The following is a 72,089-nucleotide window of genomic DNA, read 5'->3' on the forward strand; positions in this document are numbered from 1 at the left end:
TTTAATCAAGGACAACTCTGTTTGGAAAACCAACTACCCTCAGAAATGTGGGATTGGGAGCGCAAAAAAGGTAATCTATTCCCAGTTTTAACCAATGAACCACCTATTCCATGAGAAATATTGGGCTTGTTTTTTGCAAATATACTTAAGATTCTAGCAATGAAAGATGTACATGCAATGAAATGTCCATTAAATGTTGGTTTCGGTAATTGATATAAATAAACCTGGACAAATATAGCTACAACTATAATCTTTTTAATTTTTATTGTAATAATTATGCCAAAATTACTTGTTTCCATGACAAATATACATAACTTATTTAAATTTATATACACAATTTTTAACACAATATATACGATTAATATATTATATTATATAGGTTAATGTTAAAAAACCTGTTTTCTATCCTGATTGATGTGAAACAACAACAGGCTAATGGATTATATAAACTTATTTGACAAAAAACGCATGAAAAATCAATTTATTTAAGAATTTTTATATTATTTAGAGAAAATCTTTTAAACCAATGCAAATACGGAAGAAATGAATATGACCATTCTTGTAGAGAATTTCATCATCTTTCTTTTTATAATTTACATTTTTTCCGTACGATGCACGGTTTTCAGTGTAGAAGTAAAAAACTAAAAAATGGGGTCTTTCCCCCCCTCCCCCCGCTGAAGCAGCAGGGCCAGGGGCGGGGACTTTTGGTATTTTTATCTTCTAACTACCCCGAACACATTCCCGCAGAAAAAAAATTTCCCCCTCTCCAAGTTCTCTACACCCCCCTTTTGAGCATTCATTGACTGGACTAGTAATAGTTTGTACCACTCTAAAAATCATAATTTAAAATTTTTTCTCCAGTTACCTAACAATGTACATGTTCTCTCACTGATTTGAGAAATCAAAGTGGCCAATTCGCTCATCAGTGAGACAATGTTAACATTGTCTCACTCTAATTACTTTGTCTCACTCCAGATTTGCATCGTGAAGGCACGAAATAGTGAGCGTGTAACATGCAGGCAACGTCGTATGCGCGCGAAATACGTTGGCAGCACTGGCTGTAAATCAGCTGGTCAGCTGTTGTACTGTTGTATTTGTCACTTCACATTAAATGTTATATTAAAAGTTCACTTCTGTGTAACAATAGGTTATGTTTCTTCACCAATTTATTTGTTTTATGGTAACTGTAGGAAAAGTATAATGTGCAACTCGAGTGCAAAGTACAATTGCCTCACTCGAGAAACCATTCGTAAGGATTTCTCTCGAGTGAGTCAATTGCTCACTTTTCTCACTAGTTGCACAAATAACTATTTAAGAATATTATTGATGACTTCTTGTTCATTTGGAATCACTTAAAGAGACTGTAATATATACTAGGAAGCGTATTGTCGCAATGGCTACATAAGTACAAAGGGCAGCAAAACAATCCTCGCAGGTGTTACGACACGGACAGCGCCAGGGAGGGTCTAACTGTATTAAATCACGTCTGAACACGATAAATTGTGGGTCATCACACTGTGTAAATAACCGTTCTTGTTTATCAGAAATGTAACTGTAGTAATATGATCACTATTTTACGGGCAACTAGTCAATTCCTGTCTTGGGGTCTCAATATTCAGTTTATAATGTAAAAATGTGGAATATTGGTTTGAATAAAATGGAGCATTAACTTCCGTTTGAGTGGAGTCCCAAATGAATTCAGTTATGAAAAGGACCACTAAAGGACCGACCTATCAACATTCAAACCGTTCCATCAGATACTTTATGACCGAGTAACACAAATGGATACCGCTACTTAAATGTTCATGTGATTAGGGTAGTTTGAATAAAGCTTGTTTGTAACCCGCAAACGTTGTGATCAATCTTTTTACAAGCGTACCATAAAAGTGATAAATTCCTCAAAATGTTAATCAAAGTTAAATTTTACTCATATTACAACGATGGTTGCAAACAAATCTAGGCCTTGGAGGTTTGTTATAAGATTGCGTTCAACGTAATATTTGGACAAATAAAAAATATCACACTAATAAGATATAGTATGCGATGATTTTTCATCAGTTTTTAACTAAAACATAAATAAAAGCTTATCACATTACATTCGCAGTAGCATAATAACACAAACATAAACATCTGGACTCTGGAGTCCTAATGACGTCAGAACTACGCTCTACTGTATATCACCTAAGACACCAGCGGCTACCAGAGATGGACAAGGAAACCCAATAAGAGCGTATCACGAATGCATTACTGTAATCTGGGCTGAGTGCCTACATCTGTCATCTGTTTTGACACCAGTTAGCCCAGGTACTGTAGGTGTGTTTGTGCCTCACGGTATATCTACAGGTAAAACCGCAATGACAGGAGGCACGGTTTGGACTTACTCGTTACTCTGTTCTATAATTAGACGAAAACTGTTTTAACTTATGAATTAATCCTTGTTTTGGAGGGGATGTTTTCTAGTTCTAAATACTATAGTAAGTATCGTATACCTCTGTATGTCTGTACCCTATTGTTTATAATCAAAATTATTAGCATTTTGCTTGTTGTTTAAGATACAACTGCCCATAACGATTTGATTTGTATTGCCTGTTTCAATAATTATAAGTGTTTTCAATTGCCATACATCAATCCCTGTTATAACTGTAGGCCTATTAATACAATATATACAAATATAATACAAATTTAAATTGTGCTTAGCAATAGTTTTAGCAAAAGGCGTATTTTATGTTTCTTGGAGACTATTGTAATACAACAAAGTCCTTTTCTGCTGAACGAACAAAAGGTAATTCTGCTTATTATTGGATTTCCAACACAAAAGGACAAAAGTATACGACGTCCATAAAATTATTTAGACAGCCTTACACGAACTTTAACCATATTGTTTTGTAACAATAATGGTTTACTTCAATTAAAAGTAAAACCGTATTTAATTTTTAGGACGAGTTTTCGCAATACAAACCTACGAACCACTTAAAGAAACGACGAGCTGTTTCTATACATTTAATATCATTTCTTAAATGCGGAAACCAAGTTTTGTTATCAATGATCTGTTTCAATATATGACCGCTATATGTATTTCGCACGCAGCCAATGCGACATTTTCTGTGTGAAAATAATAATTTGTTGATATTGTTGATGACACAGTGCATATTGAACTATTCCATATTTGTTTTTTAAGCAAGCAACAGAATAAAATAAATAAACAAGTATGATACTGTCCTTGTTAATCAATTTACGATTTCCATTCCATAGCTTACTATTTTGGTGTTCAGTATAACTCTGTCAAAGCAATCACAAAAATGCTGCATGGATGTATAATTTCATCATTAAATTTTGACACCAAAGTGTATATAAAAGTTTTATAAAAGTGTATATAAGTGATTGCACAGTCCCCTACCAGAATACTACATAAAGAGTCATATTCTAATAACACTAACCTTATACACTATATGGAAGTAAAATGTCCCTATGTACAATGGTAAGAATAATTAAAAATCATACTTTTTAATTGTTCCTTTACGAAAAAATAGCTTGATTTACGATAAGAATGTAACCAAAATCTTATTTTGATGCATCGAGCATAATTTGATTTTATTTGTATGTTTTGTATGTTTTATTTGTGTGTATTTGTACTTGTAATGTATGATTTTTCACTCGTAAATTCAAGGAACGTTACGTTAAATTTAATTTCAGATGATGAATGTTTTAATTTCCTCAAAACAGAAACGACATGGCTCAGTGACACATCAGAGCTGATGATATATGAAATTGAGTTTTCAAACTGGAATCGCTAACACGGAATCTAAAATAACGTATATGTACATACTGTATATGCGTCGGCTATAATATTATAGTTCAGTAGTTTGTGCGTGCGAGAGCAACAAGAAAATACACAAACCCACAAACAAACTTTAAGATTTATAATTTATAATAACTAACTGAGGTTCGTAATGCCTATAGTTAGAGATGTCAAATAATATATTTCAATCTGCTATTGATCAGTTTAGCTGTGCCATTAGCTAGGCTGTTATTTTCCCATCACTGTATACAACTATTGGTACAACTATATCGGTTGCTTTATTAGTAATGTTTTTGATTATTGTTGCATTCCCATAGTTCGACATATCGATGGTATAATGTGCATTAACACAATCGTAGGTAAAGGACGAAATTATTGAACTCCTTACAAAATAGCTTCTTATTTACATCACATACCTAGCTTAGCTTTGGGTGAGGTCGTTTAGCCATGATATTCTTGAATATTTATCTTACGTTTATTATTGGTACTTCAAGAAGATCAAGGTAAGGTTCATCGAACACGTACAGTAAACACGCACTACGAGCTAAACAGGAACAAATACAGCAAAACTACATTATGCATAGTTCTGATCTCATTTTTATATGTTAAAAAGCAAATAGTTGATTCTATTGATATACATAAATTTAAACTCACACTAGCTCGCGTAGTGGCCAAATAGAAAATTGATCTCTTGAAGGGTAAGCAAATTAAGAGAAGGGGAAGATGTTGATTGTTTTATCTAATAAGAGCTTGGGAAACAATTAATTTATTTGTTATAGAAAATAGCCCCTTCCTGTACGGAGTGATGAAAATCATTAAACCTCCCTATGACCGATACATTGATAACAACTTCATGACACAGCCTATTCGGAATGGCACGATTAAACCTTGACAAGATTGATTGTTGTGATGTCGCAATTGTGATATCACATGAAACTAACTTCATCACGTTTACGATTCGTAACTGATGTGTAATAGTATGTTGGTTTTATGAGCAATTCAGTCAGCTACTTCTGCTGTTATGCGTAATTGTTTTGATTTGGGTGATTTCCATAAATTCTTAAAACGAATACACGTAAAAAATGTATTTATTTTAATTTGAATCCACTGTAATTTTCTATACAGTATTTTGTAAAAAACTGAGTAGATGTACGGCTAAAAGTTTATTAATGTATTTTATTTTCATACTTCATTATTTTTATTAATTAATTCTTTTTGCGTATGAACGGAATACTTGCATAGAAAAAAATATATTTTATAACAATTACGCGGTGATAATCGGATTTATTATATTTAGGTAATATACACATGGAAATATATCTTATCACTCCATACAAAATAGTATATTTCACCACTAGGGCCTAAAGTGACTCTTTTTGACCCGAAGTAAAGTTTTACGATCGAAGCGAAGCCGTGGTCGGAAAATGAGTAAAGCTTAAAAGGACACTTTTTGCCCGAGTGGTGAACTATATTTTTCGTCATATTTCTTCATTAATTAACAAACTGAGATAGAAAATTAAACAATTTGTATGAAAAGATAACCTCTCAAAACGCCTTCCAGCTTGTTTTCAATTCTACTAGCAAATAAGCAGCTGTCAGCTTAAGTGATTCAATCATTTCGTCTATTACGATTGTTACAGTAAATTATACCATCGATATGTCGTGCGATCGACAACAATAGGCCAAATCTTTAACTAATAAATAAATCGATAAATAAAGTTGATCCAAACGATTGCCTCAATCGAAATTTACAACTGTTTACAACAGCTGATTTTTACTCACTAGAGACTAAAAATTATAGGGAGTAAAAATGCTACTTTAGACCTGCCGTCAACGCATGCATTAAAAACGGCTGTTTTGCTGCAGTATGACGAAAAGTGGATTTTTCCAATAACAGCTAATTCTAGATGAGAGCGTTTTTGCGTCATGACGAAAAGTGTCGTTCACTAATTGTAAAAAGTGATTTTTCGGAACTTGATTAAATTATTTCATTCTGCAGATTCTCATCGTACGTGAAAATAAACTTGATTTGGTTCGCGAACGAAGAAGTTTGGGACATTGAGTCCAAGGTGTTGTGGGTAACAGTTAAATGTTATTATAAAATAATTGTTGTTTCTAATAGTTTCTTTAAAGACATGAAAAAGCCCAATTTCCATTGCTGCCATCGTGTAAAGCTGAATTTTGTAAAGGCAAGCATTAATGTAAAATTAAATAGTATTAGAGAAAATTTCAAATCCTCTACATTTTAAGTTCTCTCATAATTCTTAGAAAAAACAAGTAGTTTATAGTTTTTTATAGTTCTTGTTATATTAGTTTGTGATATATTGTTCCAAATTTGGCAAATTTATTTATTTAATTTTATGCCCTTAACATTTTATGAAAAACAACACTTTTTGCTTGCTTGTAGTGGCAAACAAAGTACTTGTTTTTTAATAGGGTACATGTTTCTTGTCTAATGTTTTTTAATAGGGGAAATATGAAATTTTTATGTAAATATTTTGGTCTAAATCTAATCATACTAAAATTCTCTTAGTCTTCAGGTTGCCTAAGTGTATTTTTCCTCACTATAAAATTATATTAAATTGATTATGAAAAATGGCAGAACAAAGTAGTTACATGATGACAAATAATGTTCTATTTGTAATTCATTAATAATATTACTGAACATTCTACATATTATGTAGAATGTTCAGTAAGAGACGTACCAGCTTATTACAAACTTCTCTCACTGTTAATAGTTTAAACAAGACCCAACCTTTTTACCTTCCTAGCAACGAATATTTTCATTTAATGGTTGAAGTAACTATACTTATTTGTATAATGCAATGGATTTGTTTGTTGTCCAAAATGGATTGTTTGTTACCTTTTGTGACAATTGGAGTCTTGTAAACTTGGTGAGGACAAGCTGTTGTATTGTCATAAGTAAATATTTCTGAATTTGAATTTGAAATATATTCTTGTAATTTAAAAAAAATATGATTTGTATAGTATTTGATCGTTAAGTGTTATGATTGGAATGATACTTTAAATGATTTACAATTCAGACGATACCCCATTAATGTAACCGCTCAGCCCCCCAGAGGTCGAGTGCTTGAGACATTAACGACTACATCTTGTTTTATGTCACTGCAGACGACAGTAAAATGGATAGTGTTGTCTATGGACTGGAATGATAAGCTAGGGCAAGTAACTGGGCCTTTTATCAGACCATTTTTGTCCTTAGACATACATTTTAAATGTTCCAATGATAATATAAAGAGAAAGGTAATAAATAATGGAACAAAGATGTGCTACAAGAGGTACTTATCTATTATAACCTACCTAAGAAAACTGAATTTAAATAAATTGATATGGATTTTTTTACAATTACTCCCTACACATTTTCATTGTTTATGTATTACTAGCAAGAAGACACAATAGTAAAATATTGTCTTGAGTGAATAAACTGTAATCAAAGTTCAACGAAGGGTACAATATTACAAAACTAGTACCATAAGATAATGTTTAACGTAATATGTTGTACATTATTCCATTTTAAAGTCGTTAACGTTTAAAGCAACTCGAGTCGTCTCTACATACTGTAGAGCTAACTACAATATACTACTAAAATTAGCCTACTAAAACATTTTTAAGGAAATGGCTGTTGCTTATTGTTGAAAAAAACCATACAGCTGATTTAAGAATTAAGTTTTGAAACTGTTATGACGACAAGTGAGAGGAAATTTTAACATTAAATCATTTGATTGGAAATTATTGTTTTTATTTTGATATTTTGATATATTGATTAATATATCTATATATTTAATTCCATGAGGGAATCGGTCCCCACGAAATACCTCGAGCTAGGAAAAGATAACATGAATATTGAGGATTCATTTAAAAGCTTAAAGGATGGTGGGAAAAATATCAGAAGTGTCAAAAATCCCCCCTACTCTGTCCATCAAGCCATCAACGATCCAGTCATTTGATAATGGAAGTATTGCTACGTATTGCTACAGTGTTTCTATCAGGTGTTTTAAAAATATCAGCTGATGTAAACATTGTGCATTTGGTTGCTTAGTGTTGAGTTTTCGGGTTAGAAGGGTAATGCAGTGTTGAAATGTTTCATGTTAGGGGAAGACCGTGACTGCGAAGGAGAGTATTTTAGAATAGTGCACGGCATATGCAATGGTTAAGGCCAAATTACAATGAAGGTGAAGGGCAGCAATTGCTGCTATGGGCCCCTAGTCTGATTGAAATTGACCTAAATTAATAGAATTCATCAGTGGAATGATATGGAGTAGGGCCTATGTGTTAAAACTACTTCTTTCAAAGGCTTTTACGTTGTGATTAATGCGTTTCAGTTAAACCGGTATAGGATCAACAGTATATGTGTCATTTATTTCTGTACGTAAAAATAATTCTTGTAAAAATATAAACCTAAAGCAAAGTGTGTTTGAAATTAGGTAAATAAAATCGTTGTATATTTGGTTTGGTTTTTGGTAAACGTAATTTAATTTGTTTTAATTCGTAATAAATAGATTATAAATTAAATTATTTAATTATGATAAATAAATAGATTATGATTTTTTTATTAGTTGAAATTTAACAAATTTGTCCCTATCTTACTGAATTTACAAATTGTAAGATTTAACAATGCATGACAAATTACTCATGTATTGAAGGTTGATTGGACATGCACAGTTGCAGCTCATTAATGCTACTGTATGCATCAGTAGCCAACTGAATCGGAAGTGTTTAGCATTACAAGCTATATTAAGGCTATCTGTTTGTAAAATAGAATCTCATTAAAAGTGTCCAATTTGACCAATTGTTGTCTATTGTACCTGGGAGGACTACCTAATTAAGAGGTACATTCCTGGAATGGTTCTGGTTCACTTACCACGTCCACTCTTTGCCACAGACTTATCAAGTATGGTAATGTGACAAGGCTTTCTACACGTCATGTAGCATGGGGACTTTAAAACTACTGTTAGAGTCTAAACCCGGTAAGATGATTTCATTGGGTTTAATGATGTAAAAATTATTTACAGCACTGCAAAAGTAATAAGCTTTAGTTGGTTCTGATATTAAGATACATCTAAAGCCTAACGACTCGTAGAACAGTTAAAGATACAATTATATAGTTATACAATTTATTAGTAAATTTACTTCTTCGCCAAAGAAAGCCCTTTATTGACACATTCGTCGGTATATTTTATTCGTTGACGTACACTACGCGTCGAATAATCCAACATTGTAGCATTTGATTAACTTTCAATCTTATTTACCATATCATACGAAAACAATTACTACAAACTACTATATATACACTATATCATACTATCCAATTCGTTTTAGTAGTATTTAGGTATTACAAATCAATACAACTATAATCAGAACGCATAATAAACAACCCATTTAGAAAGATAAATGAATGTTTAAATACTTATAAACTTGCACGGTTGTGACAAACTGATGAAAAGTTAGTCCGTTAAGCAGCTCAAAAGTGCTAAGGAAAGTTTTGAACATTTACCTCGAAAAGTTTTGAAACACGTAAAGCCGAGTAGAACAGCTGAGAGTCGCGCGTCTACAGTTCCCTAGTAATGACGTTCAACTGGAAACATTCTGAGGAAATTTGTCTCGTTTGTTTATTTTAGTCAATTTGTTTATACCTGAGGTACTTTCTTTTTACTACTGTAAAAGTAGAGTTTATATTTAAGGATCAAAAACAACATCCAAAGCGTAACAACGTCATCAGATGTTTAACACGGTTTAAGAATTCGCCCATTGCATAGTTGAAATGTGAGTAGGTTTAAGGTAAAATTGTACACAAACTCACCTCATAATGTTTAATAAAAGTGTAGACTTGAGAAGAATTAAAACGCCAAAGTCAAAGAAGCTAAATGATAAAATTTGAAAACAAACTTTGGAACTTGCATTTAACTTGTTAATACTACTAATAACATAATGCTATTGAGTACTTTGGTTGTTATTAACTAGGTGTACAATGCAGTTTTCTATTGAGCGGAGCAAGCATATTAATCAAATACTTTTAAGTCAATGCTACGTCTGCTAGATACGTACAGTAAATGAGATGTCTACTTACAGTATTCAATGTCAACGCTAAATCCAGTTCACGTAAATGAGATGGCTCATTGCTGAGTCCTGAGTCAAAGTGCATTATTATGGTTCAAATAAATAATGGGATGTCTACTTGCAAAAACCAAAGTCAATTCTACATCTGTTATACATAAAGGGGATGTTTTCTTGCAGTATCCAAAGTCAATGGCCCTTTTGGGTCACATAAATGGAATGTCTACTTACAGTATCTAGTGCCAATGGTACATTTGGTTAACATAAAAAAGATGTCTAATTGTATTATCCAAAGTCAATAGCACGTCTAATCCAAGTAATGTAAATGTCTACTTGCAGTATCCGAAGCCAATGCTGTACCGGTTTCTTGTAAATGGGACATCTACTTCCAGTATCTAAAGTCAATGTTGCATCATGTTCACGTTAATCCAATTTCTAAATGCTCTATCAAAAGCTAATGATAGATTTGGTTCACATGAATGGGATGTCAACTTGCAGTATATAAAGTAAAAGGTGCGTCTGATTCACGTAAATTGAATCATTGACTTTGGATACTGCTAGTAGACATCACATTTACATCGTAAATAATCCTAATTGGTTGTTCATTTTGTAGCAAATACAGTAAAGCTCAACGGTATCAATCTGATTGTTCTTTCCTTTTGTTCTCTATTTTCTAATGTAACCTTTTTACTTCCCCCCTCTGCATGAGGAAAGTATTGTTTTCATAAAAATTTTCGAGTTTCAGTTTTGAGAGGATATATCAGTTTTAAATCCCTCCTGAACCAAAAAAGTGGTTTTCAAAGTGATGTCTGTGTTTGCTTGTGTGTATGTGTGGATGTGTTCAGAGCTACGGACCACGCCTGAAGTCCGATTTTTATTAAATCCGGTATGTAGGTACTAATCCACAGTATCTACAGACACATTTTCATTTTTTCGAAATTTTTATTTTTAATGGTGATCTTTCCATAAAAACTCAAAAATACCGACCAAATCAGTTTTCTTTAGGGTGACCCGAACGATTTTGATAAAAATTTTGAATCTTATTCTCCTTTAAGTTCTGAACAAAATGGTAAAAATCCTATTTCCGTAAAAATTACAGTCAAAAAGTTATTGTAACTTAAGTTATTTTCCCATAAAAACCGAATGAAATAACAACAAAAATTATTTTAGAAAAGATCAGCCTCGATTAAAATTAGTCTGTTATGGTCCTTTAAACTTTTAACAAAAAGGTACTAATCCCCATTTCCACAAAAATTACGGTTCAAAAGCTATGTAACTTATGTTATTATTTGCAACTTAAATAACTCCATAAAATAAAATTAATGGATTTTATGAAAAAGCAGGTTTGAATCAAAATTAATGTGTTATGGTTCTCATCACTCTAAAAAAATAGTGCAACCCCCCATTGCTGTAATAATTACGGTTCAAAAGTTTTAATAACTTTTGTGACTTTTCCCAATAAAATTTCATAGTTACTCCTACCGATAAAGGTTGTTGAAGAGCTTGTGTGGAGAAAGAAGATTGCTTATACCGTTTATTATTGTTAGCTTGCAAATATTATCGTGGCAACCAATTAACCCACAAGGCCCATGTTAAATGTATAAACGTTTCAAATCGTGTAGTATAGGGATAAGCCCTGTTATCCGATTTGTGCCATTTCAGATGTATGCCTTCCCATAACTGGTTACTATGTCTGTGCTAAGTTTCGTGCTGATCACTTCGGCAGTTCGGTAGGAGTATTTGTAAAACAGAAGCAGGAGTTTATAGTATATAAGAGCTTCGCTTGCTTTGCTCACTCTGCTAAAAAATAAATCAGTCCTTCAGCTTAGTTATAAAGCTGAAGCTATCCGGAATGTGTAAGTGTAATTTGTGAATAGTGATCCACTAGCAATACTAATGACTATAATCTTGGACTAAGCAACGCATAATCATTATTGAAATGTAATGAACTTATGCGATCACCTGTATTCCGCTGATTTAACGAGTAACCCGTTTTAATTGGCTACTGGTATTGATGCATTTAATGACCAATATACCAAGGAATATACCAAACTCAGATCAAATACCAATTCGGATCAATACCAAATTCAGTTGGTTGGGTTTAATCTTTGACTATTGTTACAACGAAGTTAGCTTATTCAAGGTAAGTACGAATAATGTAAACGAATTGTATCTAATTAACTAATATTTGGAATTTTGGGAAAGATTCCATGCAGAGAGAGAGAGAGAGAGAGGGTGAGAGAGGTGGAGAACCTTTCGTAGCGTCAAAATAATAATTACCCATGGTTTTCTAGGTTGAATTACTTTTAATTTCTACCTAGCCCTTTTCTATATCTTTGGCTCTGTGTTGAATATCACACCTTAATCCAAACACTTGTTCAAATCAATGTATACATCTAAAATCTGTGCTAGAGATATCTCTCTAACAGAGATTTTCAAATCGTATTCATTCGAGGATCTAATTCAAAGAAACATAAAGACACACATGATATTTAATAGTTTTATTGTAGTAATTGGATTATCTAGAAAAGGCCTAATTTAAAATCATATAATGAATATTCAAAGTAAAACTTTATCAAATTTAAAACGATTATTTCTTTATTGGTTACTTAATAACAATAATAATAATAACCTCGTGGCACATAATGAAACGTCAAAGTACCTGATTGAGAAGGTTTATTCATAGGCTTATAAGGTCTATAGGCTTATAGGCTATTTACAATACAGTAAACTTTTCCTGAAAAAAACTTCCAAATTTTGTTGTTTACGGCATTTTGAAGCCGCTATTTGCATCCATCAACGAAACGAGGACATTCTACACCACACTTCCCCAAACTGAACTTGTGGTTTCCCATTCTGCTTTTCTCAACACGCACTTTTTATAGTACTTTCTTTATTTTAAATCCGATTCAGTATGGAACAATGTATAGACTGTGACTTAAAAAAATAATAATATAGACTAGGCCTAATTGTCTTGGTGCTTACAATTTCTCTGTTAACTATTTCGCATTGAAGTAAAGTACTGCCTTCATGCCAGGCATAGATATAGCTGTCCACAATGCTACGTTCCTCATAAAGCAATGCACACAATGAGGTATTATATCACTACCTCACAGCGTCAAGTCGTGTGTAGAACATGATAACCGTATTGTACAGGATAATACCAGTGCTGACACAGCATACAGCAATGTACTTAAAAATACCTGTTTGCTAACTAAGTGAATATAAACTCAGTAGACTTTTTTAAATATAAACTGGTGCTTTCGTTGAATTTGACAATCTATATAAACTACCTGTCGTCGATAAAAGAAACTTTGTTAAACGAGCCACCCACATAGATGCTTCAGTCTAAAATCTATTTTTATTTTGTGTTGCTGAAATGGAATCCACAAGTTGAAGTTACATAACAGATGCTGTAGTTTACGACGAGTTGTCCTTTTAGTTTGTTTTTAGTAAACAGTTGGTGCATTTGTAAAAGAAATCTGTAACGTACTTCAGCGTACTCATGGTTCAATTCAAAACTACGTCCATTTGCATTCTAAAACTGCCTACGAGATGGCTATTTAACATGGGATTGGAATGTTTAGTTCTATTCACAGTCGAAAGTATTATGCAAAAGGTTAATCTTAAAAATTTTGTAAATGTCTCTTTGGTTTTCTTAGTATGTATAGCAAGTGTGAATTGTATTCCAAAGTAGAAATATAAAATGGAAATGATTCCCACCCAAACCAAGAAAGCTTACTATTACTGAAAATGGTGTGAAGGGTTAAAATGACGTCATCTGTTTCGGCGCAGGTGTTATAAGGGGTGAAATATCTGTGGCATTCTGTGTGACAGGAGACAATTTTATTTTATTATAAGGCAGTTGATCGCAATGTGGGCCTTAAACATAGCACAAAATATGTTATAAAGTTGACTATATTATCTCACGAAGACAGTAAAATGTATAATTGATGTAGAATAGCAATTTCACTTGAAAACTGGAGAAGTTGTTCCACCCCCAGAAACCTTGTGTAGTTATGAACACAAGAAACGTTGGAAAACTCTAAATAAAAAGTAACATAACACTTTATAATTGAGTCATACAAAACAGTCTCCTGTGGGATATTTGTTGAAGCAAATTTTGTAGATGATGAACTTTTGTCGGCAACGAATTCAATTAAGTAAATAATGTACGATTCTATTTAGTGCAAAAGTAAGTAGGTATTCAAAAAAATTGACAAGTAAGCGAGTACACAATACACAATATTCGTACAAGTTTCTAGACCATTCAATGGATAACTATAACTGTAGTGCTGTTATTGTATAGGTCAAACTTACAAGAATACGTTGTACATTTTACACACGTAGCCACGCCAGTTATATATGAACAGTAATATACTGTAGTTAAGTATTAACTTTATAGAACTTTACTACCCTGCTTTACTATGATGTCGTAATAACCCTTTTTTGTAATTATATTAATTTATAGAAAGATTCCTACCAATTTATGACAAGTTAGTTTAACCCATAAAAGATAAGAAGGACAACTAGAGATAAGAACACAAAATAATAGCACAATACTTACTTAATCTCAATAACGGAACACGCCCAGTCCAAATAATTTAAATACGTACTTGAATATTCATTTAGTTTTATGTATTGCTGTTCCACTATATTCATGTTGTACAACATAGCTACACATAATTGATTGAGATATAGTAAGTATTAAAAAGCTTTATGAATTTATTAATATTTCTGTTTGACTTACTTACTTACTGGTACATAGATCACAAAAAAAACAACAAATGAGTCATAAAAAAAACTAACCCAAGTCTATTTTGTATTCTTTGTAAAAGACGGCTGATTCGTACTGAGAGCGCTACAAACCGAGCTGTAATAATTTAACAGCTCGGCCTCTCTTAATCCTGACCCTTTCACATGTTCTCTTTAAGCTCTCGAGGCCCTACTTTAGTGAATTAAGAATTAAACTTTCTCTTAGAAGTACTTTATTTTAGGAATATAGGTACCAAAATAGCTGATTCAAAATGTTATGATTAGAATTAAAGTCAAGGTTGTGTGCTACACAATTTGTTAATTGTATTACATATTCTAAGAGACCGGGATATTTTACTATTAGTTCAGACCTATACAATATGAAATATAATTGGACCAACATGTAATTGGTATAGTATGCATACATAGATATTTCATCCTTTATGCCTAAAATGTGAACTCAATTTGTTGATAAAAGTGTTCTGAAATTGATGTAATAACAATAATCGGTTGAACATTTTACAACGAACAGAGTAAAATATTAAAGTAGCCTAGATTAAGGGTGTTATTATAATCTGTATTAAATGGTCGATTTCCACGCAATCGATACAATATTTCTGTACGGTATTAGAATGACAGATTAGGCTACAATAAAACAGTTACTAACTCTCGTCATGTTTGATTTAGCACGAGACACGACTTTGATTAACTGCATCAGTTGGGATGTTAAATAATGATTAAGGCCGGGGCCACACGTGGCGGATCGTCCGCGTGGCTTATGATCGCGCGATCATAAGCCGCGCGAAGGTGTCCCGGCCACACGGGGCGGATGAACCGCTTCCGGTTGAGCTTTCTCAGCCTACGTACTGTAAAAGATTAGAACATGGTTTAATTTACTCGTTCTTGTTGTAGCCATGGACGAAACACTTATGTTAGTTTGTGAATTAGAATCGTGTGGTGAGCTAGAGCCTAAGTTTAACCGAAATCATTGGGAATCATCCTTTCATAACCGATAAACCATTTGTGTCCCAGACCTTTTACGAGCACATGCGAAACCATAGTTCGGAGTTTTTTTTTACTATTGCATGTAGTATCGTTTGACGAGCTACTTCAATTGCTTTGACCGCATATAACTAAAAGGAAGATACACTCATGAGAAATGTACAACATGAGAAATCCTACAGACATGGTTTGTATTAACAAGTTCTATGTATTTGTCTGTATCGAACATTTTACACCTATAAACCAAAACGAACAAGCACAAACTAAAAAAACCAACTACAAGTGCTTGAAAATGAGCTCCAACCGCGCGGACAATCCGCATCGTGTGGCCACTCTCATAAGACTACGTGTGTCATCCCCTCCAACGCGGCTTATGATCGCGCGGACAATCCGCGACATGGCGCGGACAATCCGCCCAGGCGGCTTAGGATCGCCCCGTGTGGCCACTCTCATTTGATTCAATGTGTTGTCGTACCACGCGGATCATCCGCGCGGACCGTCCGCGCGGATGATCCGCGTCGTGTGGCCCCGGCCTGATTAAGAGTTCGCGCAGGCCGAACTCAATGACGCAATGAACTTACTCTCCGGATGTTAGCAAATCAAATAAACGAACCATGAGGGTGTTTTATGACAATCCCTCTGCATTGATTTGTCGACCCCAGCGGACTAGGGCAAGGGAGTGGAATCTACATACGTAGGTCAGTGATGCGATTTGTTTGTAAGTGTGCAATACAATATTATGTATTATGCTATGTATTGCATACTACGTAGACTGTTATGAAACTGGAAAAGAAGTCGAGATATAGGTTGTGCACAATCCCAGATCATGGAGGAAACATTGGGCATAAAGATGTTAACAAAGAAGAACATCAAAGTCCCATCATTAGTGTTGTAGCTTCTTTTATAATATTAATAGACACGCATTTGACAGTAAATATTTTTTTGATAAATGTGTACAGTTGACCAAAAACTATTATAATAACGAGGGGCGCCATTCAACGCAATGCACTGCAATAATTATTCATATATACTGGTTTAAATTACCTTTTTAATGTCAAAAACGATCCTTACACACGGAAACGACCTTAACAACACACGTGATGCGGCGCCGGCTGAGGGTGAGTCGCGACAGCAACAAGGTAATTTAAACCACGATATGGTCAATTCATACAATCCAGATGCAATTCCATCAGGAAATTATTCATAGTATGAATCAAAAATATACTTTAAACACTCATGTTAAGTTCAATTGCATTTATTATATAATAAATGTGTCTTTGTGTCAAATGATATCATTTGAGTGCAAAACCTCATTCGCTATTCATCGATCAACTTTACCCTCGAGGTGTACGTTTAAGTTTTGAGGTGAAGAGTTAATAAGTACAGTATATTAATTGGTTCCTCATTTGCAACAATAAGTAATTAAAACGTATAATTATATCTATAATAATTAATTTCGTAACCTCCATAAATTAATCTTATTAGTGTAACTGTTTTTAACATCATGTTAAGAACCACGGTACCTTTTAACTATCATTACTTCGTTAAAGTAAGCAAAAGATAAAATATTGTTTACCAGGTTGTGACACACATTTACGAAATAATCAAAAAATACTCAAGATGAACTGAGCCGAGTGTCAACAGCAATACCCTGTATTTCTAGAGACCCTGTGCAACCTCAACAACACTCCCTAGTGGGCTTTAGACGCTACGTTTGTGCTGATGTCTACAAACACGACATAGAAACTGGAATGGGAATGACCTATTTTAAACATACACTTTGCTTTAGACGGTATAAACTATGGTCAGCAATTCCTGTATCCCATATTGTTCTTATAGCGGTAACGTCAGTGTATCTAATTTTAAAACTCTGCATTTGAATAATGAACGCAAAAGGTTCGTAAGTGCAACATTAATTGCTTATTAATAGGTGAAAAGACATGTTTAAATACCGCATGATAGTATTCCTTTGAGGTTGTGTGGAAGTTTATGAAAGCCAAAATTAAGCTTTAATCATTCAGACCATGTATCAACCACATTAACATCCTTAATAATCCTTTTAGACAGTCAAAAACAAAAAGTTGGATTTTTTTACTATAGCATTTTGACAATTAATTATTATAACAATCTTAAAAAGTTGTAGGGGATCATGTTCAAGATGTTCAAGTAAGGAGTCTGGTACTTCTGTCCGTAGGCCTGGGTCCAATTCTCACAAATTACCAATTGATGTGTTTAGGCTGTCATCAACATTGGCGAACCCATTTACTCGGAGATAACCTTGAGTTATGAATTTGACTATGAAGAAAGTTATCTCTAAAGGGAGAATAATTGTTTCCACGTTTATTGTTATTTATCCAGTAATTTCAATACAAAACTATTCATAAGGAATGTGGGCCAAACGTTGTATCTACTATCTCACGTTGAAGAAAGGTGAAATATCGGCATTACAAAGGAATGAAAGGGCGATGGTTTTGAATCAAACAAACGAACTGTCTAAAGCAGGAAGGATAAACTGACTGAAGAGCTAACGATTGTAAGGATCAAAGACTAGAGTTTAGGATATCGATTGTTGTTACCGTTGGTACGCGTTCTACCTGTATATCTTATTTTAGAGGGTATGATAAAACAAATTATGTCCTGTGAAACAGTCATTCTTGGATTCTAAATCCTGCTTCCTCAAACAGAATATTGGATTATTTTAAATTTTTTCTACAATGTCAAATATTTGTCTTGTATTATTTATACAAAATTTGGATACTGTGTTCCGGGATGACAAAAGCAGCTTGGATTTACCATAATGTAGATTGCCGTAATAATTGTACTCAGTCAATAATGTATGTTACGAATATGATAAATGTTATACTAATTTGAAATAACAACTTCGCCAATATTTCTGAATTTTTAATTTGTATGAGGCCTTTCGACAGCTATGCTGGCATCATCAGACACATCACAAAACTGAAGGTTATGTTTATGTTTACAAATACAATTATACATTTTAAAGAATGTAACATATGGGTAGTTAAAATTAAAAACTATTCTGTTAAGTACATTTAGCTAAAGTTACAAAAATAAATCATATATGCCTCGTAAAAATTAAAAATTCAGAAATATTGGCGAAGTTGTTATTTCAAATTAGTATTAATTCCAATATTAACAGTTCTTCTTGAAGAATGATAAATGTTGGTTTTTTATTAGCTGTAAATTTTATGTGTTAGGATTTCTTTAAGCTAACAGATGGTTAATGGTTTTGGGATACCTTCCGTTTTATCGTAATATATTAATGTGTATATGAGAATATAGTTACAGTCATCCTTTTGGGCCCTCATAGCTTAAATAATTGGAAAGATGGTTTTAAAGTTATATAAAATCGGCTTTTGACGGATTTCCCATATACCGTATGTCTTAAGATAAGACGTAGACTCAGGACTGAATGTTTACCACGAATACAATTGAATGAAAACTTACCAAACAGCAAAGTGAGACGAATGTTTAAACAAATTGGAGAGCAATAAAGGTAGGCAAACGCAACCTAAAATCCCCGTTTACATGAAAAAGGAGGAGTCAGGGTTTGAAACCTAGTGTCAGCCTTTCTAGCACAACATCGCTACTCACGGTAATGTACGGGAATACGTATATTACCTCCCTCCGGGTTAGTGAACGATTTCCTTTAGATTTATACTTCCTTAAGTTTGTGTTCGGTAGAAATAAAATATAAAATAATAGGTAAGACGTAAACTTTTAAACTTACTATGTTAAGTGATTACTTTTTTCTCAAACCATGAATTACCCTTAAATAATAGCACTAATAAAATGGATTGAGTGAATTTTTATAAAGAGTAATGCTCAAAGGAATAACCTTAAAATCTTGTTGTACACCATCTATGATGATTATAAAAGTATACAAACGTTCAATACATTTTCACATTTTTCCTACAAATAACACAAATTTAAAAAAATTGTGTCGAGGTCATAAATGTGTCTAAAATATTAAAGCAACTTTGAGCCGACACATTCCAAAAGACTGCCTAAGTTCAGTTCAGAATTCATTAACCTCCTCCACCATGCAGGATGTCACGAAAGTCCTGATGTCGCATTGTGTCGGCTTTCTTTTCTACTCAAGATTTTAAAATACCGGTACGAAGAAACATTGTTTTAATAATTATTCATATGTATTCTCACTACGAATTACCAATGGATGTTAATAGGGAAATCAATACGACTCTATTGAATTATAAATAGTAACTAATAAGGCTTTACTCTATTCGAGTGTTACAATAAGTATTCTAAATAAATAAATAAATATAAATGCATTTACAGTATTTCCAAGCGTCTCTCAGTACAATTTAACTGTTTTACAGAGTAAAATATTAATGGCATTCTGACATTAATGCCCGTTGATGTATACAACATATTTTTATCAAACTGCTTATCTACATGACCGTAAAATTCATAAAATAACTGACTGTAAATCAGTTATGGAAAAAAACTATGGTAAAAAACTTATGGACATGTAGCTATGTTATGTCACATGTTCTTTACTTACTTTACAGCCAGAATGTGAAATCATAATGAAAGAGTAAGCGTATCGTAGCCTCTAGTGTCTAGAGCTGTTGTTTCTCATTTTCCAAGACCAGAAACTATGGTTAAGAGCTCCTAAACATTTCTCAGTATATGTTAGTTCTCATATTTCTGAGAGCAGAAACTATGGCTTAGAACTTTCAAAACCTGTCCTAGGAGTTGTTAGTTCTTATTTTCACGAACGGAACTATTGTATACGGTTGCTAAACCCATTCTTTTGTATACAATATACATCCACCCGCAGCTCAAGTGATGTTAATAGAATATATCATAACAAGAGGCGATAGTAAGTAATTCTTTATCAAAGACGGTAAAGATTAATTTTCACAGGTGATAAACATATTACGAAAACAGGCCATTTCGCTGAAGTGTAGTGAAATATTATATTTCATCACTACGGCCTAATGTGACTCTCTTTGCAATGCAATGCAAATAAGCTGTATAGAAGTGATTCAATCCTTTCGCCTATTACGGTTGTGTTACAGTACATTATACCATTGATATGTCGAGCAATTGACAACAACTTGCTGAAACCTTACCTAATAAATTAATCGATAAATAATTTCGATCGGTCCAATAGCCACAATCAACATTTACAACACTTTACAACAGCTGATTTTTACTCCCGATGGACTAAAAATGATTTTTCCCTAGAGAGGAAAATGCTACTTTAGACCCGCAACACATGCATTAAAACGGCTGTGTTTGCTGCAGAATGACGAAAAATCTATTTTAAATTGTACAAATAATTAGACTGTCTATTATTCAAAACAAAATTTAACTTTACGATTTTAAAATAAGATGATGGCTTGCATCGAAGGTAGAAACAGCTTATTCTCCTCTGAACCCCAAATACTAAATTACATAACCTACATAACAATAACGTTGGATACTCATAAAATTCAATAAAAATAATATATAAAGTTTTGTTAGCATTCAAATCACTTGTAGTAGATATAATAGTAGTTTACAATATCTTTTTCCTAACGTAGTGGTCCTAGTAGTCCTGTTTAGGCTGCCAGTTTCAGCCCTCAGATGGAGTCAACATCAGGCCACAACGTGACAAATTTTATTCATTTAGAACACATAAGTTATTTTCCTACAGCAACACATGAAAATTCAAACACAAACATAGAGAAAACATGTACGTTCCAATAATTTGAGCCAGCCTAAGCTGTATACGTTAAGTATTTAATAGTTTTACTATTCAATTCAATAAGCAATTTATTAAAAAAAATATTGTCTTCAGTAACAAGTTTTTACATCTTATTACTGTTAAATTACAAATTAATTTTCAATATTGAATACAATCATATGTTGTTATATCAAATTCTATTATATCAAAGCTATAACTTAAAGAGTCCTATGAATGCAAGCAGTTTAATTAAAATACACAGTTTTAAATAATCAGAAAACTCTTAAACAATTTATCCAACAATAAAGTGTTTAGAAAACAACTTGAACACATTTGAGACTGTGAAGATGAAATACAGAAGCCAAAAAATGATGATTCAGAAGACAGCCAATATGACAATAAAGTTATTATTATTCATGAAGAAAATTTAAATTCTAAATTAATCAAGACAACAAAATTTACCTTATAAAATTATAATCAACACATTTCAAGAAGATAACCACACGAATTGTAAGTAATTTCATTCATTGTTATAAAGGATTTTTAGCTCCTTTGCATTATTTTTCAGTCAACTGAACCTGTTTATGTAAATTAAATTAATTCAGTAAAAAATACAGTCCACTTCTAAAAAATAAAAAAATTGTTTTATCTCAATCTAGTTTAGCCATTAAGATCATTCAAAGAACCAAACTATCAAACTTTAATGACACCACGATTGGATATGGAACTAGAGAAGAAACAGTTTGTGAAAAATAATCTAAAACAGGCTAAATTTCTATATGATTTTTTAACCTAATAGAAGTAAAGTTTATAAATTGCTCTTTATGTTTTAGATTTTAAATCAAGACTTTTTATTGTAAATTAATAACTTTATTCCTTTAATTACTGTCTAAAACCAACGTAATATATGAAAGGTAAAGGGGTATTGTATTTTTAGTTTTTCCTCGCAAAATATTTTTGAGCCCCATTGAAATGCGCAATTTTGGGGCAGGTCCCTTCGTTTCACTATAAAATATCAGACGATATGATCAAAGACATTGTGTCATAGTACAGTAGTTGAATACATGTCCAGATTAATCAAAAGAATCTCACCGTTACAAGAGTAAGAGAATTATTATTTGCGTTGAAGGGATGGGAAGCTTCTACTCTTCTAGACCCCAAATACTTAATTGATATGCTGACTCATCTTTACATTCATCATTGAACCCTTGAGAAGTCCCCTTTGAAAAGAGAAATGCTTTGAAAGTTTCAATAAACACTGACCGTAATGAATCTTTCCGCATTAAACAAGCATATCGAACCCTTGTTTATTTTGGCGAAGTTATCTCTTTGATTTTCTCGTTACAATTCGGCTTTATTAGCATTGCATGGTGTTGCGTACGTTACCATTTAACTGATACTGCGAATCATAGCAATAATATTACAAACCATTTTTAACTAACCTAGAAACTAAATATTTTTTTCATCACTCCGTAACGAAAGTAACTATTTTCGATAACAGCTGACATCAATGAAAGTAGTCGTTTCCCAAGCTCTAATTTAGGGCGAGGGAAAATCGATCAGCTGATTTTCCCTCGCTCCAAATTTACTTTCCCTCGCTCTCAATTAGTTCTCCATTTATTCACTACACGCGCTAGTGTTTTGTTATGGTTTAATTTAATGATTTGAATCAGCTGTATGTATGGTTCAAAGTTGTTTTGTTCTTTTATTTTGATATTTAAACAAAATGTATTGAGACATATTTGTAGGTTTTCTTTTAGAAAATTGTATTTTATTTTATTTAGATGTTCAATCAAACTAATTGAGAAATAAAATAGTTGTAATATTACTGAGGTCTGCTATTCTGTTTTTGTGTATTTTTGCGTTGTGATAAAAAGTATCGTTCATAACTCGTACAGAAAGTTATTATCCGGCACTTGCTCCATTATTCCCGTCCTCGGCTTCGCCTCGTTCGTGAAAATAGCTCTCACATACTCGGCTTCGCCTCGCACGTGGAATTGATGTTCCCTGTGTTCGGCTTCGCCTCACACAAAAACTTGAGCGCGCGACGGAAAATGCCACTTTCGGTCCTAGTAATGAAATATACTATTACAGTCAAACAAATATTTTTCGTCGGATTGATACAAACCTGAGTTCTCTCTGTGGATTTATTTAATCCATTGTTATTTGGTTTAAGTTTCAACTCTTCATTCTTTATCGTCGGGAGAGTTTTTAAGCAACTACATTGACGATCGCTTGCAATATGGGTAAATAGAGTTTAAAACCGTTTATTACAGTGTACAAATGATATTTATATAAAATATAATACGTTTTTACATAATAAATGGGAATATTTTACCATATTCCAAGCTGATTAGAAACACGTTGCTACAAACTCAGGGTTATTATTCAAAGTATTTTTATTAGAACGGGCAGAAATATTAATTTTCCGGAAACATAAACCACACTGTAGTTATAGTACAACGTTAACCTTCGGCAATAGATTGATATCAGCGTAGGTGTCTTTTATTTAAGGCTAATAGTATTTATATATATATATCTAGAAAGAGTATTTTATTTTATTAATAATTGTGGGTTAGTAGGCCTATTAACTACAGTTTAAGTTCAGTAACTATATATTAACCCACATCTAGTGGAGGGAACACTCGTCACGACTAAGGATAAGCCAAGTCAACAGCTATACACGATATGTGGTTGACGTTAGCTCTATTGTGTACGATTACACCCGTAATACCTCGGTACAATGGGATCCGTGTTGTACGCTTATCTGCAGTAAGCACCGTCAAACAACACTACAACAATGTCATGTGATCTACCGCAATTCATGCTTTCAAAACGTACCTCTCAATATATTTTCTTCTGATGATGGCCTCCTATAAGTACGCCTCTGAAATATTGTTATACTAACTGTTTGTGTAACAGATTTCTGTTTGTGTTGTTAAGATTTGTTAAACAGAAAAGGGTGCATCATATTTATTCTCTAGGACTGACAGGGAGTTTAACATGTTTATAGTGGTCAGTTACTTTCTTAATGAGAAACATGGTTTAAATCATCCTTTTGAGATGAGTTTCATAATATTTTATAGCTTTGAATGACGTTGGGGTTTTTATTATAGCATGGTTTATGCTTATTCTTGTTCTTTCTGATGTCATTTTAACAGTTTTAAAACAGTATATAAACACCTAAATAAGAAATAAATATCCACTGGAATTCATCAAATATATCAGTTGAAATGCAAAGGTGAAATGTTGTGTTTAATGATCAAAACATTATTAAAAACGTAACTCTTTAGACAGCACAAAGAACCGATCTTAAATTGGCCAGATAAGATTTTGTCTCGACATTCTTCAATAAAATAGTATTTTTCAGAACAGCATACTTCTTTCTTAGCTAAATATACTAGCTTATATTCTTATGTCTCCTCTTCCCTATGTGCTGTTAACAGGGAATGTAAGGGACCATGCAATGTGTTTTAAACTAGCACTTAATGTCAAGGAATTATATACAAGTTATTTATCGCAAATATATTTTGTTAACAGCATTTAACAAGGCCACCTACCAAGTCTAGGTTGGTAAAATTGACGTAGCTTAGGCACTTGGAAAATAAAATGTTTATATTTATACAATTTAGAGTCAAATTTTATACATATAATCAAAAGTTTTTTCCGTCAAGGATAAAAGGATAGGGAGGCTGAGATATTAAGCAAAGTCGAGATTGTTAGGCAAGAAAAGGGCATCGATAAGAAAGCTTGACAAATCGTTGGAACGTGGCCGGGTGACAACACGATAACGTGCATTTAAGTTGAGAAGTGGAATGAATCCAAATCTAATCATGAGGGAATTATTTGCTGCACGAATATCAATTCCTACAAAAGATAATGTTCATGGACCTATTTTAAAAAATTTTATTTACGACATGTTATGCCGTATATTAGTGTTATTAAATCTTTTTACGGTTAATATACGAGTTACGTGTCATTTAAATGTAAAATGCAATGTGTTTTTCATTTAATAACAATGACATATTTATTATTTTATTTCAAGCTGACTCATTGCTAGTCTTTGAGTGATGTTGTTCTATATTCTTTGGTTACGTTACAACATGCCTTTAATTTATCATCCCAACGATTTTTTACTATTTTTAAACGTAGGCCTAACCGTAATATCGTTTTATGTACGATAGTTCTCAAAATACATTCTAATATTAATCGTATAGCATATTTGAGATAGATCATTAAAAAAAATTTTAATCACTCATTGCAGGCAAACTCAAATAGTTAAAACGTTCAAGGAAAGAGAAACATAATTAATCATTGAGTTTCAGGAGCTATGTCTTGCTACACAATTACAACTTGTAACACATACTTTGATTGCAAGTGGCAAATAAAGTTGCTTGGATTTTAGCATGCAACATACGTTCTAGTTCTTGTGAATTTCAGGTGAAGTATTTGACGAATGATACACTATTTCTATTGATATAAATCCTTAACAAAAGAACAAACTGCATAATTAGAAACCTCGACACGTCCCTCAGTTAAGATAACCAATGAGGTCCCATTACGGTAAAACACTACGCTGGTTTGCGTTATCGGGGAGTTTGGTTTTATTGTTTGGGGCGACTAAATGAATAGTCCTGTAGTCCTCCGATTTGGGTAAAAGCCTATTAAAAACGAGGACGTCCCTGAACCCCTGACTTGAAACCGTGAAGAACGTCTAAAACTAGAAAGTACTGCTTCAGCTGATTTTTTACGATCGTGAGAAACGTTTTCTTTCTATTTCTACGTGATCGTAGTTTATGAAAAATAAATCGAACGAGCTTTGATATTCGTTAACTGTGATTAGTTTTGCCTAACTATTCTAAGCTATATAGGAAATATATATATACAGTATTAACGAATTGGCAACGTCGTCCCTCATCATACTAAAAAACCATCCCTCGATGATAAAAAACAACGTTTTGAGGAACTATTTATTAAAATTTACTGTTTGAAACAAAACTAGTTTTAAAGCAATAAGGTTAGTTGGTTGGATTATGATTAGAGTAATGACTGTTTATGTATCTAAAAAAATTCAGCTCATTACTTAAATTAAAAATATATCAAGATTGTTCAACAAACTCGCATAGTGTTTATATCGATTTCATATCCTATTACTTTTACAAAATCTATTTATTTATTTATATTTTGTGCATGAGTTATATTTTAATAGATTGTATAATTAGATTTTGGATACAGAATGTTATATCAATGGTCAAAGATTGTATTTTTAAAAACTGTACTTCAATATTCTTCTATTGTAGTAATAAGTAAGAGCTATTGATGTGACGGTGTTGCTCAGTTGAGGGTAACTCTGCCACGGACTGGTGGTTAAATTCAATTCTCTAACGTGCATTAGACATTAGACAAGGGTATTTTTTTCCAGTTTCTGGTAGCCTAACAAGAGTGTCTCTGACGGAAGTGTATTATTCCCAGATGTTATCAGAAGGTATAATGGGCGCCGACAGCTGATAACATCTCACTCTCAGCTCCTGGAGGGCGCCCCTATCAGCTGTGATCTGGAGCCACCCACCACTTTGGCGGCAGAAAAATGGCGGGGATTGAAACTATAGTGTATTAAGCTTACCCAATTGATCCGAATCTGTATTTTCAGGTGGAATATACGGGACTCAAGTTAAAAAAATTAAATAAAAAAAACACAAATAAAATGTTTAAAATGTTCAAATGTTTAATTTTTATTTAAATATAGTCACTATCTTGAAATTCGAAGAAAAAAGAATTAAGAATTATCTTCGTATTGTCTTAAATAGTTATATGAATTCTGACATACAATTATATGTTAAATTTGGAGGGATCGCACGTGGTTCGTGACATATTTGATTAGAATAAATATATATTTTATTATTTATTTCAGAAAGATGATCCTGTATGCATTACTATACCAACTGTCTGTAAAAGTCACTTTGCTGCAGTATTACCAAAATGATAATATCTTAAAATATTTGTATTTGTGTCTGCACCAATCACCAACAATTTAGAATATCTAGTAGTTGAACATTATGCTGTGCGGCGAAAAGCTTTCGGATTTATAAACCCCAAACAAATAAAATTCTACAATGAAAGTGGTAAATCATTCGTTCAGAAGATTGTTTCTTGTTTCGAATGTCTACTAAGATATCCGACGAGATAGACGTTTCTGTTCTGATAAGGTCTTCCCAAGTCGTCTTATCGCTTCCTATCTTAGCTAACTTATGAAGGTGTTCTACGATTCAACACAGATTTCTTCTTAATTATCTACCTTTCACCTTGTTTTCTAGTTTGTCCCTAGTGTTTTGTAGCCTAGACATATCTAAGTCCCAATCACGATCCTTGCATAACTATTTTTGGACGATACTTGCTAAGATTTCAGACTTAACAAAAAAAGAACCCCAGCAAAAACAAATATTGTAAACGTCAAGAATAACAAATAAACATTGAGCTAAATAAAATACGACCACACTTGGCAGAATTTATTATATTACTCTTATAAGTTATATGTTAAAATGCCGTCCGTAAATGTTGAAATAAGGTTATATGCATGTCTGGAATGAATTTCTTGTAAATCTCGCGATATATTGGTGTTTGTTACTGTTTGATTGATGTATTAAGATGCAGCAAGAGGAAATTAAGACTGGTATAAAAATAATAAAAAAAACCCTTCGTAGTCATTTAAACCTCCAAATCGTTACTTTAATGTTGATATCTTATTACAATAAACTGTCGAAACCCCACAACAAACGAAAGCACACCGTTTAGTTTTGTAATTTTAGAAATATGATTGGTATTATTAAAATAAAATATTTCTGTCATTTAATGAATGTTGATATACTCTAAATATAGGCACCTCAATCTTTATTATTTACTGATTAGAACATTTCTTCAGAACCAAAAATATTAGCAAGGCTGCAAAACACAAACAAGGGTCTACAAACACCCTTCTATGCTTATTTAACCAACTCCTAAATGTGGAAGGGAGACAACACCCTACATTCATTAGATACTGAAATGCCCTTTGAAGCTATAAATAAAGGCTTAAAGCACACTGTTTCTTTATTAGTATTGGCCTAATGCATTTTAGTTCTACCTACCTACCTACCATCTTCACAACCTACCTACCTACCTACCATTTTCACAACCTACCTACCTACCTACCATCTTCACAACCTACCTACCTACCTACCTACCATCTTCACAACCTACCTACCATCTTCACAACCTACCTACCACTACCACACAGCTTATACTACAAATCAATTAATACTGGTAAGACAATTTATATATAAATATATATAAATATACATAAAATAATAAAATGAAGGCTCAATAGAGCAATGGGGGAATTGCGGCACCATCTTCAAACTGAATGCTTCGAATTTTGCGTCTTGTTCCTCGAAGTCTAAGCGAAACTGCTCGAATGATGGAAAGCTGGCTTTGGATCCTTAACCATCCAATAATTTGGGAGTATGTTTTTCTCCAATTTACTGCCAGGGCCTCGCTTGTTCTCCTCTGAAACCCTTCATATATTCACACAGCTTATACCATAATTTGAGGTAAGTGTTGATGGTCTTACATCTTGATTGTATTTTAGTTCCAAAAAGGTTGAATGAGTTCCTTTATTTGTTTGAATTAAATTGCATAAGCTTGTAAATACGTTCCAAACAAGTATTGTGGTCACAGTAACATCGCTTGGACATAAATAAAAATTGAGCTAGGGAGCAGCTCTGAAATTCCATGTCTTTCTGCTGGAAATCTGCAATTTCTGTTCTTGGTTAACAATGAGTCGTGCCATCTTTTCAGTTTCACACCTAACAACTATTAGGGGCGTGTTGTGACCTACAGCTGTGGTTTAGGAGGGTGTTACTCGTAGTATCCGGCTCATCCCATGGACCCCTGCTGTGACTTGTAGATCTCCAGTATCACCATCACAACAATACACTGAGCCTTCGAACATGATACTTCTGACAACTTACCACCAACCCCTGGTTTCTACTATTCATTGTCGCTCTGTGTAATGTAACTGTACCTAGTCATCGGTTGTCTGCATGTAGACCCTGTTATGACTCGACAATGACAAAATATTCAAAGTTGATACTAGTAGTAACTTAAAACTAGTATTTTGTTAATTTTCACGACTATTGCATTCGTTATCTTAGTTTATTAGGCTTCATTACTTATTGTGTATACAATAAGCAACAGTTATTAAACACATTTTTTAACTCGCTATGTATTTGGGCTAAACATATCACAATGCAGTAGCGAAATGCTTGGCAAGTATTCTCTAACAGGTAGGAATGAAAGGAATGACGAACAAAAGAGCAATTATCTCATACAGTGCTTTAGCAGAACAGTTTGTTTAATTTTATCACCAAAGTAATGACATAAATTGCAAAACATGTAACATGAGAAGCTTAAAGTTTAAGGACTTCCTATTTCATCTTTTGTTTGCTTACACCAGTAAAAACGTGCGAACTATAACATTCTCAGATTTCAACCGAAACAAGCAAATAGTTGCAAATATTATTTAGACTCGATACAAAATTGTTAATTATTCTAAAATCATATTAAATTACCTAAATTTATTAAAAACTTATGAAATCTAGTTTTTAAAAGAAAGTGTTATAAATATTAAGATTTATTATCTTTGCTCATGATTTATATGAATGCATCAGATTATAAAGCAATTTCTTTATATTACATTAAGAGTTTTGTAGTACTTCTTCAAGTTAACTGCCTGCCAAAATCTGCCTTAGAACCAGTAATTTTAGATATATTTTGTAATGAAAACAGAGGGAAAACGTTTTTAGTTACAAATAGTAGTTGTGCATCATGGTGACCTCGCCTAAAGGTTTTGTAAACTTGGCGGAGCCAAGCTGTTGTCCTCAACATAATTTTATTTAATTTTATTAGGTTTTAACAACTCGAACCTAAAAGAACAAGGACGTAAAGTTAAATTAGTCTTAGTAAACTAATGTGGGAAATCATGAAATTTCATAACTGATATTGTGAAATTAGATTTTTTATCAATTGTGGGAACAAATCTGAAGTATACTGTACATCAGGCTTTAGGTAACATCGTGGCTACTTTTGTTTTCAATTTTTGGCTTTTGACAATAACATTTGTCAACGAATCTTGTGTCAATATGTTATTGTTTCCTTTATTGATGTTTCGCGCTTTCATCTTTTCATGGTTCACCCTTCTTAAACTGCCAGGGGCGGGTCTTGGTCTCAGCTGCTGTTGAAGCCCCACGGAGAAGTTCCAAGTTTGGGTTCAGGTATCACAATGTTGTATCCGAACCTAGCCGGTGCATATATGATGGAGCAGAATGTGAACCTTGAGGCAAACAAACAATTAACCCAACCATTGGTCTTGGACATTCGTAGACGAAATACCCAATAACTAATTGAGTATGACAACGGCATGGGTAAGGACAGGTTCCTTGAGCATTAATCCCCTAAACATAGACTGATAACATTATACAGTATGTTGCCACATTGTTTGTAGCAAGTTACTATTATTATCAGCATAGGATAACTGTTAAGTGACGATAAGCTAATAAGGCATGATAAAATGTTATATGAAGTGTAAAGTTGTTAAAACCTTAAAAGTCCGTCCATGTTATATTGGTAGTTTTGTGTCACTAATTTAAATGTAAAGTGTGTTTACATTCTGTCATAAAAATCACTAAAAGGAGCAATATATTAGCTCCTTTAAGTTTGTTTGGATCACAATAAGATATAAGCTAACCGTTTAAATGAATACTATTGATTGAGGCAACTAAATCAAGAATCGACAATACACAACCAAACGCTAATACAAAATTTTAATTTGACTTTATATTTCATCACGGTTTAATTTTTCTGTTCTGTTATGGCTAAACTTACATGCTTTTAATTTGGAGGGATCAACATCCTTTTTATTAGACCAAAGTATATAACTTTCAGCCTAGCTATATTATGGTGTTCTCTAGCACTGAACTATTTTATATATCATTACGGTAGTACAAATTTGATGTAGAAATGTAGAGCGATGAAAAGAGTAACAAAGAATGTGATCTTATCTGCTCAGCTGTTTTGCAGTAGCCTTTGTTTCATTTAATAACCTTAGACTATTGGTGTAGTTTAAGAAAAGAACAAGCCATATTGTTGAAGTGTTTGCAATAACAAACTGAAAGTTGTACATGGTTTTTCTTTATTTCTTTTTATGTGTGATTATGATGTAATAGTCCAAGACAGTTAATATCTGATATATTTAAACGATTTTTTATAATACTACACCGAACATTTTACTTGTTTTAAGTTTATGGTTAAGTCCAAAAATATAGAGTTTTAATTAGGATCTCTTACTCCACATTTGGTATTAAATTTAGTTACATGGCAATGGTAATATGGTATTATATTTAGTATTATAACTTATGAGACAGTTTAGCAGGCCAATGCACTGCATACTGATGAATAGTAGTCGTAATACGATGAATAATTATTTTGGTAAGTTGAAACACAAAATTCTAAAGTGTTCTTGTTCTATTAATGTGTTTTTAATCTTGAAACACAATTCGTTACTACCATCTTAGAACTTACTTTCCTTTTCAATATAAGCTAGCTTAGTTTAACTGTTGGTAACTTTTAAGCTCTGGGCTCAAATAAATTGAAACTAAACGAAATATTACTTAGGATAGATTATATAATTAAATACACTTAATTATATAATCACTATTATACACTTAATAATATCATAACAAATAACGATTTTAAATTCATCCTTTGCATATTCTTACAACTATACACGTTTGTTAACAAACCTAAGCCGTAACAAAGGTAAGCTTGGAATTTCCAATAACAAAGTTGAATCCAGAGAAACACGGTATCCGGCAACTTTAAACGAAGTTTTTCAAGCTAGAACGGATTATAGATGTTAACAGGTTAGAAGATGTTTGTTCTGGAAACCCTGTGAGGTCTTGGGAGCCTTTTAAACACTGGGTGGGACGATATTTTAAATTCTTATCTCCAAAACCACCGTGAGTAATTACAGGTACCAAAATCATCAGGGTCAATTATTATAAAACGCTCGCAATCTTGTAGAGTAAAACTGCCTCCTCCCTTTCTACCGATACAAATGATGTTCCATGGTAGTGCATTGAACTAATGCTATTCGTACTCAGAGGGATGGGAAGGGGCTCAGTGTGAAATCAAGGACTACGGACATGATTGAAACCAAACTGAACAAAACAGAAAATTTACTTTATAAGTTTGCCAAGTCGGTTGGTGTTCTGTATTGGGTGTGTTCTGTGATTTCAATAGAAATAAATAAACAAATAAAACAGTGATAGACTGGACGTAAGCTTTTTTGAATGGTATAATATCGCTAAGTAAGCTTAACCAGCAAAATCAAGGTCAGTTATTATCAAGAGCAGCTAAGTTGTTTATAATTTTATTGATAACATGTAAAATTTTCTATTGAGACCATACGTTTATTGAACTGTTGAATTTTATCATAAACTACGTACAATGGCAATGCAAATCAACCTCTCAAACAAACTATTTGTATACTCCTAAAATAAATCTCTTGCGGATCACACAGTATATGAGATTTGATTCTTAAATGCTGTTAAGCACAATACTTTCACGAACTGTTTATTGTGCTTTTAATTTATTTTAATATGTAACAATCAAATAGAAAATCTTTTGTTTTAGCATAACAAAATGTTGTGTGCATGAGGGATAGGATGAACATTTTGTAAAATTTTGCTTTATTCGTGAGTTGCATAATGCTTTTTATTGTGCGAACTATTGTCTATTGCAAAGTAGAAAATAGTCGACAAAAATTCACAAAAAAGCCACAAATTTTCACAAAATTCACAAATTTGCATTAAAAGCCTTTGCAAAGTATTTAACCACCCTTTATTTTTAAAGATTATTGGGATAGATTAGGGGTATTCTTGAGTAAAAACATTGAGAAATCTGTCTCGACAGGCATTTTTATGCATCCAAAAATTACGACAAAACACAATAAAATAAACTGTCGGGTAAGATTGATTGCCCTGTAAGTCTGAACCTCGTTCTGGTCTATACTCAGCTAACTACGAAAGACAGGCTTTCTCAGAGGTAACCAACCATTTAGATATATGTTTGTTGGGACGAAGATCAGTTAAGTTATACTTCATTATGAAATAGAATAGTATTGCAATCTTCTTACGCACTATATAATTAATCAATTAAGCACTATTTTATCAACTTAATTTATTTATGTGATATTTACTTCGTTTCCAAGATAAAAATGTATAAATCCCAAATGCATCTTACATGATTTAAGATATACCATTTACCATACATTAAAGGAGTTGTAACTTCTTTAATCTATGTATATACCACATATGTCCACTTCACCAATGAATTTTAGGAGACAACTATTTATACATTTAAAATTACTATTAAATACAGTTAGTATAGGCACTAGCTACCTATATCCATCTAAAAATCGTTTAAAGGAATTGCAATATATTAATTTATTGGAGCATAAAAATTTACTCAATATGAAATACTAGTTTATGACCAAGAACATTATATTGCTCTAACTGAACACTAAAATGCCACAGTCTTGTATAGTGTTAAATATAATGCTTTGTTAATGACATAAATTAAGTAAGGATGTATGCAAGGATAAATTATGTAAAATAATTCATAAAAATTCATTTACAAATTAGTTTTAAAGCATGCATTTACACCTAAAAGTTTCAACGTTATGATGTTAAAAATATGTTTTATTTCCAGTTGAATTTAAATAAATTATCAATATAGACAAATCTTTTTACTGAAACTTCGACACAGCAAACAATATTTCAACAGTAAATATTGTCCCTTATCAAATTATATTTAAAGATCTATTATATCATGTAAGTTATGGAGTCAAATGTGTGATAATCGTTAAAGGTCTTTTAACAAATAAAAATATAGAAGCACATCAAAATGAATCATAGTGGGTGTTGATTTGCAAAAAAGTATTTGTATATTTCCTCATAATGGGACTGTAAGGGCTCTCCCCATACGCCTTAAATGCATCCAAGGTTTAAATTATTTGATTTAACTAATTAAAAATAATATATAGACAATGCAGTTAACTGGTGTTTGTTTATTTACTTGAAAATATGTTTGTGATGCTTTATTTACATTGAGGACATTTGTGTTATTTAGTAAAAGAGTTATGTTTGGTTAAAGAAAGGTAGTATAAGTTTTGTAGAATATTGCTCACAGTTTTCATTATAGTTTATTTAGTAAGCTACAGGTAAAGAGGCTTGACTAAAATTGAAGAACTATGGTAAAGCATTTTTTCCTCAATCAAGTAATTATGTTATTGCTGCACTAAGGTATGCTGTTAGGTTATTTTGGACCTATTGAAATAAAATACGTGTAAGTATCAATTTGAATGTCTACACTTTTAAAATTAGTTTATATTTTCAAATAAAAATATAGGGTTACAATATTTGTATAAACACACGTCAGCACCTGCACTGTATTGGCTACCTAGGAAAATTAAATCCCTCACCTAAATATAAAGAAATGAACTATACTTCCCTAGGAGGTGAAATATGGTTTGTATTTTTACACAGCATTTGTATCTAAAGAACAGCATTATTCTCTTCCCGTTGCGAAGCACGGGTATTGAAAATCATATTTGTTTATTTTAATACAAAATAACACATCCCTCATTAAGTAGTTTGGAGCTATTGTCAACTCAATTCCCTATATGTGAGTAAAACTAACTGTGATTTATGAATTATGTAATACAACATTTAGCAGGTAATATGTTATTACAATCTCTTGCTACATTAGCAGAATGGAAATGATTAACCATCATCACTACTGAATCTGCCCGGTATAATGATAACTAACGGTAGAGGTAAGTCACTCTACAGTTACAAATGTTAACTGCGCCATCTAGTTGTCAACAATTTTGTACTAGAAATTTTGTATTTATATTTGTATTTTATAAAACTATTACGTTACCAAAGCTTTCGACGATCGTAAAGACCCTCAGTTAAACAATTGACGTTATATAATAAAACCAAATAAGTGTTAATCACGTAAAAGTCAAATACAATTTGAATTTCAACAGTTCAGCTTCAGTATTCAAATCGTCTCGGCCCCGGCCCCTTCGTCTCTTAGTTTTCCCCTAAGCCATTTTCAGTCTACGACGTAAAGGTTGAAAGTTTCTATTGAAACGCGGAAAGGGGCAGGAAAGATTGATGAAGTAGAGAAGTTAGAATGGTAAGTAAAAAACCTTTTTCACCAACACCCTCTTTAACATATTTTAAACAACTCTAAAACATCTGAAATGCAGGTACATGCCACACAAATGTTTGAAGACAATCACTTGGTGTTAACTGATGCATTATATTTTACCACCAGCGCAGAATGCATCTCGTTGTAGGCCTGGCCTGCTATACACGTACATCAGAACACTAAGAATCACATCAGAACACATCAGAACACGTACATCATGTGCACGTACATCAGAACACTAAGTAAATCTATGTACATTTTATGCTGGTTGACCGCACTAAAATCTGTCATTTGTTAGTACGGAAAACAAACCGTTGTCTTTCTTTATTATTTTAATATATTTATTATTATTTGTTTAAATAAACTTAATAATTATGTTAAAATGTAGAATTGAATAAAATAAACAAGTCGTGTACTATAGTGATTTTTTTGCATATCAACATGAAAACATTAACTGAGTGTTTACAAAACGGTAAATAAATTATATCTGGATATTATTAACTTGTTCTACATATTTTGAGCAGCTATACTGTTCAATTGATATTAAAATTACAATCATCTCCAAAAGTTCCTAAGACATTTTACATAAAAATATGAAAACAAATTAATTAATAATAATAAATAATGAACGGACTACAACGTGTTATATGAAAATGCAATCATTTTTTTTTTATTTGTGAAGATATGTTTAGGCACACGTTAAAAGCCTCAACTGCCTGGTTCGAAATACAAGTCGCGGTTTTGTAAAAAAAAACATTCAAATTAACGATTCGTAACATATCGCTTTCAATATTACAATCCTTTTCAACAAACTCTGTTCCGCTCCGTGCAGTTGTCCATGTTTGACAAACCACTCGCTGTGGTCCAATTAGTTCTCTGGTAATTAACTGATGGACGTGTCAGCAACATGTCCGCTTTTACAGAGTGGTTATCAAGAAAATTAACCTTAACAAAATAGTTGGTTGAAACGATTTTTATTGTCCTTTCTAAAATTTAGCTTGTAACATAAATAGGCTTTTTGCAGCTAGAAACATCAAACAGATTTTGTGTGTTTTTTCCTTTCATTGTGTGTTGTCATGAATATAAATATTTTCTAATTAAAGCTTTTATATGGTCTTTGCATTCGTATGAAATATATTTCTACCCTATACTCTAATACGAGCTCAGTGTGTTTGTTTGTAGGAACAAATGATCTCAAAAGTCAGGGAAGGTTTTAGGGTAAAGTGTGGAATTAAAGACTTGTACAGTACAAATGAAATGATATTTTGTTGTAATATTGAGCAAAGATAATAATAATAATACTCTTCATCTGTGAAGATAGCTCTAACAAAATATGTATTATTTTACATGGCACTCTCCCACCAAAATATTATCCTCCGAGTACTAAAAAACTGTTTGAAAACATTTGTTTAACAGTAAAATACATTTTCCTACAGTTACCTTACAATGTAAATGTTCTCTCACTGATTTGAAAAAGCAAAGTGGCCAATTTGCTCATTTTCAATACCCGTGCTTCGCAACGAGAAGAGAATAATGCTGTTCTTTAGATACAAATGCTGTGTAAAAATACAAACCATATTTCACCTCCTAGGGAAGTATAGTTCATTTCTTTATATTTAGGTGAGGGATTTAATAACAATTTGTTCATGTTGTTAACATTGTCTCACTCTAATTACTTTGTCTCACTCCAGATTTGCAACGTGAAAGCACGTTCTTTACCAATTTATTTGTTTTATGGTAACTGTAGGAAACATATAATTTGCAACTTGAGTGCAAAATGCAATTGCTCACTTTGCTCACTAGTTGCACAAATAACTATTAAAAAAATATGATATTTATCTTACGTAAATGCAAACAAAATTTTGAACACACATTTTCAATCGGTTGTTTAAAATTAACCTAATTAACCTAATTTATAAACAATGTTATGCAAAGATAGCCTATTATAAACACATGGTTTTGACATTTACCGTAAATAGTGCACATAGACATTTTATTGTAGTAAAATCTGGGTCATGTTTTGACGCGTGTTTCGTACAGTTGACGATTGCCACAATAGCACCTTGTTACTTACAATAGCACCATGGTACAATAGCACAGGTGTCGACTTATAGTATTTATTTTATTTAATGGTAGATTTTACAATTTCAGATGGTTTTTTTTATAATACCAACGAACAAATAAATGTTTACATATGAACAGTTGTATTCAGTTGAGTTTATGTTGAATTTAATTAAATAATAAGAATCTTATTAAACAATATATGCGTTTCACTTAAATCGGCCAGAGCTAACCTTATCTATCTTTACTTCAACTGATCTATATGGATGATATACGGAAGTATAATTAAGCTTAATTTTTAATTTTTGAAAGATTTCGTTTAATAAAAAGCACACTAATTACACTCAATTACATAAAGAATCGTATTTTTCACAATTCTTTGTAATACAATGCCACAAAATATTACCTATTAATGTTTATATATATATATATATATAAAACCTATAGTTTGAGCTAACACTACCTTTGAGTACACTAATGATTACCGGTACCCCCGATGATTATCCCAAAACTGTATCCCCCAAAGGGTGTACTCTCCTTATATATAATACGTGAATGCGATTCCTACGAAACACTACTCCTCCGTTAATAATGGACGGATTTATACAAACGATGTGTCAAAATTAAGTATTTTTTGTATAGGCGCTCCCTTTCATCAATTCCTGTAATAAAAGTTCTCGGGCTTTTCCCCACAGGCCATCAAAATCCCAATGTATTTCTATATTGTGTTAATTACAGGTGTTCATAGTAAACACATATGATACACACAAAAGCGTTCGTTTTCAGAGTGAGTTTGTTTTCAGTTTCATTAACTGGAGTGGAGTGAGCGTTCGTTTTCAGTTTTGATAACTGTAGTGGAGTGCATGGTGGAAGGAAAAAACAGTAACGGATTACATTATTTTTGAGGTGACTCTTTTAGGTAATCGGAAATTATCACTGTTATTAGTTTTAAAATAACTCCTGGAATACTTTGCAATTGCTCGAATTCGAGCAACAGGTGCACTAGTTTTATATAATATCCCATGCTTTGATAGAGCAATGTCTGATTGTGGATTTTCTATTCTTTTTCACTAGGGGAACAATTTTTCTGAAATTTAAGGAATTCACAATTTTGGATTTAACAATCGTTTTAGAGGACTAATGCCATAAAAAATTAGAATTTGATTAACAAAAATATTTACTTACTAAAAATCCTAGCACTAAGCTTTTGAAGCTAAGAAACATTATAAAAGTAGAAGGAATTGAAAACTTATAAATTAAATAATATTTTTTAGATTTTCACAATTAACTTTTAACTGTTATACCAAACCACAAGGAAACAGAAAATCTCAATTCCTTTAGAATTAATAACGCAAAGTCGAAAGATTTTCACATCACCTGTGTTATTTGTCACTATATTGACGTGAAATGAATACTTCGGGTTACATGGTGAAAATAAAAGAGAGCCACACTGAAACTAATATAATTTTGTTTGTTCAAAACTATTCAATAGTTGTCATCAGTGAGCGTAATAATGAACAACGGATTTCAACAAGAATGGTTTAATGGTGAGAAAGATTCTAGCACTTGGTAAAATCATATGGTTATCTCAGTTTCGTTTTATTGCATATTTTTACATTGCAAGGTTATTATTATTTTACTGATTAAACCTATATGGTTTGTAATCTTAAAAAGTTGATTATAAAATGTTTCTGTTTATACTATAATGGCTTTACTCGGTACTGATATAATAATGGTAATTCACTAACCTAAAATAAATGTTATAATAAATGTGTTTTGGACTAAATGTGCAGCTAAATGCTCAAACACAGGATCCTTAGGATATATTAGGGGAGAAATACAATCTTATTGGAACATTACAACCTTATAAGGTATAATGAGCAGTTTAAAATCCAAATACTTCCATTCCCAAGCATAAGAGACCATTGTTCAGGACTATTTCATCACCAACTTCTAATATGTGCAAAGACATACGTGTGGCCTGATAGACAGTAAAAGTTTCCCTGTGATTTGCTTTCAAAATTATTTTTTTGCTGCAATAGCAGAGTTTAAACAATCTATTTCAATATCATTGTTCTTATACTGTTCAAAATTATTTGAACTGTAGAATGTTTTCAGTTCGTTGGAATCTTTGTGGTTGCATGTATAAGGCACACATGAATAATCATGTGTGCCTTATACATGCAACCACAAAGATTCCAACCAATCTATTCTAAAGATATCTAAAGATTCCAATCTATTCATAAGAATAGATTTGTTCATGAATAAAGTTCACCATTTCATTGTATCAAGTTTATGCTATTACAGTACTGGTAAAGATGAATGAATATATATTGGTTTGGCAGTCCTACGAAGCTGTGATCGCAGCTGGATATAGGTGGTATGTTTGTACAGCGGCCGTCGACTGCTACAAGCTACAGCAGGGTGAGAGATGTTTAGCCACGTGCAGCGTGCTGTGCTGACTGTCATCTGGTCAAAGGTCTTACTTCCGGTACACCAACACCACCTGGCAGGACCACTCAACCAAAGTGACAACTCTCAACCCTCTACACTAAAAGATGCCAATTTAGCAGTTTGCAGAGATTTGCAGGTCCAAAAACACACTACACACTTTAGTTTTTACAGTTGACTGGGTTGTTCTCACACAGTTTTCTAGTTTCATAACATGTTTGTTGATATCGCTTTTTAATAAATTAATGTTCGAGATTCTGTAATATAAGGTAATGATTCAAAATATATATTAAATGGAAAATAATGGTAATTTTTTTTTGAAACGCCTAAAATGTTTGTGGAAATATATTTCCTATAATGTTACGAAAGTATACTGAAATAATAAATAATGTAATAGGCTAAATAGCCTAGAATTCAACTGATGATAGTGTGATATATTCTAAAACTAAACTTTACTGCATATCATGTATTTGGCTGTAGACGCAAAGTTACGAGATCATGATGGCTGTGGCACTGTGCAGTGCGAGGGTGTGCCGCCCCTCACAACACGGGGCTCCCCACAGGTAATGAAATTAACTGAGTGTGGAGCCAAAAGCCAATATTGTTTGTGCACTCACGTGGGCTTAAATCACTAGCCCCATTCGCTTTTGTACCTCCTTCTGGCACTTTTCATTGACCAATCTGAAGCTGTATACGTTAAATTTGATCTTCGTCAACAGTTTCATTTATGGGGGTAATACAAACACTTGACAAAACACTGGGGGGTTTCCTAAAATTGGAGCTTTTACTTTGAGGGCAGTTATTGAGAAAATATTATACAAAGGACATATGAGATAAAAAGGTTTGAACTAATTATTTTTGCGTTTGTTGGTCTTCAAATAAGTTCAATAACTCGTCCAATTTTATAGAATACTTACTCCCAGTTGAACTTTATGACACCTTACATTAAAGATTTGCATTAGCTTCCATAGTTAAAGTTATAAAAACTAGATATTTTATGAAGGATGTAAAAAGTTTGAGAAGAGGTTGTTTTTTCTATAACCAAAGTACAGTTGATCAATCTATTCCTGGGTTTATCTGGCCGGTTATAATTTTGCCCCTCATTCACGGGAGCGCCTCCCTCGTCACTGCTGCCAGGTGAGGTAGTTTTGTATCCGTTGGTACGTTGGAGATCGATGGTGGTTGTCTAATTTGCACAATAAACAAAAATAGCTCCAGTTGGAATTGACTATAATTTGGCGTGTGAAGTGACACCGTGCGAAAGTCAACCTTTACTACACTCACTCAAACTTAAAAGGGGGTTGATGATACATGCTATATAAAGCTATTAAATGCCCATTGCAATAATATAAAAATCAAAACTGAACTCAGGGCAACTTCATCATTGGATCTTCATGTAATTTTTTGACTAATAAACCATATGGTAATAACATATTAATGGACCTACTGAATTTGAATACATAGGTATTCTCCAACTATTTGTACCTTAGATATTGGGTTACAAGAAGAAGACATTAAGGACCACATTATATATATCAGCAATTTAAAAAGCCAAATACAGTTGATTGAAATTGCTATTATTTAATTTATATTTCTTTTCTGCAGTCCAAACAGAATACTTATTATTGATTTAACTTTACACTTTTAAATTGTTCTGTTATACATTTGGCGTTTTATTTGCAATCTAATTAATTATCTTACGTTAATTTATAACACTTAACTGAAATTACTAGCTCTGGGGGATATATTCAATGTCAAAACACACATAGTCGTCACGCCTCAAATTACCCACATTGACGTGTCGGTTCATTTAATTTACTATAATACTTCATTTATGAAGTCTTACAGCCTAACATTGAACCAAAGTTATGGAGTGGCAGCTTCTCAAGGCTGCATCTATACATTCCTAAAGCCGGGTTTACACGCTACGATAAAACATAACGACTTGTCTGCAACGACTAATCGTTACGTTTTGTCGTAGGATGGACGGTCCGTTTACACGTTCCGTCTTTTCCTCCAACTTTGGCTCAAACCACTACAAATTGATGTATTTTATTGTTAAGTAGTCAGTATAGGCTACCTGTATATTTGACGATGGATGAGTTACTGTTGTGGTCTGTTGCAACAAGTTTCAAGAGGAAAAATTCTTTCCTGTTCCTGTCGGAATAGTCTTTATATTTTACTTGCCTTAAGAAAAGGAAACTCTTTTACAGTTCAATTAAGTCTATGAGAAAATCAGGAGAGGCTTGACGGATGTCTGACATTTTTAATTGACAAATAAATGTTACACTGACTCAAAACAGTAAAACAACACTGCTAAAGTAAACACAACATAAAATACAGTAAACTGGACCACAACAAACGTTGCGACATCGGCAAGTGAGGGTTTACAGTATGCAACGATAACTGAGTCGCCGACGACTTGTTGCTACAATCTACAGAAAGTCGCTACGATCTACAGAAATTGGTGAAGATTTCCACCAACCTTCCAACCTCTCTCCAACTCAGACAAAACGTAACGACTTCCAGTTTACACGTTCCGTCTTGCATGAACGTTTTGTCGTTGCAGACAAATCGTTACGTTTTATCGTAGCGTGTAAACCGGGCTTAATAAAGCCACCTAGGAGTGAGCATTTACATGACGTTTGAGGCTGATCACGTCCATACACGCATTAACCACCGCACTTGAACACTAACGTGTAGCGGAGTTGCTTTGCACGTCTCTACCGTCACTGATGACTTGTTCAGTCACACTCTGAGCCTACGTGTCAAGTGTAACGTCTAATATGAGGCATTGTTGTCTCAGTCACTAGCTACGTGAATGTGTCTGGGCTGTATGTGCCGGCCATACCCTGAGCACAACCCACGATCGTCACCAGCAGAATTTTGGATACTGAATAGACACCTAGATCACAACACATCTAGTAATTGACATGGATGAACTATCGTTGACTTCTTTGGACAATTATCGTTAATTCATTCATTTTCATCAACGTTCATTTTAACCTTTGGTCTAGGGAATGGGCTCTGTACTTCTATGGATAGTCAAACTAATAGCACTTGAGTAATGTCTTGGATAGTTATTGTATCTAAGCATGCGCTCATGTTAGTGAATACTCATTATGTATACCACGCAAATACCGGTCCCAAATCTGCAGAATAAGGTACCCCACAGATTTGGCTCAGATCTTAGTAAAATGTTATCTTTATACAGTACAACCTTACCCTAAATATTTGAATGTGCTTTTCATCTTGTGATGCAAAATCAAACATATAACACTTATATAATTTCACAATTTAAATTTGTATTTATTTTCTGGGTACCAATTTTTCTACTTGATCGTTGTTTCGTACCATTTCAGGAGTAAGCTACTGGAAAGGGTTCGTCGTTCACCGATTGCTCTTGTTGTATGTCGGAAATAGTTGAATATAATAATCCTGAGCTGTTTTCTCCCAGTAACCTTGTTACAAAGAGTCCAGTTGGCTAAGGTACTGCGAGGATCATCCCCACGTATAATCAAAGCAAAGTCTGATACTTTTTAACAGGGTTACTTACCTCCAACAATCTGCCTAACAGCTCACCAGGGAGCACTACTGGTGCGGTGTAGAACGTTACAACGTCTCGGGTAATAAACGTATGCTACCCACACAGTCTTGTTGCTGGGATTGACTTCACAAAACAGATAAGGATATGGAAAGAAACTAAAATTTTAGAAATTATAGAATCGTAAAAGTTACAGAGGTAAACATTTTAATTGAAAAGTGTATTCTAACAATATGTTGAAGGATAATATATTTGTAGTATATGATACTTGGTGCGTTTTTTAAATATCACTCAGAACAGTTTCATTATTGATGGTAATGAGATATTTTATTTTCATTTGTTGTGTACTTTAAAACCGTTCCTAAACTTTACAAACATTGTACAAACATTAATACGTTTTACAATATAAAAAAAACATTGTTAAAAGCCTATAGGACGATCATAGCGAATGCTTCCAATCCATCCTTCACTCCATATTCCATATCTGCTATACAAACACAATCAATCATGTCTGGTTTATTACTGTTAGTAGAGGTCACGTACTCAAAAGAAAAATATCTTTATCCTTATCCGGTTCATTATGATATGTTTATTTTCAGTTATAATTAATACTTAATACTTTTCAATGAAATGGCGACCATACAAAGTAGGTATTTTAATCCAAGTATGAATGGATATGAGTGTAGGATGAGTGGCGCGATCTTGTAGTCTTGTTAGTGACTAAGGCCGACATATTCCTTAGACACATTAATAGCCCACTCAGCTAATGGCAACTAAGGGACCTACAGTTTATAGTGGAATCCGAACCACATGTTTGCCTTTGCTATATACGAATTGGTCTAATTATACATTTTACATTTCTAATCATACACGTTTAATTGTACACACAGTAGTAATCAATATCAAGTACATTTTTCTGATCGATTTCAAGGAAGTAATTTTTGTACTTAAAAAAACACACACACGCTAGAATGTATTTTAAAATTAAAAAGGGTTTTGATTTCAACTTATTCAGTTATTCATTTAAGAGGCATATACCTACCAATTGTCCGATCTTAGCATTGCTCCTATAATACTAATTGTCCCTATAATGGGAACCTAGTTTCTTATTCTATAGTTCTGTTTACCGAAGGCTACTTACTCCTTCTTCATCGTTTACCTAAAATAGGGATGAATTGCGTCTCGATAGATAAATAAAACATTTCTTTAACACGCAAAAAAAAATACTTCACAACGTGCAAAACAATTCAAGATATAAAAATAATATATATACATACATACAAGTTAAAAATAAATTTCAGAGATGATAGAAAGATGGCTACCCTATGTTTGCAATCTCATTATCGGTCATGAACTCCGATATGTTATAGTAGGGTGGTGTCGTCCGCAAAGAAAAGGGTACCGCCATCATCATCCAGGTCATTCATCATAATTATGAACAAAAGCGGTCCCAAAATGGATCCTTGAGGAACACCGTGTTCTACTGCTCTGCAAAAGGAGAATGCAGCTGCCAAGGTCACCAGCTGTGTGCGATATAGAAGAGTAGATAGCACGACTCCGTCCAAGTAGAGAAAGATGAAAGAGTAGATGAAGTAGAGCTTCTTCAGGAGCACCTCATGAGACACAGTGTCGAAGGCACGGCTCAGGTCACAGAGAGTAAGCGCAGTAGAGCGATGGTCTTCAAACGCAGCACTGACTCGTTCTGCCACTGCAGCTACAACAGCAGCCGTAGACTTTCCACGGCGAAAGCTGAATTGTATTTGTATATCAGTGAGACGTTTTTTCCTTCAAAGAATTCCTCCACTTGGGGTTTATGACCGGCTCTATCACCTTTTCAAACACGGGTCAATGGAAATTGGCCTGCAGCTTGCAAGGCTTGTCACCACCCAGGTTGCTATCCCATCATTGATAATTCTCTAACCATATTCCCAAAAACTTCTGAAACTGCAGAAAATCGTTCCTATTCGTCGCCAACTGGCTTCGCTCGAAAACGAGTAAATGCGACAACCTAAATAATTATTCAATAAACCCCAACAGTTTTCGTTGTACATCACTTCTGGTACGGTAAACTGTGTAAATAAAGGTTGATGATATTGGAAAATAAGCAATCAGAAGACAAACATACCACTATAGGCTCTAAGACATTGTTTGCCAGTAGTATATACAGCACGAAAGCGTTTAACGAGTTCGTAGTTATTAACAAGACGTTGAAAAACTATAATAGGCAAGGTTGTTCAGCATTAACCAACTACTAAAACCTAATCATGAATACGTATTAGTTATCTAAGTTACTTTTTATTCGAGCCTTAATTCAAGAATCTTAAAACCTCCCTAAGGAACATGAGGTGATTGAGATTATCCCTTAAGCACCTGTTCAATATTCATCCTGGTGTTGGCCATAATGATGGTACACAGGAGATTGGGACGACTGGCTCAGAATGCTTAAATCTTTTCTTCCTCATTTTACAATATTTTATTGCTACATTGTTTTGGATGGTTTTGAATTTGAAACTGTTTCATTACTTTACAAAAAATAATCACGAACAACATTGAAATTGATAGTAAATACATAAATACTATACAGAGTACTATTTATATGTTTTTAATTCTAAATTCTAATATTCCGTTATTCTTAAAGTTAACACTTAGGTTGAATAGATCTGAGAAACTGAATCAATGAAATTATATAGGCCTAAAATATAAACATAACACAATATGTTGGATGTGTTTATCTGTAAACTTAAAACTATATTCCTAAGAATACTTCAATGTAAATAATTTCCAAGCATGTGGCATAACCGATGTTAAATATCAAGGCGTCAGTTAATTAGATGTGAGTAACATATTTGAAAGAATTGCATTTAAATTCCATTGAAACTCACACAATTTATTTTGTTTACCTACAATAAAAAAATATTAAGTTATTTAATGAAAATATCAAGAAAAAATCACAAATGTAACAAAGAGCATGTAGTCATGAGTTTAGGAGAAAAGGGAACCTAAATAACATTCATTGTATTTTTCACTTCTTATAAGATTTTTTATGTAGCTTGACTCAATTAGACTTGATGATATTTAATATTTTATTTAACTAAACAAAGTCAGATATCTAATTTTGCTGTCGTCTCGAGTCACTTATCATATAGATATGAGGTTAATTTACCTTACTTTCGTCTTGTGACTCATATAATGTCATGGGGACTCATATATATGTTCGTGTGTGCGTATTTAATGTTTTAACGACCTCAATATAAGCTAAGAATGATGTTATTGACAAGGATCTGAAGAAGGCGATAGTCACTAAAACTATCGTCATCCATCCTTAGAGGAGATATATGAGTCACAAGACGAAATTAAGGTAAATTATCCTCATCTATAAAATTTAGATAACCTTGGGAGAAGTGGATTTAATTCAATAAAACTGGGTGTCAGGTGGTAAATCTATTCATAACCTAATCTCAAAATTGCAATAAAACTTCATCCCCGGCAGTATTAAGCCAAATGAAGGGGTGAGGTAGGTTTTGTTCATCAAAGGGAAGCTGCCAACCGTTGGTTTTGCGTGTGCAATTGGTGATAATTCAGACAATAAGCTTAGTTACCCTCCAAAATCAAGTGTCACTACGCATAAATGGTCATCCAAATGTTCATGAAAAGATTAACTTATCAACCTAGAGGTTTGTCAAGTGAACATGATTTAAGGTTATTGGCTTACTAATCGTTGTACCTATGTTTCTCACTGGGAAAAGGATGCAGTAAAATGCTATTCTTTAAATCTACAATAGTTTACCACCAGTTACCCATCCACCATTGATTTTAGAAACAAAACTCAATTGTGCCCTTTACTTTGTGTGGTACACGTTTGAGCTGAAAGTATAATCATAAGCAACTTGTTTATAATGATGTGTAAACACTTATATTAAATGTGGCTTTACTCATTCTATAGATGAATGGCCTATTTTGCTTTAAATGTCACAATTGTTCTTGCTTCAGATAACAACTACACGCTGAACGGTTACGTTGTAAAACAAACGCCAATGGAACAGCTTATTTCCTTGACTGGCCAAAAGATTATTGGCATATTACAATGTTATAAGACCTGTGTTTATGCCTCCACAACCCCCAAAAAGAGAATAATACCTCGGATCTTAAACATTACTGAAATAGTCCCATCGCTTACATGGCCGCTATTACAACATGACACAAAGACAACGAAATAAGCTATAACTAGATGATCGCATTTTGTAAAATGCAGCAACAGGTGTAGAAGGGCTGAAGATAGGTTTCAGATGTTTTGACTAGAGAGGACCTCACAGTCGCAGTCTAGGAATTTATCTCTAATGAGCCGCTTTTAGGGTGGAATTCGCCCTTTTCGTAAATGGGCTGAAATGGATGGTAAATTAAGAACCTTTCAAACTAAACTCCTTCCATTCTACATTGAATCAACAAGTTATGTGAATCGTTGAGTATTTTATAGTTTTTAAAGTAAAAATCTAATATGTCAGGAGAAATACAAAATTCAATGTACAGTATGAGGTGTTCATGTGTACTAATAAAAAAAGGTGCACTGTTTCTATTGTATTAGTTTCTCAACATATAAGCTACACGAATTGTTTATAAATACAGGACGAAGGATTACCAAATTCCTCAAATTATTTTTTCACATAAACCTTAAATTTGTAGTTGTGTTGACTGTTAGTGTGCATTATTATTGTGGTGAATAGTGGTAATAGGGTAAAGTGTGGTGAAAAATAGTGTTCGTACCACGGACCGAAATAGTTTTGCAGCTCTCGATCGTTTTAAGTCCTCGACTTCGTCTTGAACTTAAAAACTATCTCGAGCCGGCAAAACCTCATTTTCGGCCCTAGGTACGAAATATACTATTTGGTAGTATATTTTTTTGAAACCATTTCCATAACATGATATTACAGTAATAACAATAGTTTACTTCTTTTTAAATATCTATGAATATTTCTAGTAAATTAATTCAATCAAAGACAAAGTCTTTTTGTCTGGGAACAATATGCATTAGGCAACATATTACAATATATTACAATATGTATATAAAAGGCAAAGCCCTCACTGACTGACTGACTGACTGACTGACTCACTCACTCACTCACTCATCACTAATTCTCCCACTTTCCACTTACCTAGGAGGCTGAAATTTGGTACACTGATTCTTTAGGCATTAAATAGGAAAACTAAGTGGTTTTTATTCTGATCGGACTCTCGGGCTCCGCCGCAGTGACTCTGGAGTTTCCCATGTTAACCTAATGTGTACTCATATTTAAATGGAATTAATGAATCATAACAGCTGTTTCAATTAAACAAGTTGGTTCTGTTCTGTGATGTTCAATAGCATTAAAGTTACAAGGATTACCAACAGAGTGCAGCACTATTATTTTTTATAATTTATGACAACAGCTAATTTGCAACCAAAAGGTGAGTGAGCGTAGCGAACGAACTTCAACCCGGAGGCGAGTTAGCGTAGCGAAACTAGCTAACCTGAAGGCAAATGAGCGCAGCGAACGAGCTCCAACCGTAAAGGTGAGTGAGCGTAGCGAACGAACTTCAACCAGGACGTGTGAGCGCAGCGAATGAGCTCCAACCTACAGGTGAGTGAGCGTAGCGAACGAACTTCAACCAGGACGTGATTGAGCCATGCGAACGAACTCACATATGAAGCTAAACGGGTCAAAGCCCGCGGGTACAGCTAGTTACAATATAAACTTAAAAATTGCTTTTGAACTAGATTCAGTTTCATTTAATTTCCCCATGAAGGCGACGTTGTGTAAGCTTATGCTAAACGTCGTTTTAAAAACTGACTGTGATCATTCCAACACTACAAACATTACGAAAAATGCGTTTAAGATGACATAGAAAAGTTCAAACAGATAGATATTGCAAAATACAAAATGAGGTTTTTCTTCTTTGTGGAACTAATGAGTGTAATCTCTGTGTTTCAAAGGTGTTTGTGTGTGTGTGTCTGCTATCCTTCATTTAGTTTTTTGTATGTCCTTTGACGGACGTTCTTATTACGTTTTGCGTCATTTTCACTCGGAGAAATTAAAACGTTTCGACTATAATATGCAATTAGGAATTTTTTCATTGTCAATCTAGAGTATTATTCTTTTATTACTTTCATAATGACTATTCTCTCGACAGCTCTTACTGTTATATTACAATCTAAGATAACCTTTAATGTCAGTGAGAAGATGTCGTTTTTCAGCCTCATTCTTTTAATATATTCTTTTTCATGCAACATATGGCTACACACAGGGTTAAATTCATTGAAACATCATAACCGTCTGTTTCATAAAATCATGTTAAACATTTATTATAATGTTAATAATTTCAGTTTTCTGTTAAAATATGATTTGTGAGAATAGTTCATACATGTGTTCTGTATAAGTTAGTTGTCATGGATACCAGATGTGTTTTGTGGAAAGTTATGTTGTGTTTTTGTATCAAGTAAATCTTGTACCTAATACACCTTTTGTTTTTATCATTCTACACAATTTAAGTCCATTTACAACAATAAGACTTTTTTAATTTGACGAATATTAGATAGAAAACAAAATTATATTTAACAATTCCTTAAAATAATATGTGTGTTATCCTTTCTACGTGTGAATATACAAACAGATAGCCCGAGCAAATTAACATAACCTCCGAATAACCATTTGCGTGTTTGTATACTATACAGTCGATACACATTCCATGTGAGTCTAAGATGATGACGTATACTTAGGATACGGGATAGCAAATTATGCAACAACACGAGGAAAATACCTCTCTTTTGTTGATAATAATTTGTAATTAATTGTGCAAATGTATCGTTATGATAGCAGTCAAATGGGTCATAAATTGACCTTAAATGGCAATGTAATATTTAAGGTTATTTGAATAATTTCTGGTTTCAATGCTATGTGGAAAAGTGTTTTGTTTTAACTATAATTTAAACACTGTCTAGATCGGCCAAACCGCTCTAAAAACTGGGAACTTAAAATGTCAATACGTTTAGAGCTCATGAGACCTTTCACTAAAAAGAAGAGAAAATCACTATGCTATAGTGGAAAGAAACCTTTTTGAAACATACAAAAAAGTAGACTAATGACTTACATTAGTCTACTTTTTTCTATGTTTCAAAAAAGGTTTCCACTATAGCATAGTGATTTTGAAAACCATTTTTAATTAAACTACTTGGAAGTCCCTGATGAAGACAATCCATTAAATAAGACCTATTTGAACCAACACCAAACTACTCAAAGCGGTTCGTAGAACGGTTTGTAGCGCTTTCATCATAAGGACCCCGGATAGCAGGGTTCACATAAGTTCATTTTTCAAATCAAAGTGTCTATAATCTTTTCTTTCTTTGCGTTCTTCCAACGCTTTGTACGGAAATGTAGATGGACAGTTCGAACAGTTCGAGTTACTGATGTTACAGTCAGTAGTAAGTTTTTTGTCCTAGAACATTAGGCACGAGCCTGGAATAGTTTTTCACATTACTTCAGGCTAGACCTCGGGGTTGTGGAACTATCACTTAGATCAAATCCATTGGTGATTTGGCGGGATTTGATCCAGGACTTGCGGACCTAAGTCCCGCGCTCTACCAACAACTCGCTCTCCCGTCACTATTAAGTAGTGTCACCATTTGTGTCCTGTTAATCATAAAATGTCGATAAAATGTTAAGTTTAAGGATTTAATTAGAAAATAAACGAATACGCTATTTCTTGTTATAATTTTATTTTATTTACTAGTCATATTATGATATACTGTTAAACATGTTGAGCATTGACTATGAAACTTAGCTAATCTGTTTCCTAGCCTAATCGATCGTTTACATTAAACTGGTGTAATAAACTGGTGTGTATTATTAATAAATATTTATGGATTGATTTCCTCTAACCAATGAATATCGCCTTTGGTTACAACAACTCTGTATCACCTTCAAACAACAACCTTCCCGCCTGCGTCTGATGCAGCGAAACATCAAATATTATTGTAACATCAGTGGAATCGATATAGGCAACTCTGATATTACGTTGTATTAACGGGACCTGATCCTTCAAACCTCATTCTGTCGGTAACATAAGTTGATTGTAGATATTCAAAGCTGAATAGTTAAATTTTTTAAACGTAATTGAGTAATAAAATTTTAACAACGCAGCTTTAATTAATCCTGCATTTGTACTTCACTCGAGTCGTCTCACATTTAAAGCGATGGACAGATTGTATTCCTCATATACTTCTGAAAAATGAGTTAAGATGCAATATTTTCTTACACTATGTTTTTGTAAAATTCAAAGCCTTTTCGTTCAAGTAAGTTAAATTAAGTTAATTGCTTACCTCGAACACTAAAGTAGTCACAAATTAAACACTAAACTATGGGAAATAAATACTATTGGAATAATAATATTACTTACAGTGAGTCTGTTTGGTAACAATCTGTCAGACCACGGTCATTGTACCAGGACATGTTATCCCATTGTTGCCGCGACATATCCTGCAGGGCTGGTTGATGTCCTGTTGACTTGTGAAACCTAACATCATTGTCATCATTAGTGTTCTGAAAGGTATAATGTTTCAAGGATTTGAATTGTGGAATAATTCAACACATAGAAATGTATGGACAAAACACTTTAATAACGGTTCATTAGTGTGATGAAATCCGTTTGAGTCATATGTTTATGTAAAAAAAACTTTAGATATTATAGTTGATTAACAATTAATTGTCATTAGTAAAACTGTAATTTACTAGTGGTTGTAATTCGTCTTCCATTTTGCCTGAATCAAAACTTTTTTTATTTTAAGCTAAAATAGGAAATATTTGATATAGAACTTTAAAACTTTTTAATTTGTTCTACGATTTATATCCATGACAACTGTAGTACAACACATCTTTCACCTATCGATACAATTCAAAATGTCTTCTCGGACTAGAGTACAGGTGCTTATTACAGTAATATTAGTGCAGAATTGTTTTAAGACTGCAAACATTGTCCCGGTTCGCACCTACATAGTCAACTGGGTCATAAATTCGTAGTATTTAACTGATTTACATAAGAAAGTCAAATAACAAGTTTTCGGCAACTCCTACAACGCAATTATATTTTTTGTGATTATGTTTTTTTCCTAAATACCTTTAAGGTAGCTCGCAAATATAATTGCCCTCTAAAAATAAGGACTTGATAATGGGACAAGGTTGTTTTAAAATAAAATGTTTTGAGCTGGTTTTTATGGTATAATTTACAGGGTATCGTTATATGTTGTCGGTTGCACTTTAGAAACAGTTAGCATTTCCCAAATGGTTTTGTTATGGCACTGTTGCCAATACAATCTTCAGACAGTTTATCTATAGCATAAACGTGGAACTGTTGATTCTTTTATGTACAAACATCCTAAGACAAGTAAAAAAATAACGTCCTTATGGACGTATATTTCCATTTAAATGCTTTCACAATAACCTTTTACATTTTTATCGTTACTTTCCCTTCCCCTCTTCCCCTTGATGATTAAACGAGTACAAACAAGTGAGCAACGATTTGGCGAACGAAGTCAATTATGAAATGAGCAAGTAATTGGGGTTGGGGAGAGTCGGTTGTTTAAAGGACTTGGATCGTCAAACTTGGGGCTAAAAATACCAAAGCAATAAAAATATAATGATAATTAATAACTCACGATACAAAAATAATACTTATATATAATTATATCATACGTTTCTTTAAATACTTAATGGCCATAAGCCATTAATCTATTGCGTATCTATTGATGGAGATAAGTTTAAAACCTTTTTGTCATACACTTTAATTGTTTCCTTTGATTTCTGTTGCAAAATTTTTACCTTCATAAAAGTGGTCGCTTGCAAATTATTATGACCAATCTAGCAATTGTTTGTAATTTTAATTATCAATATTTTATATTGAAAAATAGCTATATTACATTTAAGGAAATTTAAAAATAGGGTTATAAGAGTTAAAAATGTTTTGTAGTTTGGCATGTTTTTTGTATGCTAAAAAGCCAAAAACAAAAGAAATTCGGAATTAGGTATGAATTTTAAACTGCCTATTAAAACGTATTTAAAATGGTAAAACAGGATTTTTTTCTTTGTATTACTTTATATTTAAAACTATAACTAATGCAGGATAATAATCATACTCTGCTCCTAATTGTCCATGTTATTTAAGTAAGAAACATTATGGCAATTTTCTTCCGCTTGTTTACAGGTGACTTTTGTTTTGGCTTATGCAATCTGCTAACAATTGGCTTATGTGCAAAAGATACACTGAAATGAACAAACAACGCTATTTGGACCTATTTTATTTTATTTACCTACTCGTTTCAAATGTTTCTATTAGTGATCCCATTTAGTAATTCAGTTAAATTTAACCACAACAGGATCTGAACAGGCGTTGTAGCAGCTTCCAGTTGAACACTTATAAGCCTCAACTTCCCTCTAATGGACTTGCTCGTTGATTGTTTGTCCTTAATTAATTAGGCTTGGTGAAGCTCAACTCTATCAAACCACTGCACTTACAAACAAGATTTTAAAAGTGGTTTTTCCAAAAAGTGAAAAATTTAATCAAAATATGTTTTTATTCGATAAATACGCGAATAACATAATATGTAGACCTATCATTGGGGTTGTTATGGTACTACAGTATTTTAAATATTGCTATTTTCATTAAGTTTATGAAAACACAACTGTAAAATCAGACTTATTTACTTATCGGCTTTGACTATCATAACAATTATGGTAGAGGTTTAAATGAAACACCGCGCTTGAATGATTTTAGCGAATTTCCCTATAGGGAATAAGCTATTACCGTAGGTCTCATGGTAAGACTTAGTCCCGGGACCGATTTACTTTTTCATTTTGATGTTCCTAGAAGCCAAAAACGCCATCCGTTCAAATTCATATATATATATGAATTTGAACGGATGGCGTTTTTGGCTTCTAGGAACATCAAAATGAAAAAGTAAATCGGTCCCGGGACTAAGTCTTACCATGAGACCTACGGTATATATATATACATATATTTATATACAATATGTATAAATATGTGTGTCCGTCAGCACGATAACTCGAGCAAAAATGATCCGATTTCGATGAAATTTGGTACAAACGTGTAAACCTACGTTTATTCGAACGAGTTCGCGAGCCAGCATGATCGGACCATGGGAACGGGGTTTTATGGGGGGATTTATGGGGTAAAAATTGGTTTTTCTCATTTTTGACCCTCAAAACATAAAATTTCCCAAATTTCTTTTAGACCATTTTGAAGAGCTTAAAAAAACAAATAATTCAGTATATTGAAGTGTTTTAATATGGTTATTGGTTACGGAGAAAATTATAAATTAAAAATTTCCATGTTATTCTTATGGAGAATAAGTAAACTTTTGTAGTTTGCTTGTTTATGCATATATTTGGATCAAACTTGGCCAATCGATTTATTTTATACTAAGCTGTTAATATTTTACTGAAAAACACACTTTATTACCTTGTAGGCAGCAATCCTAGGTACTCGTTAAACCTAATGTTATTTAAATAGATTTAATTGAAAATCAAATCAGGCAAATGGAAATTCGCTTAGTCTGCAGGTTTGCTGCGGCGGGGGTATTAAGAAGTTATGTTAACATAAACTGTATAATTTTGTTTCAATTTTCAATCAATCAATTATTTTAAACTTCTTTTTTTACCATAAAAACAGTATACTTGCTTCGACTTGCATCAACATTTTAAGGTACATATTTATAGATTGTTCTAAATATAATAAATTAATGATAAATGAATATTTAATATTCATCATGAGTTATATTCTAAGTATTCATCAATAGTGTGGAAAGCATTTTCAATTAAATTTGTTTCAACTTTGTCTTAAAATTAATGAAATTTAATTCAAACTTTTAATTTGGTATGGCTTTGTTTTACATTGATTGATAAAACCTTAGAATAACTGTGCTTATGAAATTAGAATTCGTTAAGGTTTGTTTCTTGACAATAACCTAAAACTGAGCAATTATAGTTTTGTATACCCGTAATGTCTTTTTACATTATCTGGGAATTTAATTAACACGAACGATATAAAAATGCAATAAATTGATGATTTTTAGAATCTAGCAATATTTGCCACGAGTTTAAAACTAATACAAACAGTTTAGACAAGAGCAATATCTCCTCCCCCGTATTCTTGGCGACTCCAACTCATTAGCATAGGTCTCCAAGAAATTAATTCATCCCTGAAGGCAGATGATTTAAACCAGAGGTTACTGAATTAATTTTGTTACTTGAGGTAAAAACCATCTGTTGATTCCCAGTATTGCATTGTTGTGTTTACTCATTAATGTTTTCTTGTTATTGTATGTTCGAATCGACGTTTTGATTTACATTTTATCATCAGAAGCTAACTTATAACAAGTACAATTTGAAAAGCAGTAGAATTAATTTTTTAACGTTAAATTTGGTTTTACATGTAAAACTCCTAAAACAAAGGTCAGTGTTGTACACACGTATCCCTTCTTGTGAAGTATATACAAATGCCCACACTTCGTACACCTCCTTGGACCAAACCACCTCATTTGCTACTCATATGTCAAAACTGACTAATTATAGCAAAAGATTTGCCAGTAAGATTTTGAAAAAGTTGGCTGGTAATAATTACTACTTATGATTAGATTATCGTTGTGGTATCTATATATTAATAGTTTGTATTAATATAAGCAAAAACTAGCCAAAAATAATTACTTCCATTATTGATGGAAGTACCACACAACCTTGCACAATCCAATCCGTCATTGGGCGATTATAACATAGAATTTTATAATTTCGAATCGTAATTGAAAATAAATCATCGCCTAAAGCTTTCTCTTTGAACTCTTAATTAGCAAAGAATGCAGAACAATTGACAGGTTAGTGATTGGTTTATCTCTGTGGACCAGCCACGTGTAAAACAACGGGCGAGTCAGGAAAAGCTTTATTTGATCCGTTAGTGGTCTGGGACAGAGAAACCGAGTTTAAACCCCGAAACAAACAAACAGGGCACTTCAGGCACATCACATCACACTTTGGAAATTGTTATTTGTGACGTTTGCCCCTGAGAGTCAATAAAAGTGGTTATGTGTGTTATTATGACATATTTTATAACATGCATTACTACATTAATTATGTTTCCTACTTAAGAATAAAATTGTTATTTAACAAACCAAATAACGACTATGTGCTTATGTTATTGTTATTATGCTTATGTTATATACTTTTTATCGTGAAACCAATTAACATTTTTTATTATTAAATTTTTATATTTTTATAATAAGTTTATAACCAAGTTTTAAAATATCCCCGCTTCAGAAATCCTACATACTAGGAAAATGTTCGTTTACCTAATTGAATATTGACTTATGTCAGCTGTATTCCGTATGTATCTAACATTAGGTTGAGTAATTGAGATTTGCTGCTTCATGGAAGGAATAGAGTTTGATTTTATTGTGCTTTAAATAAGTTAATATAGAATAAATAACTGTACCATATGTTATGAAAATATATCCATTAACAAGGCAACTACAACAATTTAATAATCTTCCATAAAAAAGACAGTGCAATTCAAAATTTATTTTTTAAATTCTTCTCTGTAACCGACTGTTGTGGTTGCTGTTGTACATCAATGCTTCAATATACTGAATTATTAGTTGTTTTTAAGCCCTAATATTGGTTTAATGAGAACTTGCGAAGTTTTTTTATTTTGAGGGTTAAAAATGGGAAACCCCAATTTCCACCCTCCTATTCCCATGGTCAGGTTATTCCCATGGGATCATGTTGGCGAAGGGACACGTAAAAGTAAATCGATCTTGGGTCTTACCATGAAACCTATTAACATCTTATTCGCTACATGTGGAATTTTCTAAAATATTAGTTCGGTGAGAAAAATAATAATAATAACACGACGAATAATAAAACCGCTCTTTGAACACTAATAAAACTTACTCCAGCTCTTTTATATAAATGGTTACCCAAGTGTTCTATACTTAGTTGGGGAAATTTAAAATGGGGAGTATATGTGAAACATAATTGAATATTGCACTTGAGATTTTATAAGTATTAGATAAGTATTTTCATCTTTTAAATCGGGTTTTTTTATCTCAAGAAATTATTTTCTGTTCAACCTTAAGGCATATTGAACACCCGAGATGTGGAAAAGGCAAAACGTTTTAGTTTTACGAGAATTTTGTTTATTGGAACTACCATAGATAAAATGTCTATTCCTTTTATCTATGGAATTACTCAAAATCGAAGCATTAAACTGTAAAATGCATTAAGAATTTTTTAGTAAACAAAAATACATTTTTATAATCCATGGTAAAATAAAGTTTATAAACTTAAGTGAAAATTCTATCAAAAATGAAGTAGAGTAAGATAGGAACAAGACTAGAGATCAGACCGTTAGCTTGCAAAAGAAATTATCGTAAATACATGCTACTAGGTAGGATGGGCACAAAAAACTTAGTGTAATCAGTATATGTTCCAAGCCCTAACCAGCAACTGTGAAGAAAAAAGCTTTACGGTACATGAAACAGCCTTTACTATCGTGTTACAGTTATTATTATTGTTATACCTTTAAATAAATATTGGAAACTACGTTAAGGGGGTCTTCGTTACTTTAAACGTTATTTAAAAACGTTTAAAACTCAATGTGCTTCTCACTATACACATCTCTTCTCTAGTGTATAAGAAGCTATAAATCACGTCCCTCACCACATTTGACTATCGCTCAACTTATCACAGAACACCCTCAGTAGTGACCACCCTCGCCACCGAGTGATAAGCCGGGATGTGTCTTATCAGTGCGCATGTAACAGAGCAATGAGCCGAGAGACGGACATGATGACCACGGGGGACTGACTATAAACTACAACGCCATTAATGTGGGAATAAAAAATATGCACTGAGCACGTGGTGCAATACCTAGCTACAAACTGTTATATAAACTGTAACGGCGATTCCGATACTTGCCAAGGTGACGCATTCGTAGATAAAACACTGAACTCTAAATAAATCAAGAATTCACAAATAAATTACTCCCAAAAGTTATAAAATTTGTTAAAATTTAAAACCTGTTCGGTACACTAGGAGATAATATGAAAAACTATTTTTATTGCACTTCAGGTAGGCGTAAATTGATTTTAATAACATTCAACCAAAATAAATTATAAATGTACAATGAAATGAATTACTAATCGATCTAAAGATTATTATATAAAACATATGACTGAAATATTATACTGAATCAAGACATCAGACATTGCTACCTCCTAACTCTTTGTTACTCACACCACTCATTCTAATTGATGGTTCTACATTCTCAATCATAATACGTATGTGTAATATGTATTTTAAAATTATTCGTTTTTCCAATTATTTTCTTTTCTTACCTAATTAATAAAAATTCTTCTCCCGTTGTTCAGAAATTAATTGCCTTTTATGTTTATTATAGTGAAAAATATAATAATTGTTGTAATGTCATGGTGGTTTTCTGGGAAACATCTTACCTTAAAGCCTATGTGTGTGGCCTAAAATGTGGAAGAAAAAATACTAATATATTGTTAAGTCATTTGAATTTGCACCTACTAAATCCTAATGTTGTAGTACATTTGGAAAATTTAAATATAAAACCATGTGTTTTTATCCATGAATAATATTGATAAAATAATAATTTATCTCATTATCAGCGTAAAGTTGGAACAGTCTCAGTGTGAATCATGGCTAGCAGTAGCTTAATTATTTTGATTGAACGTGATTCATTTAATTCTTAATTAGTTTACTACTTGTATCCGAAATCATGGTTATTTAGCAATAGCATTCAGTTGACGAGAAGTAATCTGTTCTCATACGTCACATTGTTGGAAAATTGATGGGGTAAAAATAGTTTTTTCTCATTTTTGACCCTCAACACACAAAATGTGCCAATTTTTCTCTAGACCTTTTTAAAGATCTTAAAATAATAATAATTTTGTATATCAAAGTGTTTTTTTCCGGTTATTGGTAACGGAGAAAATTCAAAAAATTGTAAATTTAAAATGCCTCTGTTATTTGTATAGAGAAAATTGTATAATTTATTTTTGTAAAAAAATACAACCGACTTCAAACGCTCTAAAAAGAATGAAATAATTTCAATAAAGTAAACTTTTGTATTAGGCAAGCTCACGTATTTTAAGTCGGCGCGGCTCTATGATGATTTTTGATACAAAATTGAAAAAGGGTGTCCATAATGCAGGTGACTATCTATAGCTAAAGTTGTTAATCTGCATGTCTTTTTCATAGTTATGCGTTAAGTGTTATTTTATTACCGTAATCAGAGATCGGCATTATAGTGGTATTAACGAGCATCTTTAAAAAGATTAGAACGCATTTAAATGTTCCTAACATGGAAAAGTAACGTTTTAATATCAAACTAAATTATTTTCCTATTCATATAGAACATGTGTGTGTGTTATTTTCATAATGCATTTATTCTGAAGTAAACAAGAAAATATTTCCTTTAATATATAAACAAAACAGTTCAGTATGTTTTAGCGAATTTCCCATATAGGGAATAAGCTATTACCGTAGTACTCATGGTAAGACCTGGACGCGGGACCGATTTTTTTTTCATTTTGAGGTCCCTAGAGGCCAAAAACACCATCCGTTCAAATTTATATATATATATATATATATATATATATATATATATATATATATATATATTTATTTATTTATATATTTATATATATACATATATATATATGTGTCCATTAGCACGATAACTCGAGCAAAAATGATCCGATTTTGATGAAATTTGGTACAAACGTGTAAACCTACGTTTATTCGAACGAGTTCGCGATCCAGCATGATCGGACTATGGGAACGGGGGTTTACGGGGGGTCTTATGGGGTAAAAATAGGGTTTTCCCATTTTTGACCCAAAAATCATTAAATTTAGCAATTTCTTTCCAAACCATTTTGTAGAGCTTAAAAAAACAAATAATTTAGTATATTGAAGCGTTATTATGCGCCTAATGGTTACGGAGAAAATTCCAAAAAATTGTAAATTTAAAATTCCCATGTTATTCTTATGGAGAATAAGTAAATTGTTGTAGTTTGCTTGTTTATGAACATATTTTGATCAAATTTGAAAATTTTTTTTATTTCTTACTAACTATTAACGTTTTACAAAAAAAAACGTTTTACCCTCCCTGATGCAGCAAACCTAAGTACTAGTTAAACTAATTCTATTTAAATAGAGAATAAATGTTATATTTTTAAGTAGACATTTCAGTGTAAATCCAATCAGTCAAATGGAAATTCGCTTAGTCTACAGGTTTGCTGCGGTGGGGGTATTTTTATATATTTATGTTATCCAGCTACAATTTATTGATTTTCAAAATACACACACAATATTTAATTTCAATCATATTTGCAGTTTGAGCCGCGCCGACTTGAAATACGTGAGCTTGCCTAATACAAAAGTTTACTTTATTGAAATTATTTCATTCTTTTTAGAGCGTTTGAAGTCGGTTGTATTTTTGTACAAAAATAAATTATTTCATGATTTTTAGTGACTTTTATATATTAATTACTTGAGGTTTTTTGATAAGCAAAAATGGTTGAAACAATCAAAAGTTCCACAGAACAATCATTATTTTAAAACTGCTTGAGTCACCTGTTCAGGTTACATAATCAATGGGTATGAAAATAAACATTTTTAGATATTCCTTAAGAAAGAAAGAGTTGTCCATTACATTAGGCCTAATGAAAAAATAATTGTATTTTCTTGATACATTGAAATGTCAGACATCATCGAAAACAGTTCAGTATGTTTTTTTATATATTTATGTTATCCAGCTACAATTTATTGATTTTCAAAATACACACACAATATTTAATTTCAATCATATTTGCAGTTTGAGCCGCGCCGACTTGAAATACGTGAGCTTGCCTAATACAAAATTTTACTTTATTGAAATTATTTTATTCTTTTTAGAGCGTTTGAAGTCGGTTGTATTTTTTTACAAAAATAAATTATTTCATGATTTTTAGTGACTGTATAATTTTTTATACATTAATTACTTGAGGTTTTTTGATAAGCAAAAATGGTTGAAACAATCAAAAGTTCCACAGAACAATCATTATTTTAAAACTGCTTGAGTCACCTGTTCAGGTTACATAATCAATGGGTATGAAAATAAACATTTTTAGATATTCCTTAAGAAAGAAAGAGTTGTCCATTACATTAGGCCTAATGAAAAAATAATTGTATTTTCTTGATACATTGAAATGTCAGACATCATCGAAAACAGTTCAGTATGTTTTTTTATATATTTATGTTATCCAGCTACAATTTATTGATTTTCAAAATACACACACAATATTTAATTTCAATCATATTTGCAGTTTGAGCCGCGCCGACTTGAAATACGTGAGCTTGCCTAATACAAAATTTTACTTTATTGAAATTATTTTATTCTTTTTAGAGCGTTTGAAGTCGGTTGTATTTTTTTACAAAAATAAATTATTTCATGATTTTTAGTGACTGTATAATTTTTTATACATTAATTACTTGAGGTTTTTTGATAAACAAAAATGGTTGAAACAATCAAAAGTTCCACAGAACAATCATTATTTTAAAACTGCTTGAGTCACCTGTTCAGGTTACATAATCAATGGGTATGAAAATAAAATTTTTTAGATATTCCTTAAGAAAGAAAGAGTTGTCCATTACATTAGGCCTAGTGAAAAAATAATTGTATTTTCTTGATACATTGAAATGTCAGACATCATCGTTTCCAGGTACTCGTTAAACATAATGTCATTTTAATAGATTTAATTGAAAATCAACTTATGCAGATGGAAATTCTCTTAGTAGGCAGGTTTGCTGTGGCGGGGGTATTTTAACTAAAATTCGTTCACAATTAAATCATCGCTTTTCAAAAGTAAACTAAGTATAATATTTTTCTTTTATAAAAAATTAGTCCTAGAAAATATTGTCTAAGCAGCACTATTTGAGTTCTCATTTCTTAAAAATATAATTTTTTTATAAAATATGAGTTAGGGAAAATGTTGGGAGTCATCAGCAAGTGATATAGTTTGTGTTTTGCTTTACAACCCATCAACAGCGTTGATATATTTGCCATCGCCCCCTCCACCCCCTCCAACATAGTCGTTACACACATGTGTTACTCTTGCTTATTAACCTCACTTCCTCCCTGGAATCAAAGTTTGCTTGATTTACTGAAACTGTTAAATGTTCTAGTATCCACAAACAGCAATTTATGTTGAAACCCTCGTGTCTGACGATTCACTAACCATGTTTCGTGATTAAAAATGGTTAATTTTACTAAAATTAGCAGGATGTTCTCGTCAGATTTGGAGGGAAAATATAAATTACTAGGTAGGGTTTGTTCGCGATGTCTACAAACCTCATTTTCGCATAATTTAAAACAGAATGTCAACGTGTTTAAATTATGAAAGCCAAATTATTTTAAAGCGATAACGTATGTTTACTATTGCCATGGGTACAAATTTGCCTGAGTGAATAGTCAATTTAGTATTTTGCTTCATGTCGTTCCTACAGTTCCTACATTTATCGGAGATGTCTAATTCTACTGACGCCAAGCCTCTGTTCACATCTAGACCTATACGTTGCGAGCCACAGCCAGGCTGCACATCTGTCTGGACGTCACTGGGTATTTATTTTCCAGTCAAGTGGTAGAGCGGCATCCTCCAGTTTTGACTTTACCCCATTTAAGGGCTGAGTGACGAGGGCCGCCGGGACACGTGCTGGGGCGCGTGGCGTCCTGCCCTGGGCGGAATTTGTGATTTCCTGTACAAACGACAACTCTAGAGTAGTATTTTTGAAGTGCGTGCTTTTGACAGAACGCACACTTAAGAAGAGACGGCATTTTATTCAGAACCTAAATGTAAATGTATTTTTTAGAGATTTTTTTCAGAAACAGGAATAGGATGTTGCCGTCTTATTGTATTGTAATACTGTAATATCTTATTGTAATACTGGCCCCGGGACTGATTTACTTTTTAGTATAGTGTGTGTGTTTGTCCGTTAGCACGAAAACTCATGTGAAAATAAATCAATTTAGACTAAATTTGGAACAAACGTGTGTTACACACAAACTAGCATGATCGAACTATGGAAATGTGGTTTTAGGTTTATAGGGTAAAAGTTACGTTTGACCCTTAAAACTTAGAATTTCCCAGTGTCTCTTTACCTCACTTTGTAGGGCTAAATAAAAAAAATATTGTCTTGAATTGATTGTAAGGCGAGAGGTTTTTTTTATTTGAAGATTCCAAATAAAAACACTTGACGGATTTTCCTGAGTTTTATGATGAAAGAAAGATAATTTAAAGATGAAGCAAATGTCAATGTCATAATTTTAATCCTCGGATAGATATATATTTTTTTATTATAAAGTTTCAATATTTAAAAAGTCCAGCAGCCGAGATTTTAAGTTTTTTTAAGTGTACAGCAATTTGGTTTAACGAACAGCTGGTTTCAAACTGTCGCTGAAATGTTTAAGTTACAAGTTGTTTACAAACGTTACCATTCGTTTTTCCTGAATTACCACAAAATAGTATATTTCGTACCTAGGGCCGAAAATGAGGTTTTGCCGGCTCGAGATAGTTTTTAAGTTCGAGACGAAGTCGAGAACTTAAATCGATCGAGAGCTGCAAAACCATTTCGGTCCGTGGTACGAACGTTATTTTTCACCACACTATACCCTATTACCACTACCATAATAATGCACACTGATAGTCAACACAACTACAACTTTAAGGTTATGTGAAGAAATAATTTGAGGAATCAGCAAAAATAAAAATATATAGTTGCTAGGCAACGGTGACAATAACAAAATTATATTGCAATGCTATGGATTTTGATTGTGTATTTAAAATGCATTCATGTTTTAAGTAAGTAAGCGGACAGCTGATTTTGCGGCCCCGGCCTGTAAAAACCTGCTCGGTCCCAAAATTACGATGACAGCTGGCATGGCCAGCAAAACGTAACTTTCAGCCACCAATTAACGTATGTAATACAGCCAAAAACATCATAGTGTGGTGAAAAATACTTTAAATTAATATCACATTGTATAAAAATGGGCTCACTATATGCAAAACTAGCTAGGCTAGACTAGGTTTGAGCTACAATGTGAGTGAAGCCACGACGGGTTTGCTAGTTATTTTATACTCATAGGTGTACAGTAAGTAATTCAATGATGTTTGTAGTTTATACACAGGCTGTTTGTCGTGGAAGTACACATGATAGCAAACTGTTTGTGTTGAGTTTGGTGCGGCAAATGGATATACCTGTAATTAACAGATGGGCTGGCAACATATCTCCATCACTGTCATTACGGTTTCTGGTTACATTGGAAACAGAGCTGAGTACAAGTCTTACCGGTGCAGTTGAAATTAATTGTGTATGGTAACCTTAGGTGTCTATGTAATATTTATAGTTCAGAAACAGCATGGTCCAGAAAAAACATGGTTCAGAGTCAGCACGGTTGGGTAGCATTAAAACAGCGCATGACTTTTTTCATAATTCAAATATTAACCTTTTAACCCATACTATAGTGCTGCAGATACTGTTGCTGGATGTTCCGAAACTGTTACTATATATTAAACACACAATAGTGTAGTTTTATATCAGTATGGACCAACTTAACACAATTCTAATGTACGATCATGCCCGGTTTACGTACCTAACTAACTTTTTTGATAATCAAGTGTGTGTGTTTTCTTTGTTTTTGAAGCAACTAAAAGAATTATTTTGAAGTAGTTCACCTGCACTATTTATAGTCAAGTTTTGCCTGCCTCGTGTATAACTGTAGTAATTCTACTGCTATCACTGCCAAATAACTCGCGAGAGAGTGCTGCTGTGCTGAAGGTAATACACTTTAGTTTTGTTCTCACCTCTCTCTACGTGAAGTCTGCGGCAGAATGTAACTGTAACACTAAACCGTATGCCTCTCAACTATAACTGTCGTTATATTATGACTCCACCACCAATCCCGGTATTCGCTTAACAGCTCGCAAGTGTTACTGTATCTAAGGTTGTATACTTAGCCCTCTTCGCTTGAAGAGTATGGAAGGAAGTTGTGTTGCTGGTTAGTCGGTTACTGTAACCTTGTCTGGAATATAACTGTTGCAATGTTAAGGCATTCGCTCGACAGTCTCGGCAATCTGCCTAACAGCTCGCTGGGGAGTGCTACTGTGTCTCAGGTAATACGCGTTATTATTACCTTTCCCTTGGGACTTGAAGAAAGCAGTGAGGTGTGTTTTAAGCACTTACAGAGGTCATTAACTTTCTGGAGAACCAAGCACTTCTACGCGTGGTATTGCTTGTTTTCCTCCTGTGGAAATTGGTGTTTTAATTATACGGTTTTATTGATACGTATTATTATTAGGTTATTACATGTTTATTGAATTTGTTTGATTGAGATTGAATTTTGGTCATTTTTATCATACAGTATGTTTAATCCGTGGATTTATCCAATAAGGATCAAGGATGTTGACTATTTTTATTGAATATAATAAATAGGAAAACGAAATTTTAACACTTTTGGCATGAAAACTAAACTCAATACCCACGGTTTTCCTTACTTCAACGTTTGTTTGTGAAAATATTCAGTAAAATTAACTTATGTAACTTTAAGGCCTTTTATACTAGGTAATATTAGTTTTACTCAGTTTACTTCGCAGAAAAAGGTAATCTAATACTGAGGTATCGGGTTTTCCTCCTATGATGTACACTTCTCCAAAGTGTGCGTCATAAACAAGCACACAGACGGGATACAAGCTCGCGGCTGTTGTTGGTCAGTTATAACGGAAGGGATGGTTCTAAATCATGATTTGGTCAACAAACTTTACTGCAGTAGCATAAATACGTAGCAATAAATTCAATTTATGAAATAATACCGATAAAACGTTAACTATGTACGTATCCAGGTAATATTCTTGTAAATATTTACTAGTATACATCAATAGCTGAATTTGAGTGATTAAATCAATATCTCAATGTTTTATTGTTTACATCATTGTGACACTTCGAAAATATTTAATCATTCAAGGCTCAAACAAATAAATACAAAATTTATTGTTTGCTTGGTGAGTCAGGTTCTATTATATTATTATTCTACTACTATTATTCTATCTACTATATTATTCTACTCGAGGTTAAATTAAAAACTTATTTGCATTTCAAATCTGCTTTTCATATAAATCATAACAAACCTAAACCTGTAAATATGTGCCAAAGCAATATTAATCGATGTCAGGTAGGTTAATAACTAGTTAAATAAAACATCTAAGTTTAAGAATCTTGATTTCTTTTTATGTTTTATGATTTCTTTTCTTGTTGGTAATACGATAATCAAAACTATTTGGAGATCTATGTCGTTTGTATTAATTATTAGAGTCCTGGTAAAATTAAATAAATTAAATACGAAAAATACAGTACTATTCCAGGACTATTTGTGTGTCCCTTGTATAAATATTGCAATGCCCTCTCCAGAAGGCTCTCCTGTAAAAATACTTGAATGGTATGAATGTTTAATTTGTAAACTACTGAAGCACTACAACTATGCAATAAAAAGCATAGGTTAAAGTCTTTACAAACTTCTGTGGAGTGACTGTCCATGTTAAGCTAAGTCCAATTAGGATTTACTGCACTGAATGTATGTTTCAGAGTCAAAGTCTTATTACAGTATACATGAAATGAAAAAGGGTAAGAGGCCTGTATTTTTTACTATTCATGATAATTTTCATTAAAGTTTAATTTAATAACTCTTTCCCGGTTTCCGGGGCTTTATCTAAATGTTGTTGCACTGGGCGATTACACAACTGTCTGTTTCTGCTCCCTGACTGTTGCTATGTGGTGTTGTTAGCCCCCTCGACAGTTTACCTACACCTGGACTACACACGACGGGCTAGATGACTGCCACGATAACTCCATCAATGCTCGGCCCCAGTCTAGAGATATTATCAGCTGTCGGCGCCCATTACACCTAGCTGATAACATTGAAAGTGCAAAACACTTTCGCTAGGCAGCGCTTAAATCAGGCTCTCAACAGGCAGTCGAGAGTGGTGTTTAAATACACCCCTTGTGCAATATAGAGGGTCCTAAGCTGTAATTCAAGCAGTTAGGTGTAGTGACACTCCCCACTCTTATTGTACCAGAACTAAACGTGTGTCCTTTACATTATCGAATTTCTCATGGGGAACGACCCATTAGTTTAACATAAATTAAATAATTTAAATCTGTGTTTATAAGTTATGCTTAGGTAAATTTTATTTTGAAATCACTCTAGTTCAAACAACGGGTTTTTGTCCCCAAAACATTTGCAAATTTATATCGTTAAAGTTGGTAGAGGTTGTGCTGTTTGGTATTTTTATAATTGTTGTTGCATATTTTATGATTGTTTTGAATGTATTGTTGTTTTTAGCTTGAGGATTTACTTTTGGGATCTTGGCTAATGAAGTACCTATGTTTAACTGTGGTGTGAGTTTTACCTTTCACTTCAGAGGTTGAAGTCATTCAGTTTAAGAGGGTTAAAGTACCAAGAGGGCTTGAACTGATCTTTATTTAAGAGGAGTCCTCTAATAATATTTTAATGTTTATAATATTTTACAAGAGGCATACATTGAACAGGTGCAGGGGTATTGAATGTCATATTTGAAGTTACAAACACCTTATTGAACAAGTCATGATTTATTAGTCGTAACAATTTTATGGAAATAAAATATACAACTCAAAACTCTAGAAATTTCGGGTATCGAGTTAAAACAATTGGGAAAAGAGTTTTACAAATTTAACTAAACAATATAAATAACAAGCATATAAATAATTATATGTTCGAGGTGACATATATCGTGGATAGCAAGAGGTGGTATGATCATATCAAAATGCCTGGGTCATGTTGAGGATATTTTATAGGCAGGTTGTACTAAAGTGGATCGTATTTTCCGGACACAATCTTCTTTCGCAACAACCAAGCATAACTGATGGAGTCTTGTCCCTTTCCAATGTTCCGCTTAAGCTCCTCGTGGCAGATATAAAAGAGGACGAAGCGGGAAACCGAGAGTCCGTTATTGGACCTTTGACGTTTGTCGTGCGGGTTTTATAAACGGCATAATAACCTTCCATTGTTATATTTCAACTTTTATCTCAAACCCCATGCCTGTGTTTTTAGATATTTAATATACTGTTTTATTGAATGACATTATTTATAAATAAATATTTTAATGTAAATATTGTATTAGACTAGATTTAAATGCTAATATGGTGTGTGAATTAGATACCCTTCAGTCGAATTATGCTTGTATTTCTTAAACATATTATGTCAATGGTTCTACACGCTAATTTTCACTAGATAAATCAGTACATATATTTTACCAACTAAGAATGTGTAAACGTATCTTGTTTATCAGTCGGGGGGGAGGGGTTTATACGTTGTATACGTGAGAAGTGACATTTTAATTTATTCTGGATATTTGTCAAGGGAGTTATAAATATATAACAAACATGAATTTCAATCGTCAAAAACTACGTCCATAAATCGTATGACTATAAAAAAGGACATGATAGAAGCATTATGGTTTACATAATTATTATCATTGTTGGTAGCTTATGTCAAGACACTAAGACCATTAAGTTATTATTAAAATATTTAACCTTAATATAATGAAAGAGCTTTCACTGAAACAGCTAGTCCCCAAAGTAAACCAACACAAATGAAAAAAAGGATATAAAATGGAAATTCGTTATTGAAAGTTTAACAACAAAACTGTTTATTAAAACGTACAGCGTATAAGTTACGATTCAAAAGAAAACAAGCCCAGCCGTGGACCCCTGGGGAACACCTTCATTGTACAACAGGTGGCCTCCCATCAGAGCCCCGGGGAGGTCTGACTACTGAACATTAATCATCCAGCGTGTTGTATCACAGGTATTTAGATGCTTTAATGGGAGGGTGGCTGTGATAAAGAGTGTCTGGACTAGTGTTTGAGGAAAGACCGTATCGTCCCTGAACTACAGCTATAGTGGGAGGTAAACTGATCAAATGATTGTGCTCTATATCACGAAGATCATGATGGTATCCATTGCATTACCTATTTGTTGTGTAACAGTTATTCTACTGTTATTAGAGTGGTCTAATACTCTTTTTGGTTCGTGTATGACGAAGCACGTAACTTTACGGTATGGCTTCATGAAAAGTATCGATAGAGGTCACTGTTCTGTGTTAGAAGAATGATATTCATCTGTAATGAATACCACTGCAAATTGAAAATACTTACAAAAATACCAATATTGTTTGCAGCCTATAGATTTAATGTTTTCTAAAAGTACTCAAAGACCGAACACTATTATTTAGTAAGAAATAAAATAGCAGTATAGAGTTGAGTCTGCAGATGCTCGTAGATATTGAACTTAACTTGTAAGATTGTGAATAAACTGGGAGCTTTCGTACCTTTACCGTGTACTATAGTACAGTCACAGTAGCATACTTAGATTAAGAAATATTAAACCATTTAGTTTTGATATTTCAACAGTTTAAGTTATTTTACATAAACTGTATGTTGAGTGATATGGCACTTTTATTTTACATAGACATACAGTGACTTTGTTTTTTTTATCAAATAAGTTAGTTTTTTCATGAAAATGCACCATTTAAGTAGGGCGATCTAAAATAAGTTTAAATAAAAAACGAAAACATTTTAAAACCTTATCAGGCTATACCTACTTGATTAAAAGTTCTTGCTACTGTAGAGATTGTTTTCAATTGTTACAGCAATATGACTTATAGCTTTTACAGAACAAACAAATCAAACCCAAAACGTGTCCTCCACCTATGTAATATTTTATTAACTCGCGAATAACGCCGTATTCGTCTGGGCTCTTTGGTATTCCAACTAATAATAGTAAATTAGTTAATAAAGAGTGTTAAAGACTACTTTTAGCGAACTAATTTAGAAACATCAACAGCTCAACATACCAATATAGTATAACGAACAAATACCTCAATTACTACAGAAAATTACTTAAATATTTCACGATGTTAGGGAGTTAAATTGTAAATAAACTACCTCGTGAAATACTTACGTTTTGAGCTAAAGGTATTGTTTTTAGTATACATTTCGTGCAAAGGATATAAGCTCCAAACTAACTAATGATATATTCAACAGTTTGTTCCAGGTCAATCAACGTTTGCCCATTCAAAGCCGAGTGAGAGCGCCAGCTGTACACCGACAGCGCCAAAGTTGAGTGGAGCCGACAACAAAACCTCACACAATGTCACGACTGGGAGTGTTGCAAAAATTACACTCTTTGTTTTGACTGACAGGCTTGACAAAGAGTATACCCTCAACTGAAGCATTGTTTAGTGTTTTTCAAACTGAATATAAACCCCTTATCCACACAATGAGGAAAACACTTTGAATGCAAACTTGCCCTAAACTAAGAAAAAGGCCAATTTTCTTCTCATGAATTCATGATATTACTATGTTTTTACAAGTCTTCCGAACCATATGTATTCATATGACCTTAACAACGTAGAAGAAGTTAACTTACTAAAACACACGTACACTAGAAAATCTATTGATCAACATTGTTTAATCAATGTAGATTCAAGAACAAAAGAATATACGTATTAGAATAAAACCTTATACAAGGGTTTATACATTCTTTTGAAAACAAACTTATTAAAATCATGTAAATGGGTTCTAAGTGTGTTTTGAAGGCTCCAAGAATACTATGAAAGAATGGAACTCCCCCGTTAAAACCCAAGGCTTTTAGTGATGTCTCCCCATACGTTAGCCAGAAGATTAGTCTGTCCTTGTGTCTTGCCAATACTTTCAGTAGGACCTGGGAGCAGTTTATTTAAATTTCCTATTTTAATTTAATTAATTTTAATATTTGCAACTTAAATGCTGGTTTAGCTTTAACAGTTTTACTTTGTTGCTTTCATTGCTAAGTATTTGCTTTATTTTCATTCTCAAATTTTATTTAACTTATGTAATGACATTTTAGCAGATGGAATGAAAGTGTTTATTTCGTAGACGTTGTCGTAAGTAGAGCTAACCGCAAAAATATTGATATTGAACAGATACTGAATGGATCATAAACATAAACAAAGTATGTCACTGGCGCGAAAGTAAACATTTATTTAACATTACTTACATTAAAGTCCAAGCCCGCTGTTAGTAAAGACATTCGGGCCAGTGACGTAATTTGTTTATTTTTATTATCCTTAACGTTTCCTATTAATATTAATAAATAACGAACAAATACCTCAATTATTAATAATATTAATATATAATAATCAATCAT

The sequence above is a fragment of the Macrosteles quadrilineatus genome, unplaced genomic scaffold (assembly GCF_028750875.1).
Source record: "Macrosteles quadrilineatus isolate MER2022 unplaced genomic scaffold, UCM_ALF_1.0 Scaffold_1__1_contigs__length_201487025, whole genome shotgun sequence".
Classification (NCBI taxonomy): domain Eukaryota; kingdom Metazoa; phylum Arthropoda; class Insecta; order Hemiptera; family Cicadellidae; genus Macrosteles; species Macrosteles quadrilineatus.